We start from the raw sequence: 72,089 nt of genomic DNA, 5'->3' as shown, positions 1-72,089 counted from the left end.
GTATTATGGTTATCACAGGAATCCAGAATTAAGGTTGCATAGAGAAGTGTACTCGGGGTGGGGGGTGGGGGGAAGGGACATGGGAATTGTATACTAATGAAGGAATTTTTATTCTTTTTTTTTCTCTCTTCGGAGGGGGAAGCGAGCTGGTGGGGAGGGGTGGGAAGGGAGAAAATTGTGTCAATGAATGAATGGAAATCCAAAACCTCTGTAAAAAAAAAAAATAAAAATTATAAAAAAAAATTGTTAGTGTTTTACCTACTCAGTAACTAAAAGATCAAATGAACTAGGCTGTTAAGGAAATGCTAACTGATCAATAAAAACTAAACTTGTCTTCATATGAAATATAAATGGGGGGGTGAAGAAAATATGTAATTTTAGGATCTTTGCAAAACATTTTTTTCAGTTCTTAGTCTAAGGCTAAAATAAAAAAAAAGTATCTAGTGAAAACTCTGGTCAGAAAATCTGTTTCTCACAAGGTATAAGTTGACAATTCTGCTTTTGCAAGGTATAAATTAACAATTATATTTTCACAAATTAAGAACTAGTATACCTGAAGTGGATTTAAATGTACCCTAAGATTATCATCTGGAAAAGAACAATTTCCTAATTTTTTTGTTTTTAAGTAAAAGATGAGCTAAAAAAAATTGGGCATGCATATAAAGTGCTGTGTTGACACAATGGTAGAGTTAAACATTTTAATGATCATAAATCTGGTCCAGCACTGGGAATCGTTTAATTGTGTTACACTTAAAGTCTCTATGAATCAAAGCAAACTTGACCAAAATTAGCAACACAGTAACAACAGAAGAACTGTGGTTAATGAGAACAATTTCCTCTCTGTTCTCTGTCTCTGTCTTTATCGGATTGTTATTCTGACTCTCCAATGAGTTTCCAATGTGATAAATTGCTTGAGAGGAGAATGCATATCTTTTTTTCACTGTGAGAGTTACACCTAAATAGGGAGTGCTAGAGTGAATATTTTGGTGTTGGATTAGAATCTGAGAGGTCAGTAAGAACTTATGGGTTTTGAATATGTTATCCCTATTGCTGCTCAGTTGGTTCCTACTCCTTGAGATTTCTGTAGAACAAACTAAAATTTCCCCGAAGAGTTTCGTAATCCGTAATTCTTACATAAGGACTGTCGCATATATCTTCTGTGAAGCTACCTATGGATTTAAGCTGCCAATCTTTCTATTAGCAGCCAAACACTTACTTAATCACTGTGCCACCAAGATTCCTGAGTATATCCTAAGAAAGAAAAATATATAGACGTGTGTGTGTGTGTGTGTGTGTACATTTATATTTTCTCTATCCCTAGGGTCGCTATGAGTTGCAAGCGACTCGACGGCACGTAACAACAACAACAGCTACCCCTACCTATTATATGGTTGGAATAGGGGAAATATATAATGAAAGTCTGGGACATGTGATTCCAGAAAATAAAGAAGGGCTTAAAAATCATGGAACAAGTTTAAATGAATAGGAGTGAAGTAAAAGGATCTCCCAATGGTCAAATCTGGGATTATCTGAGCGATGATGTAAAAATATTTTTTACATGATACACTCAATATAGTCTATGGTCCAGGGTGATGTAAAAATTATTAAATAAATAAATGTAATTGTGTGTGTGTGTGCACACACACACGCTAATTGCCATCGAGTCAAAGGCGACTCAGTAGAACAATAATTTATAAATCTGCAAAGAATGATAGAAAATAAATCATGATTTGGCAAAGAATAATGAATCTGTTGAGAAAGAACCGTAAATGCATCTAAATTAGTTGGGGAACACACAGCAGTATATTTACATTATGTCAAAGTATGCAAATATCCACTCAATACTTAGTGATTATGGATAGATATTTACAGTGGAAAAATATGGTACAAACAGGTGGTCAAAGTTTGTTATCACTAGAAATTGCACTTACTAATACTGTGTCCCACTGGTCGGATTCGCTGAGGAGGCTAAAGGTCCCTCCTGCCCTGTTCTTGTCAAAAACATGTAACATGAAGGAATATCTGAGCCTGAATTGGAAGCCTTACTGTAAAATCATTGGGCAGATTTTGTGAAAGGGTATACATGTTCTAACAGCCAAAAAATAAGATAAATCAAATACTAAACATCTGTCCTAGAAGAGAGATTAGTAAATATGACACAAAAAAGCAATAAGGGATCCTAGATTCTCTCAGGGTCCAACAAAAGGCTATTAGTGGGACAGTTGACAACATTTGAATACAATACACTGGTGTGTTTCTCAGTTTTCATAATTGTACTGTTTGATTCTTTATGGTGTTAATGTGTTGAAGCTGATTGAAGTCTTTGCATAAGTCCAAAGTTCAAAGTCCAAAGTCATTTAAAATGAAATGTTAAAATATAAAGATGTATTCTTAAATGATATATATATATATTCATGTATTACTGATCCTCCTTTATTATCATGAAGAAAGAGAATGTTAACAGAATTGTCTCTAGACTGTAGGAAGAAAGGAAGGCATATAATGGAATGATGAGTCGGTAGCATTGTGAAGTGATTCCTATTCTTTTAACTGACTCAATCACACACAGTGTAAGCCTTGAGGGTACTTGGTATACCTTTATTTTTGCTAGCCTATTTTCCAGTAAAATAGGAATAATGATCTTAGCAATATGGTTTCTAATTATCCACACCAGTGGAGGAGAGCAGGCATGTAGAGTATAGAGCCCCAAAACAATAATTTTAAGAAGCAGTCAAACGGGGGTAAAGATTCATTGCCAATGGATAATCAAGTGTATACCAGTAGCTGTAAAACACCAGATTTTTTTTTGTTAAAAAATAAAAGTGGTTCCATAGAGGAAAGGCAGAACAGGTACTTTATATTCTCTGGATGCATGCAAAGAGATCAGTAATCAAACAAAAACCAGAAAAGAAGCAAAGGGCTCAATACACAGTGCTGCCAGGTTCTGAGTGTTAACCTAGACACATGTTCTGGTAACTCAGACCTCCCAAGCATGTTGGAGCCTGTAGGTTTGTGGTTGTATTCATTATTACGCTCTAACAATATTAAATGTAAGAGAAAGGATTACTAGCACTTCACAGTTACCAGGACTGGGTTTTTGTTTGTTTGTTTGTTTGTTTGTTTGTTTAAAATATCACCGCTTGTTTATATATACATTCATGCTCAGCATTGGGAACTTTAAAAGAGTTAAAGGGCCAGCAGAGAGTTTGATTTAATTTCCTGTATTGTATTGATGGTGAAATTCAGATCCAGAGATTTTAAAACTACTCAACTACAAGTTTTATAGAGCAGATTGATCCATGAGAATAAATCTTAGGATTTGTGCCTGAGTTCATATCATATATCTCCTTCTGAACACTACTTTCAACCCAAAATTGCACAAAATTTTTGCATATAGCATTCATATTCATTTTTGTTATGGGAAGACGGTACATATATTAAAAAACATTTTTTATTTTCTAATATTTTCCAAAGGGTATTTCACATAATATGGAGTAAAAATACTTCTTTCTTTAAACTTGGGAAAATTGAATTCTCACAGCACACGTAAAGCTCAGAAGCAATTGCATTCAACAGAGCTGATGCAGTAATCCCCAAGTCGCACGAATTAGTGAAGAAATAAGACCTGACTTCACTTGGACTGCAGTCAGTGGAGTTATCATCCTGTTGACCACAGAATGAGTTGTCTTTGCTGTAGGTACTTTTCTGATAGTTGAGCATCAAGCAGGAAGACTGACAGGTCTTGGTCCCAGATCATGTCCTGGTAGAAGAGGTGATAACCATATAATAGGTCCTTGAAAAGAAGAAACACAGTTCAGATCTTCTGCTGAGGTGGTGATTAATATGTTAAGATTAAGGATGATTTGAATGAAATTATTTTAATTGCTTGATAATCCTCTGGGGGAAAGAGTAGAATTGGTTTATCTATGTATGCTGGTGACCTAGTGGTTAGAACTTCCCTGCAATCTCAAAAGCCAGAAGTTGCTCCTCGGAAGAAGGATTCTCAGTCTCCTCCTGTGCAAGTTAATGCTGCTGAAAACCCGCTGGAGGGTCAGCTGTAGGTCGGTTCTGACTCTACGATACACAACAACCACAATGTTGAATAAAAAAAGAGTTTACATATGTAGGACAATAATCTGGAACAAAGGGTGCATGTGAAAAGGGATAGAGAAGGAGGAGAAGAAAATGTGCAACAATGACAAAAAATGACAATAAACTTTTTTTAAAGGCGTTTACATTGCCAGAAGCCATAGCTTACACATTCACAGTTGAATTATCTCATCCAATACTCGAAATTACTCTTCCCATAGTTTTCACTTCCTTAAGTACCCTGGAGCATTGGAGAAGATCTTTTTGTCCTGTAACAGTACACTGTTTCTTTTGAAAAATACTTTGATGGATGTCTAAGCCTCTATTTGGCTTTGATATTACTAAAAAGTTACAGCGTCCACTGTGTTGTTGTTGTGTACCTTTGAGCTGGAACCAACCCTTAGCTGACCCTCCAATGAGTTTTCAAAGACAGTTCATCACACAGGAGGAGATTGTCCATCCTTCTCCAGGGGAGCACCTGGTGGATTTGAACCGCATGCCTTTGTGATTGCAGTGCAATTTCTTACCACTAGGCCACCAGTGCTCCCTCATTATCCATGAAGACACTCAAATGCTGACCTTATCTGTGAATGTATATATTGCCAAGATAAAATAAAACAAATAAAAACCTTCTTTCATTCCTCCTTATGATTAAAATCAAGGCCACTTTTCTTTTAAAAAAATCTGACTCTCTAAACCAGGATTTGTGAAAGATAAAAGTCTAAGTCACTGATTTTACAGACAAGGAGCTGAGTGAGACTCAGAGAGATTGGTTAAATTTTGCATCATTTTACACAGTTAATAGTGACAGAGCCAGAAAAAGGTCCCAGATTTCCTGATTCTTGGCCCAGTTTTCTTTCCACTATGGCATGATGCCTCGTGACACATATGAGATTAGAGCAAAATTATATTTGTTGAAATGCATAAGAAGTGTTGTGATTCTTGGTGATGCTTGATATTTTTTTATCCTCCAGTAAGTGAATAGTATCCTCTTGAGTTAATAAAGTTATGTATTTTTTTTTGTGCTTTCAAAAATCTGGCTATAGTTTTGGTAATTACTTTGCACAGAAATAAATGCATGTAAGCCTTTGAGTTGCAAGCACACTTGAGTTTCTAACCAAGTGACTGAGAAATCACCTCCCTTAGGTGCTCTGCTTTGCAAATGTCTGTTGGTAGTTGTGCGGTGGTAGAATAGGGATTTGCAACTGGCAGGCAGGAATTGAATTGCCATCATTTGGCTTTAGCAGGAATTAGAGTCTTGTCTCCAACACAAGCATGAGCCAAGGTACTGTCTCCTTTTTTCTAATTTTAGTTGGAACCATTGGCACTGATCTTACCTAGACAGACTAGTGTTATTTCTACCCAGCACAATCTGCTGGGATGGGCTCAATTCCAAGCCATTCAGTTGAACTTCTCCCCCTGATTTACAAAATAGAGATATGATTGGATATAGAGGACAGGAACTTTCACCCTTTTCATTAGAAGGCATTCATTCAGTTTTACCAATTCTAAGTGTATTGAGTTCAATGTATGATACAGAGAGACTATTGTTGCTGCATGATATGTTATTGAGAATTAAAAAAACAAACAAACCCAGTCATGCATTTTGGTAATATATGGGTATAGATAGGCTTATTACTTAAGGGTAAGAAAAAGGGTGAAAAGTGCTGTCTGCTTTTTAGCCCTGACATCTCCTGTGTGAGTTCTACATCAATCTCACAGCAACCATTATCGTTCTTCCTTCACTCATCCATGTTTTGCTTTTCAGTTCTCGATTTTTCTATCTCCTTTGTGGATAGTGTTACTGTAGGATGTCTTCCTACTGGATAATATTGACAAGTTTTCCATACTTTTTTGAAGCATGAATGTGGTGCTCACATATAGTGTGGATAGCTCAATAAAAGTAATAATAGTCAAATAATTATTCATTAACTTGGACACTGGTACTTATGTTTTAAAGGGATATGTAATTTAATTCTTTGAAATATGTATCACTTATTCTAATTTTACACATGAGCAAATAGAAACAATGAGAGAACAAGCAATTAAGCAGTACATGATAATAAGTGGATGAATCTAGTTTCATCTGATGCTGGCTGTGGTATAAATTTATGTCCATTAAGAATGGTATTTTGGTGCAAGTTACAGAGCACTGAGTGACAGTGACTGGACAAGACATGAGTGTAGTTGTCTTCAACGGAACAAGAGATTCAGCTGTAGTCCCAAGCAACTGTTCCATATTATCAAGAACCCAGACACTTGTAGCTTTCTCTTCCCCATATTTAAGGCTCTTTCTGATGCTCACAAGAGGATTGGTAGAGTCTAGGTAGTGAATAGTTTCAGCTCTTATCTATGAAGAAGTAGAGCAATCACAACACAGACTGGAGAGGCCACGGCAACTGGGACTCTTCTAAATAATTTTCATAGACTCTCTTTTATTGTATAACAAGATGGAAGTAGAGATAAGATGGGGAGAGCTAAGGAGCATTCTTTACCACAGCTCAGATGCCAATGACAATATTGCCTTTTCCGGTTTTGAAATAGAAGCTGAAGCATAGAAATTTATCTAGAATTGCTATTTTATTGAAAATAAACCATATAAGTTTTCATTTGTCTCCTCCATAGTTTTTTGTTATTTAAATATATGTACACATATTTCTACTGAGTTGAAATGCATTTGTCTCCTGATAAAACATTATATGAAGACTCCTCAGCAAATATTTAGCATCAACCCACTTATAAAGATATTAAATGAATCTGGAAATGAGCTACTGAGACAACATTACACAATGTTAGAGAAAATGTCAAGCAACTGAACCTTGTTTCTACTTTCCAAAATGCTAATTGGCAAATATTTAGTTATTAGGATAGAAATGTTTTACTGTAGGCTATTCTCAAGTATATATTTTTTTCTTCTCTAGCTTGGCAAGAAAAAATCAGATTGGAATATTGCATAAAGAAAGCAATATGTTTAAACTTGAGGAGACTGAAATTATTTATCCCTTTGTTTCCTAATACTTTTTAAAAAGAGTTGTTTTTTCCAATATTGAGAAGCTATAGGTCAAAAACTGCAGTCAACATAGAATGTGTGGTTCTTTACCTGAATCACTTTTCTAAAACAAGAATTTCTCTTTAGTTTCTTCCTTTGGAGAGTACTTTTAATGCATGTAACCTTTCCTAGAATATTGTCTGGATAAAGAGAGAAAAGCATGTAATAAATGATGTTGAGGAAATAGGATTTCCACATACATAAAAGTGAAATAGGATGCATACCTTACATCATACACAAAATAAAATTAAAAATGCATTAAATACCTAAATGTGAAAACTAAAGGCATAAACTTATTAGAAGACAATGCAGGGTCAACACTCTCAGCCCTAACTTTTAATAATGGATTACCTAATATAATAAAAGCACAAGCACAAAGGACAAAATAAATAAATGATAATTTTTTTAAAAAAACAAAATTACTTTTTCCATCAAAAGGTTTTGCCTTGACAGTGAAAGGACAGACTGCTGTCTGGAGGAACATCTCCAAAAGAAAAGACATCTGATAAAAATCAATTAACCAAAATATATTTAAAACTTTTATATATAACTCAATTATAATATATAAAAGGGGCTTGAATATATTCTTCACCAAAAGGAACATTCAAATTATGGCCAAATCCATAAATATTTCCTCAGTGCTATTACCTCACGGATATGCAATCAAAACCACATTGAGACACTATTGTTCTCCTGTTAGGATGACCAAGATGTAAAAATAAACAGAACACACATATACACACACAGTGAGTAAATATAACAAATGTTGGTGAAAATATTGTAAAGTGATCACCCTTTTTACCATTAGTAGTAATTTAAAGTAATATAATCACTGTGGAAAACAGTGTGATGTGTGAGTCTTCAATAATTCTAAACAGAAGACTAATGAGTTGTTATTGTGTACCATCTAGTTGGAACTGCCTCATAACTGACACTCTGGCGGGTTTTCAGAGGCAACTAATCTCGCGAGAGGAGATAGCTAGTGGATTGAAGGCAATCAATAACATGACCCATAAATTCTTCACTGAGGTATATGTTTCAAAGATTAAAAGCTAGTATTCTTTTTTTAAATATTTTATTTTATTTTTATTTTTTTTTATAGAGGTTTTGGGTTTCCATTCATTCATTGCCGCAATTTTCTTCCTGCCCACCCCTCCCCACCAGCTCGCTTCCCCCTCCGAAGAGAGGAAAAAAAAAAAAAGAAAAAAAATTCCTTCATTAGTATCCTATTCTGTTACTTTCACCCTAGTGCTCATTGTAACACTATTCATAGTAACCAAAAGATTAAAACCACCTAAACAACTATCAGTGAATGAGTGGATATAATGTGGTAAATGCTTACAATAGAATACTACTTAGCCAGTAAAAGAAAGTAAGTACTGATATGTACTATATTATGGTTCTGTCTGGAAGATTTTATGATTAGTGGAATTAGCTACCCACAAAGGAACAGAAGATGCATGTCTTCACTTACATAAAAAATGTAAAAAAAAAAAGTATAGAAACCAGTTTTCTAAGATTATCATGGGTGGCAGAGAAGAAGAAAAGGTTTTCTTGTCCTTGGAGTACTGACTTATGGTTTCTAATAATTGTGAAATTCTACTGATGCACCAACTAATGTTATTTTTTGTCAGTTATTTTAGAATTGAAAAAATTCTGTAGTAGATACATTCATAGCAATGATAAAAATCCTAAAAATAAAACAAATTACCAAAAGGAGTAGCTGTGGAAGTATTCTTTTTTAAAAAATTTTTAATTGAAATTTTTTGATCAAAGATAATAAAGACATTGGATTTCCATTCACTCGTTGTTGCACATTTTCCTCCCTGTCCATGGAAGTATTCTTATGGTGAGTATTTAATTCCTTGATTCAAGTTAAGGACATCTCAGTTAATTGACCTTAAAACATATTAAGTTATTGCTTCTGTTGGATTTTCTGTTTCATTGATAATAGTGCCTTAAAAGCTGGCAAGGTGCAATCTAAGGAATAACAGCTGGTTTTCTAAAGCAAAGAGGAAAAAAAGAGTCACGAATAGGAGGAGAAATATGTTAGCTTCCATGAACAATTACCTTCTTTGCCATAAAACTACAGGAATTGATGGTGCCAGACTACCATTATGGACTGCCCCCCTCACCCATGAATATGCTTTTATTAGGGAAGTACCAGGTTACATAAAAACAATTCATGTCAAGAATGCTCAGGATATAATTTTTCAGTCAGGACAGTATCTTCTAAGGAGTAGTCCTAGGCTGCCTCCTTTTGATTTTCAACTTTCTGGCTCTGAACCAGTCTTACAAACTCATAGGTCTACCAGCGTTGTGTTGCTCCTTCCTACCCCTGACACTGAGCCTGGATGAACACCTTTGCCTCTGAATCTGTGGGGCAGGAGATCCGTTTCAGTTTTGTCTATGTTTGTCCTGCTGTTGCCTATCTCAGTCCTGATCTCATTCCTTCTTGCACAGAAATCTCAGGCCCAAAGGAGGTGTGTGTCCTCTACTTCTTCATTGATGATAGTGAGAGTCTCCCATTATTAAACATTTGGAACAAAGATTTAATAGAATGCCTAGGAGAGGGAAGATGGTAGGTTCGTCTTTCTGAGGCCATGGAGGCTAGATAAAGCCTTGACACTGTTGCCCTGAGATTATCTTTCAAGTTCAAACAAAAAGTATCTGCTCGAATCTTTAAAATAAACAATAGGTTAGCTGAAATTGTGAGAATATCTGCCTTGCACATTGTGCAATATGAGAGTGAAACAAAAAATAACTGAAAAATTATTGCACAACCAGAAGTAGGTAACTAGTGTCATAAGATTGCATATGTAATAATTATTGAATTGGGTTCTTCTGTGTATATTCTTAACAATTATAAATTAGTATTTAAAAAGGAAACATTTATGAAATTCACCCTAACTCTATGCTGTTCCCTGGTGGTCTAGTGTACTACATGTTGAACTGATAACAGAATGGTCCATGGTTTCAGTCCAGCAGGTAATCCATGGGAAAAAGATGAGAAAGTCTTCTCCCATGCAAACCCTAAAACCTGACGGAAGCTTACCATGACTCAGAAATTGACATGATGACAGGGGCTTGGTGGAACCCAGTGGTCCAGTGGCTGAGCAATTAGTTCCTCAGAAAACTCCGGAGTTTGAATTTGCATGCTGTTGTGTGGGAAGAAAATATGGCAGTTTTATTCTATAAATACTACAACCTTAGAAATAATCCCTTTGGGGCAGTTGTACTCTGTCATATTAGGTGACTATGGATCAGATTCAACTTGGCAGCAATGGGTTTGGCACAACACCCAAACCACAACCAGCTCCCTGCTCCTGGGTTGATTCTGACTCAGGGAACCGTCTGTTAGATTTCTGAGTCTATACATTTTTACAGAAGCTCATCTTTCTTTTGCAGCAGTCAAACATTTAATCCGTTACATTACTAGGAAAACGAGTATGGATGACAGAAGGATTGATACCTTAGAAATGTGGTGTTGGCGAAGAGTACTGGGTGTACATGGTCTGCCAAAAGAACAAATAGATAATGTTTTAGAGAAAGTACAGTAAGAGGGTTTTTGAAGGCAAAGATGACAAATCTTTGTCTATCATATTTTAGCATCTTGCTAAGAGAGGCTATTCCTTAGAAAATGACTTCATGCTTGGAATGGTCGATGGTCAACGAAAGAGAGGAAGATCTACAATGAAATGGATTGACATAGTGACTGTAGCAATGGGCTCAAATGTGTCAGAGATGAAGAGGTTGGCACAGAGTAAGGCAGGGTTCAGGTTGATTTTTCATAGGGTTTCTGTAAGTCATACTGAACTAGATGGCTCATAACAATAACAGCTAAGACCCCATTTATCTTGCACAGTTTATCATACCATTGTGAGTGAACCTGATTTATGACTTTCAATTCCTTAAAGTCTAAGAACGATTGACTACGAAATACCACAAAAGTAGGCATACATCAAATAAATGATCTTCAAATGTCTTTATTTGTGAAGAATATGTAAGCAATTAGGAAAACTGTATTCTCTCTAGAATATTTCTTGATATTTTTCAATTCATTCCTAATAAATCTGTAACATCAGCGGCCCTTCTAATATATTAAAGAGATTAGTTAGTTTAGTTCATTTTAAGCAAAAATTTATTAGGCTTTTAAAATGGAAATAAATCCTATACATGTGTGTCAAATTTGGTTTTACTCCATAAGAGGAGATTGAATGGGTATAGACTTATTGACAAGAACTTTAGATTACGTAGGTGCAAAACTTTCTCTCATTTATAACTCATTTTTAATTTTTAAAAACTAGCAAAACCGTTTGTTTCAATTACTTGATGATTTCACATGAAAACATTACTTGCACCTAAATTAACTGACTGATTACCTAAACCCACTCTCAGTGGCCATTTGAAATCATGGTCATAAACTATTCCAAAGAATTATTCAATAATAGAAATTAAATGAATTTTTTTAAAGTATTAGTGATTATGAACAAGTTGTTGATGCTTAAAGTGTAAATTATTTTAAATAGATGCCTAATCTATTGCAGAAATTAATAAGAATTATTTTTTAATCTGTATTCATGATCCTGTATAGTGTTTCTCAATGCTGTTTTTTATGAAGCATTTAGATTGCAAATAGTACATGATTGACTGGCTTTCTTACTGAAGATCACTTCATTTTTTAAATCCTCCAGAATCACAATTATTTTAGTTAAGGCCATGCTCATTTCTTGCATGAGTCCTCAATAGACCTGAATCTTGCGGTCAGTTTACTATCTTAGGAATCTCCACTTTGTATTCTTGAAACTACTGCAGTTGACAAAAAGGGGTTTCTACCAAGATAATTGTATTGATTAATTCAATTTCTGTGTTGAGTATTAGGTTGTAAATTGGAGATCACTCATAGAAATTGAATACAAAGGGAAAATCTTTTAAAGTCTCTATTTTTTCCCCATGTATTGAGTGATTTATGCTGAACTCCTAAAAGCTTTCCAACCTCACAAAGCTTCAATAAACTTCTAATGGAATCCTGAATGCCAGCTCTATTTTTGTTGCTCGTACAGTAGGTGGGAAACCTTTAACTGGTAGGATGAGTCTTTGTTTCATTGCTTTTGAAAAATGCATGGACTAACACATTAGGACTTCATGTATTTTACTATAAAGTTTTCTGGGGTGATATTCTATGCATCTATTTAGTCAAGCTTAAACATGTTTTTGTTCTTTTATGCAATTGTTAGTACAATGTGTTTATATCGATATATTTAACCAAACCTAATTTTTATGCATATAGGTATACATGCAGCTTTCTCCACATGAGTATGTGTAGTGTCCATTTTTCTTATTTTTTTTTGTTGGTTGAGTATTTCATCAGATTATAGGTTCTCTCAGTGCAGAAACTGTTTTATCCACATTCTTTTACCCCCAACAGTGTATAATACAGTGCCTTTTACACAATGGATATAAATTAATGGTTGTAGTGAATGGTGGCCAAAAAGAACACAATTTAATCAGAGGAAAAAATGCCCCATTTGATTTTGATACAGGTATATGAGAAAGATGTCACTTAAAGAAAGTCCCCTTTATTGTCTATTACATTGGCTTTATTCTTCTCTAGTTAGATAGAGCCTAAGCTCTGCCACTTTTATATAGTTTTATTTATAATTGTGAACATGTAGAACCACATGAAGCCATCAATCAGTGGGGAGACGAGGTCCCAACAGAATTATTTCTGTAGGTGGCCAATTTTTTTTCAATCAAGGACAGCTGAAAGGTCATGATTAAAACAGTGATTTTCCTGAAATTGTAAGTAACTGTTAGTGACTGTTTTGCACAAAGATGTCAAAACTACTTTTTCCTTTGAAAAAGAAAATTATAAGTTCTTGAAAACATTGGCAGTTTTCCAAATTTCACTTGCACTACTATAATGTATTTTAATTACTGCACTTGAGTCTGTTTCTAAAAATATATAATGGGCAAAAAAATCATTTTGTGTTATAGTAACATACATAGATTAAATAATAGCCATTTAATGCCCAAGTATGTGCGTGTTTGTTACTTAATATTAACCAAAGACAAAGATTTAATAATCTTTACCCAAGGAGGGTGCATAGCATTAATTTATAATTCTATTAAATGAGGAATAATATCATTTTATAGTTCTCTTCAAGTGTGGCAGTGATAACTTGGGATATCTAAGTAATTTTCTTATGGGTAGGCCTGTTAGCAATAGCAGTCAGTGAAAGCAAATGTTCCTAGCAATTTATTTATTTTCTGAGTGAGGTGGACTCCAGTCCTTGGGTAGTAGAATAGAGGACTTCCTGCTGGGTGTCATCATCTTCCAGATGAGAGGTGGACATGAGGTCCTGAACACTGGTAGTCATTAATGATTCTTCACAACCTTTGTAGCAAGAGGGTTTTAACCACAGTGTCCTGGTTATTTTCCAAATCTGGTAATTACATTCTGCCTCCTAATGTCTTCCTGCAGGTTTTGTTTTCGTTTACTTGTTTGTTTGGGGTTTTATTGTTGTCATTGGTTGGATATGTAGAGCTATATTTTTGTTTTTGTGAGTGTCTTTCGTTGGTTCTAAGTGTTTAGTCTTCTTTAGGCCATGCTAGTGAAGAGTTGAAGACAGGTTTGCATTTTATACTTTTATGCTCTGCTTTAATTTATTTTTGGTTTCTTTTAAGGGTGAGAGATAAAAGAATTAATGGAAATACAGGTAAGATAAACAGCAGATAACAGTGGCAGATATGCAGTGTGTGTTGTATGAAATATTGTCCAAATGCAACTACTATTCTTAACTTCAGAGCACACAGTTTCTGACATGGGGAGAGATCCAAAGAATCTTAATTAAAATATGAGTTTATTTAGCATTAAAAACTGAATAAGGAGAACTGAAGAAATGGAATCTTTTGAATTTTGGTTTGGGGAAGAATGAACAGATTTTTCTTGAAAGAAGTATAATCAGAATCCTCCTTAGAAGTGGGTTCTAAGTGTGCTGAGTCTTGGGACATGTTTGCAGGAGAGACCAGTCCCTGGAGAATATAATTTTTTATAGAGGGTCAACCGAAAGCATGAAGGTTTTCAGTGAAGTAATTGATACAGCAGTTACAACCATGGGCTCGGACATGATAGGGATTGTTTGGATGGTGCAACACCAGGCAATATGTTGTTCTGTTGTGCATGGGGTGTTGAATTAGAGCTGACTAGTTTACACTTAACAATAACAAAGCTCCCTGTGAGCTCAAGAATTCCATGGTTCATTTTCTGTGTTAAATGCCAATCTTTTTTCCCTCCATTGATAAGCATGCTAATTTGGATTTGAAAGGCAGAAGGATATGTCTCTGATTTAAGAGCAATATTTTGATTTGTCAGGATTTTGATGGTCATGTTTTGAATTAGATATTTCAATCATGATCATTTTTGCAATCTAAAGAAAGATAAAATTCTTTCAAATCAAATGTTTATTGAATGCCAACCATATTAAAAAGAACATATTAGAACTATTACTCTTGATCATCTTGCCTACCCTTTAAAAAAATGTGTCAAAAGAAAGATGACCATTTTACCCAGTGTGTATTGATTGCTATTATGGTTTTACTCTGGGGATTGGATTTTTGTTGTTATTTTATTTATTCATCAAGAATGATACAACACAATTCAAAGCAATTTAATCCTAACCCAAGCATAAATTTCATCCACTAATCTTAAAACCTTCCCTGCCAACTGCATTATATAGTAGGAAAAGCATAAGCCTGTGAGTCAGAAGAGCTGTTGTTTAATCCTGGCTCTTACAAATGCCATCAGTTCCAAATGGATGCATTTCTTTGCTTTCTTGTCGCATTTGTCTCACTTGTGAATAAGAATGATTCTTAAAATATCTGACCTACCCACCAAAACAGTTTTAACTAAATGGTAAAAAATACTTAACCAGTTAAAGTAAACTCTAAGCTTTGAGATAGTACTATTCTAATAATTTATCTTTAGACATGTTGATATTAAATATAATTTCCTTTTTGACACTACTGAATTTTTTTTTTGCTTTTATAAAGTCTTTACTGAATTTTTTAATATTACATTAACATGATCCAGGTTTCATATGAAAGACCTTTGGTTGTTGCTAAGGTTAGATGCTGTTGAATCAGACCCTGACTCATGACAACTCATGCACAAATTCAACACTACCAAATGGATTCTCTGTGTTACCACTGTGATTGGTTTTTAGATTCTTATGTGCCGTAAGGGATTTTATTGGTGGGTGTTTGAGTTTTTGTTGTTTGTTTGGTTTGGTTTTTTTAAAAATAAGATTCTCATGCTTTTCTTCCTAGCCTGTTTTAGTCTAGAAGTTCTTTGAAACCTGTTCTAGAACATAGCAAACACGCAAGCCTCTACTGACAGAAAAAGTGGGTGATATAGATTTCATTGGCCAGAAAGGGAACTTCTTCATAGAAAACAAGGATTCTGTCACAGAACCACCATATCACTCAATAGAAAGAGAATATTGACATATTCAGTTCAGTATTTGATGTTGTTGTTGTTGTTCAGTGTCAGCAATCAACCCGAGGAATAACAGATCTGAACCTTGTCCTATCCTGTGCTATCTTCTTGATCTCTAATATGCTTGAGCCCAGTGTTGCATTCACTATGTTAATCCATGCTATTAAAGGTCTTCCTTTCATTTTCTGATGCTACACTTTTCCCAGTGTGTTGACTTTTCCCACAGACTACCTAAAGTATGTAAGATGAAGTTTCACCAATCATTCCTGTAAAGGAGCATCTTGCTTTCATTTCCTCTAGGAGAAACTTGTTTGTTCTTTTTGCAGTCCATGGGCTATTAAGTTCTCTTTGACAACACCATAGTTCAAAGGCATAGATTCTTCTTCTGCTATCTTTAGTCATTGTCTCACTTTCAGATGCATATGAAGAAATTAAGATGACCATAGTTTGGGTGCGATGTGCCTTACTCTTTAAACTGACATCACTGCTCTTTTGCACTGTGGAGAGTTTCTTGACATTAGATTTTCCCAACATATCTTTGGATTTCTTCACTTGCTACTGTTACCAGAGGTGTTATTTGTGGATGTGAGTCACATACTTCTTGACAATTTCAGTCTTTTCTCCATCTGTCCTTATGTTACCTCTTGGTCCGGGGATGAATATTTTGTTTTCTTAGCTTTGATATGCAATCCATATTGAAGGCCTTTATCTGCTGCAAGAGCTTCAAGTCCTCTTCACTTTCCATAGGCAAGATTTTGTCATTTGCTGTTGAGCCTCTGATCCTGATGACATCTTCTTTTTCATATAGTCTAGTTTCTCAAATAATTTACTCAGCGTACATATTGAATAGAGAAAAGATATAACCTATGAACACCGTTCCTGATTTTATACTATGTAGTGTCCTCTTGTTCTATTTGAACAACTGTTGCCTCCTATAAGTATAGGTTTTGTGTATGCACAATTAAGTGTTCTGCGATTCCAGTTATTTCCAGTGTTAGTCATAAAGTGTTGTGAACCACATAGTCAAAAGCATTTGGTTAGATTTCACAGTGAGTTCATAAACTTGAGCTCATTACTGTGTAGTCAGTTTCAACCCATATTGACCCTGCGTTCACTGCTTCATATTGGAAGGAAGTGGGGTCTCCTCCTCTGTAATTTACTGCTTCTGAAAACTCACTGGAGGGTCAAAGACAGGTCAGTTTTGACTTGACAGAACACAACAGCAACAACATCACAATTAAGTTTCTGAAGGGAGCTCTGGTGGCCTAGTTGTAAGAAGCCGCACTGCAATATCAAATCTAAAGCACAAAGTTCAATTCCACCGGATGCTCTGCTGGAGAAGAATGGACAATCACCTCCCTTACAGTTTACTGCCTCTGAAAAACCTGCTAGAGGGTCAACTATGTGTTCGTCATAACTTGACGGCAAACAACAAGAAGTCTTTAAAGGAGGAAACTGCGCGCCTGTCTCCTAGTGAGTTTCTTGTGTATTCAAACCTTAGGAGACTTGCAGACTTTGGGTTACCAGTGCAACCCACTTCAGAACACAACCCACTTCAGACTACACCCACCAGTGCTCTCTGCTGCTGTGTGCTAGTTTGCTTACAGAGAAGCAAACCTATCTTGTTACAGTATCATCTGTCATCTTTTTACAGCAACTAGGACACACCTGGTAAACAAATGAAAGACTTTAATCTCATTACTCAGCATTCTTATATCTCACAGAACTGGGACAGTAGCCGTTGGAACTATGCTGTTGTTATGAAGTGTAGGTCAGAACTGACTCATAGCTACCCTGCCGGGGATTTTCAGAGGCAGTTAATCATATGCGAGGAGACTTCCCATCTGTCTCCTACAGAGCAGCCAGTGGATTTGAACTGTGTACATTTGGTTTGACAGAACAGCTACTTACACTAAGCCACTCAAACCTTTGTCGAATACTGACAGCAAGGCTGAATGAAGCACAGCCAGGATCAGGAGGCTGGAGCAGATCTTAGCAATATGAAGAAGTTCGTATGTCCTGCAAAGCCTCGGATGATGTTGTGGCAGGAAAATGGCTTGTTAGATGGGTGCCAACAATCAAGAGGTAGTTGAGTTTGCACTATACCTGGGGACAGGACTGGAGTGGAGTGGAATGAACACTGACTGATGCACATACTCGGCAGAAGTGAAGCTGATAAACTGACCTTGTGTGTTACAGGGATTTGATTCACAAGTAGCAGGCTACCCAGGAAACGTCCTTTTAGATCAAGATTAATAAACCCAGTGAATAAAAACAAGTGAAGTAAAAATCATGAGTCTTCCTTCAGTGCAGACTTAATAAGAGAGCAATGCAGAAATTAAGTTACTGAAAATTATGATTGTAGCTTCTCAAGCTACTAGGTCTGTCACATTAAGACAAGGTAATGAAACAACTCACAACACAGGCATCTTTTTGGCTTTCTAGTTCTAAGATTTTTTAGGGGGCTACCTCCTACCTCTGTGTACACGTACACATAAAACAGAAGAGAATTTATGTGAGTTTTAAAGCTTGATTCCTTTTCTGTTGTCTCATTCCTTCACTTTTTTCTCAATAACAGGAAGGTTATTTCCTACTTTTTTCCATACTTCTCCACCATCAGATTTTTGCACTTGGAGTTTTTCTGTTCTGTTTTTAAATAAGTACACAAATGTTGAACCAAAAAAAAATATATATCCACTGATCATAAGACAGGTTTTAGTACATTTTAATATGTAAAATTGAGATGCTTCTGAAATTGATGATTTGTGAAAATTTAATTGACAGCGTAGTTTTCTTAGTAATACTTAAAATACTGAGTTGTCTTCATGTCAGGAGGTACTGAGAGGAAATGAAAAATTTATTTATCTAAGAGATTATTATTACTAACAATGTCTTCAAAACCTTAGTCCCAGAAAGATGCAGAGTGCATGTAGAGGTTCACTATGTCAGAAAATAGATCATTAATACTAACCCATTGTTCATTTTGTAAATGGGAAAACTGATGTTCAGAGACGTTAAAGAATCTATTTTCTTTTTTATTTTTCTGTCAGCCCATTGAACAGATAGTATATAAGCAGACAGTAGAGCAAAGTTAGAGCAAATTAATAGCAATTTAACCAAAGTTTGACAGCCCAGCCCAAGCCAAATCCACTGCTGGTGAGTCCGTTCCAGTACTTAGCACCCTTATAGGGCAGAGTAGAATTGCCCGTAGGTTTTCTAACTTTTAACAGAAGCAGGCTGACTGACACATTTTTCTCCCAACGGCTTAGGGAATGCTACGATTTAACTTTCAATTAGCAGTGGAACATTTTACTACTGTACCATCAGGATGACTAAGTTACAATGTTGTTGTTGTTATGCGCCATTGAGTCACTTGCGACTCATAGCGACCCTATGTACAAGAGCTCTAAATGCTGTTCTATCCTGTGCCAACCTAGCCATCCCAGACACATTTATTCCCACCACTCCAGTCACAGAATCGATCCATCTCATCGAAGTTACAATAGCCTGCAAATAAATGTTTAATATTTTATCTTCATTATGTTCTTATTATTACATAATAGGAAACTCTGGTGATATAATTCATAGGGTTGCGCTGCTAACCCAAAGGCTTAACCTCTCAGATGATTTTAATTTCTTGCTTCCTTACCTTTGGTTCTTGATTATACTGTGTTTCCTGAAATGGTTCAATACTGAACAATTACTTTGGTACAGTCTGTGTATTCCTTCTATCTTCTTTTAATGCAACCTGCATCATCCCGTATTTTACCTATAGAATCGAACCTAGTAATATCTACAGTATAGCACCTTTGGCCTTAAATTTGTTTCTCAGTTCTGTCAGCTTAAGAACTGTCGACTGTTCTTCACTTTTGGTTTCCTAACTACAGCTCTTTGCATATTTCATTATAATATTTCACTTTATCTTCTCAAGCTGTTCTTTTCAATCTTTTGTTCATATCTCTTACTTCAGTGGTTTTTTAAATTTTTTTTTTTTACATTTGTTTTAGCCTCTCTATATTCTATTCCAAGTTTTAGAATCTCTTCTGGTATACAGTCTGGCTTCTTCTTTCTTTCCTATCTTTTCAATGAAAAGTACAATATGGTTCGAATCATAAAATTAAGGAACATTAGAATCTAGAATTAAATACTTACACACACACTATTTTAAAAAGCATCTGTTTATAATAAGTGGCTTTTGATGTACTACATTCTCCACGTATAGGATTTCATCTGAATTCATGAATGAGACCTTTTAAAGATTAAATCCTTGTGCACATCAAAAACTTCTCTTGATAGAGTGAAAAGAAAAACTGCCTGCAAAAAAACCATCTCAGACAAGAGTCTCATAACAAAAGTTTACAGAATCTTACAGAGCTTCAAGAAGAGAAAGACTGATAACCAATTATAGAATGGGCTAACAGAGGAAGATATTCATGTGGCCAACAGACACATGAAGAAATGCTTAAAATCACCGGCAATAAGAGAGATGCAAATCAAAACCACAAATTGGTACCATCTCACTTCAGTAGCAGTGGCAAAGTTTAGTAGGACAGCAAGTAATAATGTTGGAAAGGATGTGGAGAAGTGGGAACTCTCATACACTGTTGATTGTATCGTAAAATGGTACTTTAGAAGGCAGTTTAGTGTTTCCTCAAAAAACCGAAGCATAGAAACTCTGTATGACCAGCTGTTCCACCATTGCCTGGGCTATACCCCAAGAAGTTAAAACTGAGACACAAACAGAGATTTGTACACCAGTGTTCATAGCAGTGTTATGTACCATTGCAAGAACATGAAAACAGCCCAAATGTCCAACCACAAATGAATGGATTGAGACTTTGTATACATTCATACAATGCATCATTCAAGGGCAACAATTTCAAAAAATACGCCACAACTTGGAAGAGACTGGAGAACATTTTGCTAAGTGAACTAACTCTGTCTCATGAGGACAAATACTGCATAAGACTACTATTATAAAAAATAGAAGTATAACTAATAAAACATAAATGGGAATCTAAGAGAGAAATGGATGGTAGGTGATTTAGGGAATTCAGTTAATTTTTTTTTCTACATTCGCGTGTGTGTCCTGGTAAAGTATATTTAAAATGTGATAATTAAACCTAATCGGATATAATTTTGTAACAAATAATTTTTGGAAATTCCTGTAACTGCATGCCTTTTTTTTTATTACAAGAGAAGTTTTAGATCATTGCCATCTCTTACCTACAATATTTTTTTCGTGTCTTATCTAGGTTTCCTTGTCTGTAGGCTCTTCTTACTGGAATTCATTGTGTATATAATATATCCCTATTCCTATCTCACGTCTCTGGTCCTGTTACTCCCTGTATTGCTAGAGCATTAACTCCCTAAGTGTCAGCTGAATAACATTTATTCTGGACCTGTCTTTGACACTACAGCTAAATGTGTTCTAAGTATCCAGTGCACATGTTTTGAATTTTTCTACCTTTTCATTTTATCCGTGGTTTCCTTGTAAATTTTCTGTACTTGCTGTTTCCATACTGACAAATGCTATGTATTCTTTTCTTTTTCCTCAGCTGCTGTCAAATCAGCTTTCATTCGTGTTGACCCCATGCTCCCTAGTGTGGTCAGTGACTTATTTTTCAAAAGCAGATTATCAGAACTTTCTTCTGAATTGTCTTCAGGTGGACTGAAATCCTTAAAATTTTGGTTAACAATCTATTGCTACCCAACGACAATGTTGCTATTAATTTTGCTTTGTGGTCTGCTTCAGATGTCTTTTCCTTATAAAAATCTTTATTCTTTGTCTTAGAAATGATCAGTTTATTTTTTTTATGTTTGGATAAATATTTGTTAATTGACTAATCTTAAATCTTCATGCATAATGGGCATATTGTTTACTATTATGAACAGTGAAAATATATTGGAAAATTTGTATACAGTGGGATACTTATTTTAAAAATGTTGCTTATTTAAAGAGCTCATTGTAATTTGTGTATTTCCTCAAATCTGCTCCTTTTCATGCTTTCTAACTCTGAGTGTCTACCTATTTGCTTAAGTTTTAGCTTAGGAAGTATCCACGGAGAAATAAAGAATTCAAATCACTTGAAAAATAGAAGAAATGCTTTTGTTCATTTCTGGCTTTTGATCATAACTATAATTCTCTGTAAGCAATCCAATAAAATTTCCCATTGAGTTGCACTTGTGTTTCCTTTGAGCTTGAATTTAGAGCCTACCATCGGTAGATTAAAAATCCATTAAAATCTATACGAACAGCAGAAGGTGCATATTCCTTTTGCTGTAGTAAAGATTTTTCTAAAAGATTTTACATTAAAACTCTGTTACTAAGTAGTGATATTAATTGACCATTTTAGAGGCAAACTTGGCTGTCTTTAAGCAGTGGGAGACTCTACAAGGAATAGCTTCTCGTATTACGTGAGACTGCATTTTGAACAGATGACTGAGAAACAGTTGATGTTTTTCTCCTGTCACAAAGACAATGCTAGACCCCATTAGCAAACAGCAGACAACCTCAAGGATAAGTGGTAATGAGGAGGATCTTTGGCAAAGAATGTGTTTGGAAGGGGTGATAATAGATTCAGAGAAAGAGTGCCCAAGTAATTGTCCTGTAGATAGTGAGAAAAATGAAATTGGAGCAAGGGTGAGAGGTTAGGAATGGAGATGCAAATTTCAATATATATATATATATATATTTCAACACACACATATATATATATACACACCAGAAAAGGTCATGGTGCTCAAATTTGTAAAGTCACTCAGACAAAGTGAAGAGAGGAGGAAAGAACACTTTTACCTGTATTTCTTTCAGATTGAGATTTTTTTCTTGTAGATTGATGTTTTTCTTTGCATATGATAGTGTACAGCCTACAAATTAATCTTAATGTTTGTGTAAATAATGAAAAATTAAATTTCAGGTTGGGGGGAGCTTTCTTTTTTACCTTAGGAGGATGAGTGGTTGAGATCTCCACTTTTCCTACTGTTAATCCCAGGTGATTTTCTATCATCACATCCGAAAGCAGTCAGTCGTATTAATAAAATATAATGCTTAAACATTTCCTCGGGACCTGTATTTCTACTAAAAGGAAAAGCCCTGTATGTAATATCCATGAGATAGGATTAATCATCTTTCCTTAGTTTTCCTATTTTGATCAATGGCTGAGTTCCGTTTAGAATCTCCCCCCATGTCCTCTTCCTCATTCATAGTCCTGTCCAGTGATTTTTAAGTTTTGGTGGTTTTCTACCCAAAATTTTCATTAACATTTCTCCTACTATGAGCTTTTTAAAAAAAATTTTTAATATATTTTCTATTGGAGATATTCCAAAATGTTCACTAGAAAAGTATTAGAACATGGGGGTGGGGTGAGGATGGAGTAACCAACCACACAACTGGTTGAAGATAAAACAAAGATTCTTGCCACTGGGCTGATTGGCAACATCATGATAGATAGTGAAGAGATTGAGATTGTTAACAGCTTCAGTTTGTTTGGCTCTGCAGTCAACACTCTTGGTACCAGAAGCCAGGAAATTAAAAGATGAAGTGCATTGGGAAAGTCTGCTGTCAGAGACCTCTACAAAGTACTAAGAGCAACAGCGTCAGTCTGGGGGACTAAGGTGTGCCTGATCCAGGCCATAGTCTTTGCAGTGACTTGCTATGTATCAGAAAGCTGGACAATGACTAGGGATGATAGAAGGAGAATTAATGTCTTTGAGCTGTGGTGCTGAAGAACAGTATTGAATATTCCATGGCCTGCTAGGAGGACAAACAAGTTTTTCATGAAGAGGATGAAGCCAGGTTGTTTCTTGGAGAAAAGGATTCTGAAGCTTTGTCTGACATACTTTGAACAGGTTGCAAGATGGGACCAGTTCTTGGAGAGGGACGTCATCCTTGGGCAGGTAGAGGGACAGTAGAGGAGAGGAAGACCCTCGATGAGATGGATTGATTCAGTGACTAGCAAAATGGGGTAGGTGTTTCAGAGACAATGAGAGTGGCACAGGATAGAGCAGGGTTTTGGGCTGTTGTACATAGGGTCACTGAGAGTCACAAATGACTCGATGGCACATAACAACAACAACCCCTAAGGTAATCACTCAATGAAATTGACTAGGAGTATTTTGACATGCATTGTTTCATGTTTAAAAAGAAATTTACATAATAGGTAAGATATAATATCTATTAATTGTGTATATATTCTCTTAGAGGGATGTATTCTTACTGCAATGTAGTTTAAGAGTCTACTTTCTAATTTAATGCTATATTATGATTATCTTTTCATATAGTTAAATATCTTTACTTCCCAGTTTAATGACTTAGTAATAAAATAAAGTCTTCTTAATAAAACGTCTATAATGTGAATATACAGAGTTAATGCAACCAACCCCCTTCTGTTGGGCAATTAGTGGTGCTTTCTCTTTCCTGTTTTTATTCCTATACCCACTCCCACAGATAAAGCTCTCTTGGTTCTTGGACTGATTTAATATTGGTGCAACTAATTGGTTAAGGCTGGAGAATCCTTCAAGAGTAGGTAGCAACAACATTTGTCTAAATTTGTGGCTTAAATTAAGGTTTTGATGACTTCTGACTCTTTAGAATTAATTTCACATTTCTTTAGCATGGAATGTAAGATCTTTCTTTAATAACAATCAACTTTTACAATTTATTCTTTATTTTCTCACTTCATGCTATGCTTGCTAGATACTTTGTTACATCTTAGAGCTCTGTTGACTGAGTAAAGACTCAGTTGCTAACTAAAACTTTGACAATTCTAACTTACTAGTCACCCAGAGGGAGAAAAATAAGGTAGTCTGTGCATAAAGATATCCTGCTTTGAAAACTCTATGGGGCAGTTCAAAACTGTGTCCTACGGTTTGCTCGTAGTTGGATTTGATGCTTTGGCAGCACATGTGATTTTGCTGCCTTAGTGCTTTTGCCATTGTTCATTTGCTGTGAATGCCTTTTATTTTTTGTTTATTTTTGGTCATTTTGTTGTTGTTAAGTACTATTGAGTCATAGGTGACTTATAGCAATCTTATGAACAAGAGACCTGGACACTTGCATAACTTTCATCCTTGCTCCAGGCTCATAGGGTTTCCAGAGGCATTCTATTTCGGAAGTGGATGCCACTCCTGCTTCCTTGTTTTAATCAGAGAGCTCCGCCAAACACTGTCTACCATGGGTAGCCATTATCTCATTTGGCACATCAGTGTCACAGTATTCAGCTTCACAGCAAGCACGAGTTACCTCTGTACAGCAAGGACAGACCAGGGCTTTACTACATAGAAGAATGTTTGACCAAAACCAAATAAAAACAGACCTGAGAGCTGCAGATTAGAGTCACCCACCTGTGGCTTGGTAGCATCACTTTGTTAAATGCCGTCAAGTTGTAGGCATCTCATAGCAACCCTATAACTTAGTAAAATTGATTGTTTCTCTCTGTTCTCAGAGGAGGTTCATGTGGCCTGATGAGTAAAGAGTTGGCAGCACCTCAAGGCGGAGACAGTATTGCCAATGTCAGATGTATCTTGGCAGAGAGTACCAGAAGAATATTTCATTGACTATGCAAAGGCTTTTGACTGTATGGATCACAATACATTGTGCCTAATCTTGAGGAAAATGGGAATCCCACTACACTTGATTGTGCTTATGTGAAACCTATACTTGGATCAGGAAGCAGTACTCAAAACAGAGCAAGAAAACATTGCAGGTTCAAAATTAGGAAAGGAGTGTGTCAGGGATGCATCCTGTCCCGTTCCTCTTCAATCCATATGCAGAACAGATCATTCAGAAATCCAGGCTTTATGAGAAGGAATGTGGCATCAAGATTGGAGGAAAACTCATCAAACAACCTATGATATGCTGGTGACAGAACCTAGCTTTCTGAAACTGAAGAAAACCTGAAGAGCTTGTTACAGAAGGTCAAAGGCTGTAGTGTTCAATATGGTCTGAAGCTCAGCATCAAGAAGACAAAGATTCTCACCACTGGGCCAACTGGCAGCACCATGATAAATGGAGAAGAGATTGAAGTCGTTAGCAATCACAGCTTGCTCAGCTCCACAGTTACCACTCTTAACAGCAGCAGTCAAGAAATCAAAAGACAAATTTCACTGGGAAAATCTGCTGTCAGGAACCTCTCCAGAGTGCTGAAAAGCAACGGTGTCAGTCTAGAGACTAACATGTACCTAATCCAGACCATGGTCTTTGCAATTATTTTTTATCCTCCAGAGAGCTGAGCAGTTGGTAAGGATGACAGAAGAAGAGTCAATGCCTTCTAGTTGTGGTGCTGGAGAAGAGTCTTGAACATACCATGGACTGCTGAAAACAAAACAACCACCAAATAGGTCTGTCTTGGAGAGAGTGAAACGAAGTCTCTTCTTGGAGGCTAGGAATTTGAAGCTGTGTCTCACACATGTTAGGCATGTGGCCAGGAGAGACCAGTCCTTGGAGAAGGACATCATACTTAGAAGGGTGGGGGAACAATGCAAAAGAGGAAGATCCCAGATGAGATGGATTGATACAGTAACTGGGACGATGCGGGTGGATGTGTCGGAATTAGTGAGACTGGCTCAGGACAGGGAAGGGTTCAGAGCTGCTGTACATAGGGTCACTGGCAAGTAGATGACACATAACAACAACAACAACGACAACAAAGGCAGGTAGTTTGAAACCCCCAGCTGCGCCATGGGAGAAAGATGGACAGTGTCATCTCACGTGATTTATAGCCTTTGAAAACCTGCTCGACAGTTGGCTATAAATCAGCTCCAACTTGGTGGCACATAACAACAGTAAAGTGTCTACAAAATATATTTTCTTATATAATCTACTAGGAACATAGTTAGAAGCACAGAGTCTTTGGTCTCTGACTCCTAGGTATGAGCTATGCAATGCTCTCTAGTTCTATCTTGACACACCTATCGCACACCTTTCCTGATTTTGAACCATGCAGTGTTGTTCTCTTCCTATAATGAACACTCTGTAAACTAGTATCTTTTTTTTTTTTGCATTATTTTATTCACCTTCTGAAATGCACTGCTCTATCAAGTACAAGAAAATTACAAATGGATATTGACTGGCTAAATTGAATTAATAAATCATTACAGAGATTTTTGTTGAAGATTTTTAGAAACATTCAACTAAACAAAGTTCGGTGTGATTATTTGAGGCAAAAATCTAACTTTCTATGATTCTACTTAATTTCACCTTCTTGAAATACATACAACAAAATAAAGCAACTTACTGCTGTGGAGTTGTAGCTGACTCATAGCTGACCCCTCATTGTGTTTCTAAGGCTGCAAATCATGCAAGAGGAGATTGTCTTATCTTTCTTAGAGATTACTAGTAGATTTGAACTGCAAGAAATGTACAGCCTCTCTCTAAGCAGAGCAACTATTTTCTAGGCAACCATAAAATAACTCCTCAAATAAGGAAAGACAGTGAAATATTTCTGTTCTAGACTAAGCACATTACCCTTCAAATGTATAACACATCTCTGCTCTTACTGCACTCTGGTCACCATCATGAGGACGCCTTTCTGTAGCTCAGCCCTCAGACTCAAACACTTCCTCTTCTCTCCTCAACACAGAAAGGCAGAGGTTTTTAATGTCCTTATTTGGCATGTCGGCTGTAATTAACTCAGCTCCAAATTACATTAACTATTTTGAAGTGTTATATTAACTCATGTTGACTTTGTAGTCTAAAAGAACCCTTCCGTTTATTTCCTCTGAACTTCCTGAAATCACTGTGTCTCATGCTGCTTCTTGTGTGCATTGTTGAAATTTATTTATACCACTTTGTATGTATCAATATTAACTTACAATTGATAAATTTTGGCTAAAATCTTTGTGAAAAACAGTCTAGTTATCTAATGCATTAAGTTTTTTTCTCTCCAATATTGTTAAATTTTATCTGAATATGTGATAAAAATCTGTTTATGACGTTAGCTTTCTTGCAGATTATATTGTGAAACACAATGCAAAGAATTAGAACTCCATTTTAGTAAAGATTTCTTGACACTGACACTGACTCATCATTCACTACTTTACTAGATGTCCTTTGGTCAACTACAACTATGTCTAATTGTGCATTTATCTATCCTATAATTTTTCATTTTATCTTTAATGATTTTATGAAAGCCCGTGTCACAGACACTGCTGAAAATCAGATCTATCAAGCATCTTCAGATTATCTGACATAATGAAACTGTAATGAGGAAAGACAGCAGAGAGAAGATGGAATTATACATTATTAGTAAATGACAAGAGAACACCTTAAATGAAGTAATTCTACTCTTATATGACTGCCTTAGTTAACCCTTTTAATTTACACACACACGCACACAAGCGCCAATGAGGTATGTACTTTCAATGTTAAAGGTAGAGACACTGTCACATGTTAAGTGACCATTAGAAAGTGATAATGCTCTAACCTGTACAATTTGGGTCCAGATTTGGTGCTCACATCTACTGGACTATGAGCATCATTTTATTTGTTTTAAAGAAGAACAATATAAAATACTGAAATAATGTAGTAGCCTCCTTTCTACGAAGATGGGCACCGAAAAAGAAGGAAGCCCCTGCCCCTCCCAAAACTGAAGCCAAAGCAAAGGTGTTAAAGTCAAGAAGGCAGTCCTGAAGAAGATCTGCACGTCACCCACCTTCCAGCAGCCTAAGACGCTAAGACTCTGAAGGCAGCCCAAATACCCCCGGAAGAGCGCCCCCAGGAAAACCAGCTGGACTACTATGCCATCATCAAATTTCTCCTGACCACTGAGTAGGCCATGAAGATGATAGAAGATAACAACACACTTGTGTTCATTGTGGATATCAAGGCCAACAAGCACCAAATTAAGCAAGCTGTAAAGAAGCTCTATGACATTGATGTGGCTAAGCTCAACACTTTGATTAGACCTATGGAGAGAAGGCCTATGTTCAAGTTGCTCCTGACTATGATGCTTTAGATATTGCCAACAAAATTGGGATCATTTAAACTTAGTCTAGCTGGCTAGTTCTAAATACATATTTTTCTCACAAGAAAAAAAAAAAAGTAGTAGCCTCAGTAAGAATTGAGTTTTTGACAATTCTTGAAAATGTACATTTCCTCTAATATTCCAGTATGTTATCTATAAGCTCAAAATAATTCATAGAGCTTATATTTACTGGGATTCTACTGTCTAGTGCTAGCAGCATCAGCATAGATGATGAAACTCTGAATCAGACGAATTGCATGTTTTGCCAGGGACAGTTTAGTTCTGTTCCTTATGGTGTGCTGGCATCACAATAGCAAATGAACAATAAACTTAGCTATGGGGAAAGACAGAGAAACACTTCCAGTCCTTCATGGAATCCACAAAAACACATGCAACAGGGATTGTGGTATCCTTCTGCATGCATACTGTTTCCTTTCTCGCTCTCTGTGTGTGTATATGTGTGTGTATTTTTATTTGTGACAATCTCAGCAAGCAACTAGAAATTCAAAGGGTTTTTCTATAGTGAAACAGTTTATTGTTTCTCTCTGTGTGTATGTGTATCAAAGAATCTCCAAGAATATAAATATGAAAAAAGAAATGTTTATGTGATTCTCTTGAATTATAGTCCTAGAGTGAGATTTTTATCATAGGAAAAATCATCTATTGAGGTAATTTATAATGCCGATCTTAGTAAGAGTTCTCTGTTAGAAATTTCTGAAATTAGAAATTTTTAAGATATTCCATATAGTTAGGATGTGTGTAGTGAATCTGAATTTCATCGGTAATCTGTTATTAAGGTGTGTTTAAGAAAGCTTTAGCTTTTTTTTGAAACTATGCTATAGGCATGGAAGGGGGGAAAAATCTTGGTAACTTTTTTCCCCCCTCTATTAACAACAGATCCTCATTTGGACAACTAATATGCTTAAGTATTCTATGAAAAGAGCTATAATATATTAGAGTTGTTCGGTTGTCCTCACAAATCAATTTGCTTTACAGCTTTCATCTTGAAATATGTGGGCTGGTGTCTGATTTATACTGTTAGTCCTTCTTGTCAGTAGTTGAGAGATGCAGCTTAATGTTATTAAATACACCCAAAGCTGGGAATGAGCTGCCTCACTCAGGGCCCTTGAGAAAGACCTTTCCCTTTAAATTATGTAACTTTATCTTTTTAGTTGGTTTCTGTGGTCTGCTAATACCTTTTGTCCTTTAGCAAAGTACTTGTTCAGTGTCATCAGCATTTGTAGTTTCCTGAAGTCTTGTTAATTGATTTGTAATTATTCTTTCTGAAATGTTTTAGTACACTAGGCAAAGATGACAACTTGACTGCAGACTCTATTTTGTTTTATAAGCTTTGATTTGATTCCTAGTTTAATTCAGAATAGAAGATACTTCACAGAGAACTCAGGTACCAGAGGAAATCGAAAGTTGTGTTTATTTTATATGTTATGTACATAGAGTTGAAGAGCAGGTTCTAAGAACATCACATTGAAAAGGTTAAGCTATGTTCTAAGAGGGCAAAGCTAAAAGTCATTTGGCATACAGTCTCCATTCCTATCCTGTGGACATGATAGAAGCTGAGTACTGACTGTCCCTTAAGAGGCATTTGAGAAAGATTTCACTGCAAACTCACTAATCTATTTCAGTGATGCAGATTACCTATTTAGATCTTTGCGTTTGAGACCTGTTCGTTAGTATCATTTTCCTAATAACCCTTCATTATATTATAATGGACAAAAGGAGAACAAAAAGATTGAAGAGATAGACACATTTACAGTAATTTTTTAAGCCTTTGTTTTGGTCCTACGTCTACGAGAACCATATTTTCTAAATTGACAATTAGCCTGATTCTGAATCTGAAGATGAAACTGAATAATGAAACTGAGTCTTCCATGAAGAACCTTTGTTACCTTGGTTCTGAACCACATGGGCACTCAGTCAGTGCTGTTGAGTTATTATTGCTGATTTTCAAGGTGGTGTTCACTGTTTTATTGCCCTTGTTCTGGACTGCACTGCTGTCTGGTGGAAACAGCACACCATTTGTAAAATTAAAGTACTATGTTCATCCTTGAAACAAATGGTGACGCTATTTAGGATTGGTTTTAATCTGATGTTCTGGCAAGGCTCCCATTGGGACGCACAAATTAAAACATAGTCCTGGGTCAATTATAGCAGTGTATCTTTTGAATGGGAAAGACTCAATGGCTGGTTTGACAAGAGCCTAGTGACCCTGCTGAGTGTTATTAATTTTACTGTCTCAGGAGAATAATGAAAATAGAACCTATTGTTTAGCCCTCAGGCTAAAATTGTATGCCATTATCTATATGAACAATATCTGAATAGTCCCCCACAGAATATGCTTCATAATGAGTGAACCGAGTACAATTATACCTTTAATGTCGAAAACAAGCCTGAAATACAGAAATAATAGCATTGCTATGAACCCAAAGTGTAGAATATATGAGAAAAAATTCTGTAGATAGAAACTTTGAGATATTTTTCTGGATTGTTCTTAACACTCATTGCACCCATGATTATCTTATTATTTAATAACCCAAAAATATCACAGTGAGTCTGACAAACTATCACGTTCACATTTTTCTGATTATACTGCCTAGATGGACTACAAAAATACAATGTTTAAAAGGAGTCTTTGGACTCAGATGACTATCTCTGAAGTCAGGGACTAAAACTTATTAGCTAATGTTGGATATTAAGCAAATTACATAATCTTTAGACTATCTTATATTCTTTAACTGATGGTGAGATAATGTAGACATTCTAATACGGTGCTAGGGGAAAAGATACCTCTCAGAGTACTGACAATAAAATGGAGAAATTGAAAATATGGGAGGCCTATGATGCCTACATCCAAGAATGCTTTGAATTTCTTCACCGTCTATATACCTGTCCCCCCATATTATATAAATGTGTATATGTGTAATATAGCTAGGGAGCAGACACAGCCCTGTCAATGCAGTATGTCAGTGTGGAACTTATTTATTTAAATCTCAGCTTCTTCACATCATAGGGTTCAGTCCCTGCCCTCCTTCAGTTGATGGAAACTCAAACCAAAACTTTTCGTTACTTAATTAATTCTATTCATAGAGACCCAATAGGGCATGATAGAATGTTTCCACAGGGGTTTTGAGGCTCTGAATTTTTAGGGAGCCAAACCATTTTTTCCCTCCCTCTGAACTTTTGTTGGGTTTGAACTTTTTACCTTTTGCTTAACAGTCCATTTAGGGACCCTTTGGATGGGAAACTTGCTAATTTTGTGGACTTCTTAAATCCTGCAAGGATGTGAATGGCACTTATATTTGATACAGGGACTTCATATGACAAAAGGCACTAATGTAAAGGTGACACCTCTCTGGTGCTTTCAGTCCACTAGCAGCTCTGCAGGAGGGTGGCAGGAAAGATGGGCAGTTTCCTCCTGGGAGACTTACTGCCTTCAGAAACCTGCTAGAGGTCAGCTAGGAGTGGTTTCTGATTTGACCCTAAGGAATTTTAAGTGAGTGAGATTAGCATATTCACTTCTAACAAGCAATGTTTTGCCATCTGTATATCACAAGTTTTTGGTGAGTTTTCCTTTAAACCTGATGCCACATTCTTGGTCATCTACGATCTCTTAACTATTTGCTCAGCTTACAGATTGAATAGGTAATGAAAGGGTACAGTTTTGACACATTTGCCTCATTTTTTTTCATAATTTTTTATTTACAGAGGTTTTGGATTTCCATTCATTCATTGCCGCAATTTTCTCCCTTCCCACCCCTCCCCACCAGCTCGCTTCCCCCTCCGAAGAGAGAAAAAAAAAAGAGAAAAAATTCCTTCATTAGTATACAATTCCCACATCCCTTCCCCCCACCCCCCACTCCGAGTACACTTCTCTATGCAACCTTAATTCTGGATTCCTGTGCTAACCATAATACTCAATCATATATCACTTCTAATCTTAAAGGGTGCTGTAGGCCATTGTTCTGTTCAAATGACTGCTTACTGAAAGTAAAGAGAACTTGAAGTACTTACTGAAGATTAAAGACTATATACCTTTGAGTATGGATTACAAGTCAACATTAAAACAGTCCGTGGAACTGTACTAATAAGCAACATTATGATAAATGGAGGAAATAATGATTGTTGTCAGGATTTTGTATTATTTGCATCCACAGCCAATATCCATGGAAACAGTAGTCATGAAATCAAATGGCATATCTTCTCTTAAGCAAAACTTCTGTCAAAGTTCTTTTTAAAGTGTTAAGGGCAGGGACATCATTTTAAAGACTAAGATGTGCCTGACCAGCCTAGTTGCTTCCTATGCATGTACAAGTTGGAGTGAAGAAGGAAGATTGCAGATGATGTGATGCTTTTGTATTCTGTTGTTGGTGAAGAGTATTGTATATAGCCTGAATTGTCAAAGAACAAGCAAATCTATCTTGGAAGAAGTGCAGTTAGAATTTCCCTAGAGTATCCTTTGTTTGAACAATGAGCCATGTCACGTACTTTGAAATGTTATCAAGAAGAAGCAGCTCTTTGAAAAGCACATCCGTGAAAGAGAGTAAGACTTTCAGTGAAATGGATTGACCTTGTTACTGCAACAGTGGACTTCAGCAAAGCAGTGATTTTTGAGATGGTGCAGGGTGGACCAATTTCTTTGTGTTTTTCTTGGGGTGGTTAAGAGGTAGAGCGGACTGGATGATACCTGTTGTTGTTATGTTCTGTCAAATCACCTACGTCTCTTAGCAACCCTGTGTACAACAGCCCTAAACCATGCCCTATCCTGTGCCAGTCTTTTGTCTCTGACACAACTACCCCCATTACCCCAGTGACTGAATCAATCCATCTCACTGAGGGTCATCCTCTTTTGTGCTATCCCTCACCCTATCCAGCATGCCATCCCTCTCCAAGGATTGGTCCCACCTTGCAACATGTCCAAAGTATGTCAGATGAAGCTTCAGAATCCTTGCCTCTAAGGAGCATCCTGGTCTCACCCTCTCTAGGACAAACCTGTTTGTTCTACTAGCAGTCCATGATGTATTTAGTACTCTTCTCCAGCATCACAGCTCAAAGACATCAGTTTTACTTCTATCATCCCTAGTCATTATCCAGCTTTCTGATGCACAGCAAGTAATTACAAAGACTATGGCCTGGATCAGGCACAAGTTATTCCCCAGACAGACATCTTGGCTTTTCAGTACTTTGGAGAGGTCTCTGACAGAAGAGTTTCCAAATGCAGTTCGTCTTTTAATTTCCAGGATGCTGGTACCAAGAGTGATGATTAACTAACAACATTTTAAAAAAACAAACAAACACAATAAAACCTAGTATTTTTTTTTCACTCATTGTTAGAAATTTTTAGATGGGGACTTTTATATTAAGTTTATATTTTTAAGTGTTATTTTAGTCTTAATTTTTGCTCTTCTGCGGAGTTGTTTTGTAAGGGATGGTTTTTGTGGGTATTGGTAGACCCTGTAAAAGAAATCATTTGGATTCTGTTAGAATGTTCATAGCCAAAGTCAGATTTAACATTGAGAAATTAGAAGTCGCTAGATAAAAATGTGTATGAATTTTAAGAAGCTGCTTTGGTGGAGAGCTTTGTTTTTAAATATACCAATTGCCAACTCCAGTTGAAACTGACTTATAACTGAGAGTTCTTTGGGTTTCCAAGGCTAAGCTCTAGTATTTTCATGGCTAGGAGTTGTGTTGTCAACTCAAAAGTATGCCATTCAAGTCCCACCAGCTGGTCTTCAAGAGACAGATAGACAATATACTGCCCGGTAATTGACAGTCTCTGAAAACCCACTGGAGAATCAATCATGAGTTGGTTCTGATGCAATACTATATAACAACAACAAGTCACATGGCAGGAGATTGTCCAGCTTTATCCAGTGTGTGTGTTTGAACCATACAACCTTTGGGTTTCCAGCACAATTCATTGTTCTGTGCATATTTCATCCTTATTTCTTACAGCTTGTCCTTTGATATAAATTGAACCATCATTAATTAATTACTCACTAGAGATCGGCATGATGTGAATATAAGGACATACTGCAGACTGCGGCTTGTCTCCATTTGGTATGTGCACTACTTATCAAACAGGAAATCAATGGTGTCTCCCCTACTGCTGAAGCAGAGTCTCTGAGAGCAAAACACCACTTACAAAGAAACATTTGTTATTGTTGAGTACCTCCCACTCACAGTAACCCCATGTGACAGAACGGAGCTGCCCCTAGAGTTTACAGTTTCCTACGCTGTAATTTTTATGGAAGCAGATCTCTAGTTTTCTCTGTTGTGGAGCAACTGGCTAAGTTCAAACCACCATTTTTTTTCCTTCTTAAATTTAGAGTGAAACATTTAACCATTACTCACCACTACTCCCCCAGTGCCCAAACAGTCAATACAGTGATTGGTTTTCTGACTTTTCTTTTCGTTCTGGGGTTTTCTCCCCTCTTTTGTGAGGGTCCATATTTAGATATCAATCAGACGTTGAAGCTTTACTGAAAATATATGGAAACTGCTGTAAAACTTATACCTGGTACATGAAAGGTGCTAAAGAACAGAACGTAAAGGAAGTTGAGAAGACAAGCTCTGAAATAAACAGGAAGAACATTTAACTTCATTCCGTTATATTCAATATTTAAGTTAAATTGAAACAGTTGAATAGTTAATTGCTTCACAAAGCATGCCGATTATAGCTCACACTAAAGTTAGCAAAAATTGAGGATTTTTTTTAAAATTTTCTATTTACTTTTTGGACAATGATGGAATAATAAACTTTTGGATTTTATATGTAGAGCCTGTATCATATAGAGACTGCATCATATCCCAGTAGGTAGCTCATGGTCTTTGAGTTAAGTCCTTCCATGAGTATGAATTGCCAAAAAATGATGAACTACAGTTTTTGTACTATTTTGTTTCTTGATCTTTAGTTACTTACACATTTCTTCATAATTCTTTTCCTCCACTGAGTAGTGTCTCTTCTCTTAAGGCAGGAAATTTACTTATTTTCTTCCTTTATTTTTACCTTCTCTTCCCTCTCTTCCTCTATCAGTATTTTATTTCTTCTTCAATAATGCCAGAAGAATGTTTATTTTTTATTGACTGTGTAAAGGCTTTTGACTGTGGGGATCATAACAAACTATGACTTTGAGAAGACTAGGGATCTCAGAATGCTTAATTATGCTCATACAAAACCCATACCCAGACAAAGAAGCTGTTTACTGAAGAAAGCAAGGGAACACTGCATGATTTAATTTCAAGATAGATATAAGCTAGGGTTGTATCCTCTCTCCATATTTATTCCATCTCCGTGCTGAGAAAATCACTGGAGAAGCTGGACTCTACAGAATATTTCATCAGGATTGAAGGAAGACTTATCAACAACTGTGCAGATAGCACAGCCTTGTTTGTTGAAAGTGACAAGACTAACAAAAGAACTATGAGATATCATCTCACCCCAGTAAGAATTAGAATTGCAAAATTTAACAGAACAGCAAACATCAAATACTGGTGAGGTTGCAGAGAAACTGAAACCCTTATTCACTGTTGGTGGGAGTATAAAATGGTTAAACCACATGGAAGGCTATATGACACTTTCTCAAAAATTTGCAAATAGAAATACCATTTGACCCAGCAATTTGACCACTGGGAATTTATCTTAAAGAAACCATGGCTGCCACCAAAGCTGATATATGCACACCCATGTTTATTGCAGCTTTGATCACAATAGCAAAGAGCTTGAAACAACCCAAGTGCCTATCAAAAATGAATGGTTAGAAAAGCTCTGGTATGTTCACACAAAGGAATACTATGCAGCATTGAAAAACAAGGAACTCATGAAATATTATACAAAATGGATGACCATGGAGGACATTATGCTGAGTGAAATATCTCAGTCAAAAAAGGACAAATACTGCATAGTGCCACTGTTGTAAAATGGAACTGACATCAGGGTTGAGGGCAGGCAGAGGAGGGGAAGAATGATGCATATTGCATTGAAACAGATGAGAGAGAGAACTGTTTAAAATGGATACATGATTGGATATTATTGTAATGACAGGCATCCAGAAAGAAGACTGCACAGTTGAGTGGACTTGGGGGACAGGGGAATTGCATAACAATGAAAATGTTTTTCTTTTACTTTTGAAGGAGATGAGTGAATTGGGGGAAGGGTGTGGGCAATGAGAAAAGTGAAACAATGAATGACTGGAAACCCTATGTCTCTGTAAACTTTCATTAAAATTAATAAAATACATTAAAAACGAAAGTAAAAAGACTCAAAAGAATTGCTGCAGAAGATCAAGGACCAACAGCATTCAATGTAGATTATATCTCAACCCTGAGAAGACAAAGATCCTCACCACTGGGCAGATGTGCAGTATCTGATAGTTGGAGAAAAGATTGAAATTCTCCATGATTTAATCTCATTTCAATTCACAATTAATAGTTTGTATTAGTAATGGAAAAAAAAAAGACATATTGTGTGGGTGAAGTCAGCTGATGGGGACCTCTCCAAATTACTGAGGAGCAATGATGCCAGGTTAAAGACTAAGGAACATCTCATTCTGGCTGTGGTCGTTTCACTCACTTGCTATGCATCTGACAGCTGGACAGGGATTAAGGATAACAAAAGAAGAACCAATGCCTTTAAATTGTGATATTGGAGACGAGTATTGCGTATCCCATGTAGTACCAAAAGAACAAACAGATATGTTTTAGAGAAAGTGCAGCCAAAGTGCTATTAGAGGCAAAGATGGTGAAGCTTCATCTCACATACTCTGAGCATGGTTTAGGAAGAGCTATTCCTTGGAAACAGACATCATATTTGGAAAGATGGAGAATCAGCACAAGATAGGAAAGACTTTCAATGAGACAGACTGATACAGTGACTACAGCAGTGGGCTCGAGTATGTCAGAAATGGTGAGGATGACATAGGATAGGAAGGAGTTCAGCTCTGTTGTTCATAGAGGTCCTATGTGTTCTTGATTAGACAGCAACTAACAACAACAACAACAATAACAATACCAAGGTCTCAGTAGAACTCCACCAGCCTCCTTGACAGCTCATAGCCTAGCCAGCCTTCTCCCTAGATGTTGTTGATAGATACTTGAGTTGAAATCATAGGAAAACAGAATATCTGATTTTAGCTTTATAGCAGTGATCCTCAGTAGGTGATGAATATAAGAATCATCTAAGGAGATGGTCAAATCTTAAATTTTAGTTTTCCCTGGTAGAAATTCTGATTTACTAGGACTTGTTGGCTTCTAATAAGCTATCTTTTTGCCAGTTTTCATAATGAAATATTGTACATTTATTGTGATAAAAAGTGGTAGCAATTGTGTTTGTGTGTGTATTAAGTTTAGGGTATAAGGGTTTGTATTAAAATATAAATTCCCTACCACTAAAAATTTCAAAGGACACACACACAAGCACACATACACACACATGCACATTTAACCAAGATTGATAACCACTGTGTTAGCCCTTAACCTCACAATGTTGTTATCTAAATATTCCTCAATGATTACCAGGTAGAAAGCTGGAAAAGGTTGAGTTCTTGTGAATAACTAATATGAGGCAAGAAAGGACAGAGTATCAGCTGCCCCTCATTTTATACATTGATCATGTCTCTGAATATGACAAGCTCGACTTAATTGTTGAGGAAAGAGTAAATGAGCACAGTAGATAGCTGGAAAATAGAGGCCTCTTAGTTTATTTCTTTAGTGTCACATCAATCTGCCCTGTTAAGTGATTAAAGGGGAGACTCTAAACTGCAGAGGGAGCCAGGCCCTGATTTGTTCAGGGTCATGAGCAATGGCTCGAAACCATCTTGTTTGCAGATACTCCTTTTATGTTATTAGGCTGTCAGTTGACAGACATTGCAAGATTTATGACTCAAAACTCAAATGTACACATGTGTGAGAGGGTGGGATGTTGGTGATGGGTTAGATGAGGGAAATGAGAGACTGTGCTTTAGTATTTAGGCCAGTGCTGTGAATCAAGCCCTTTGGGATTCAACTTCACAATTTCTTTCTTTTTGTTTAAAAAAAAAAGAAAGAAAAAGAAAAAATCCCTCTTGTTCCAATAAGCTTTTTGGTCGCTGGAATTTTTTGTTATAATTAAAATAGAAAGTGAAACTTCAAATGCAAGCACCTAATTTTTATGAAAAGACTCCTGGAGTGCTTTTAATGAAACCCTATTGAGAGTGTAATAATCAAGATTTAGGATCACTGTCCCCAGGAATTGATGATATTTCTCATTCTCTTGAGGAAAAGCTATATTTTCCAGCATAATTGACTGAATTTTACTATACTTGTTTACTTCTCTCTAAATTATTTGTAGTGGAGTTTCTGATACTTAAAATCTCACATTCTCTTCACAGTAGGAGCAGTAACCTCCATATCTGGGTAATTTTTTCTCAGTTTTACTCTTTACTGACAAGAGAAAATGATCTACTGTTTGTTTGTGTGCTCTGTCTACCTTCCTAATTTTCTTCAGTCCACAGTGAACACCACCATGTTACTGCCCTGCTTCATATCTTTTGCTGACTCTCTAAACTTAGTAGAGTGGCAAATTAGGCACTTCATGATTTGAAACTGGGATTCTTTTTCATTCGGTTTCCATCTCTCAAGTGTCTTTATGCACATCTCAAGTAGTTTATGCACAGAGTTAACTGGTCATCAGTGGATTTTCTGCCACTCGTGTGCTCAATTTCCTTTATCTCTAATGTCTCGTGACTTCTTGTGTTGGATTTCTCAAGCTCACTTAGGTTACACTTTTTAGTTACTTTTGAGTCAGCTCCATGTCATGATACTCGCATTGACAAGAACATGTAACATTACCTAATTCTGCATCTTCCTCACAGTTGTTTGCATGTTCAATTCATTTTTTGTGGAAAATGTAATTTGAATTCCTTTCAACACATCAGATTCATCTTTTAGCACTGTATTCCTTTGACTTATAGTGCTGGAGAAGTCTAGAACATATCCTGCACCACCAAGAGAACAAATAGATCTGTCTTGGAGAGGCTGAAACCAGGTTCTCCTTGGAGGCCAGGACTTTAAAGCTCTGTCTCACATACTTTGGGCATGTGAGCCAGGAGGGACCAATCCTTGGAGAAGGACATCAGGTTGGGAAGAGTGGAGGAACAATGCAGGAAAGGAAGACCCTAGATGAGATGGACTGATACAGCAATTAGGGCTATGAGGGTTAGTGTGTCTGAATTAAGTGAGACTGGCTCAGGATAGGGAAGGGTTCAGAGCTGCTGTACATAGGGTCACAATGGGTCATAGGAAATTCAACAACACATAACAAAAACAACAACAACAACAAAACAATTTCTGCTGTGATCCTAGGAAAGGGTGATGGTACTATTGTCAGAGTTTATGTAATTGCAGGAAGGATGATGCCTATGAAGAACAATCCAGGACCAATCTCTGTGTTGTCGTTGTTGTTGCTGTTAGATGCCATCAAGTTGGGTAAAACTCATAGTGACCCTATGAGCAACAGATCTGAACCCTCCCCTATCCTGTGCGATTCTTACACATTTAGACACATTCTCACATTCAGACACATTATAGCCAATGCGGCATTCACCCTGTCAATCCACCTGGTCGAGGGTCTTCCTCTCCTTCATTCCCAAGGTATGTGAGGTGTAGCCTCATCATCCTTGCCACCACAAAACATTCAGACTGCCCCCTCTCCAAGATCAAGATATATTTTGTTTGTTCTTTTGGCAGCCCATGGGAATTTCAGTGTTCTTCTCCAACACCACAGCTCAAAGGCATCAAGTCTTATTCTGGCATCCTTATTCATTGCCCAGTTCTCAAACGCAAAGCAAGTGATCAGAAAGACCATGGCCTGAATCAGAAGCACATTAGTCCTCAAACTGATATCATTACTTCTCAGTAGTTCGGAGAGGTCCCTAACTTCTGACTTTCCCATTACAATACGTCTCCTGATTTCCTGACCGCTGGTACCATGGGTGTTCATTGTGGGTCCAAATAAGATGAAATTGTTGAAAATTTCAATCTCTTTTCCATCTGTCATGATGTTGCATAATGGTCCAGTGGTAAGAATCTTTGTTTTCTTAACATTGAGATGTGATCCATATTGAAGGCTGGCTGCATTCCTTGATCTTCAGCAGGAAGTGCTTCAAGTCCTCCTCACTTTCAGCAAGCAAGGATGTGTCTTTTACATAACACAGGTATAAATGGTACTCCCTCTCATCCTGATACCACATTCCTCTTCATAGAGTCCAGCTTTTATAATAATTAGCTCAGCACACAAATTTCATAGGTATGGAGAAAGAACACAACCTTGACACACTAATATCGTAAATTTAAACCATGTAGTGTTCCCTGTGAACTTGGAGAAATGATGAAAATTATGCAAGTGTTCAGGTCTTTTGTTTAAGGGTCACTATGAGTCATCTGTGACTCAATGGCACTTTACAACAACAACATAGATAGAACTCCATTGGCCTAGTAGACAGAAAGTGATGCTACTTAGCTAAAGGTGGATGATTTTAATCTGTGGACCTCTGGCCTGGTTTTAATTGTTTTTTGTCAAACATTCTTCTAAGTGTTATAGCAATGGTATTTCCATTTGCTGTACAGAGGTAACTTGTGGTTGCTGTGATGCTGAATGCTGTGACACTGATGTATCAAATTCAATAATGGTTACCCATGGTGGACAGTGTTTGATGGAGCTCCCCGATTAAAACAAGCTTGGAAGCAGGAGTGGCATCCACTTCCAAAATAGCTTGCCTCTGGAAACTGTATGAACTTGGAGAAACGATGGAAGTTATACACGTGTTCAGCTCTTTTGTTCATAGGACTCAATGGCACTTAACAGCAACAACAACTGTGTTCCCTTGCTCTATTCAAACAAGAAGAGCCTCCTAATCTAGGTATTGGTTCCACATTAGCACAATTAAGTGCTCTAGGATTCCCATTCTTCTCAACCTTAGCCATGATCCACACAGTCAAATACCTTTGCATAATCAATAAACTATAAATAGACTTTCTTTTGGTAATTTTTACTTTCAGCCTGGTTCAGTCTAACATCAGCAGTGATATCCCTGGGGCCAAGGCCTCTTCTAAATCTTGTTTGAACTTCTGACAGTTCCATATCTATGTACTGTCCTAGCCATTTTTAATGAGCTTCAGAAAAATTTTGCTTTCAAGAAATACTGTTTTGTTCTTTAGTTTTCATATTCTATTGGATCACCTTTTTTGGGAATGGATAATCGTATGCTGGAAATGAAAAACAAAAGAAGAGTGGTGTTTCATTTATAGTCAAAATGCCAATATCAATTTCTATCCTGAAATACAATGTTGTGAGTGATATTATATTATCCATGCACATACAAGGAAAACCCCTTAATAGGACTATTATTTAAATATATGCCTCTACATTGTGAGCCAAAGAGGAATAAATTAAGAATTTTTAAGAAATTTTGCAGTCCAAACATGCAATCAAGATGTGTTAATGATAATTGGTGACTTGAATGCAAAAACTGGAAACAGTGAAGAAGGAATAATAGTTGGAAAATATGGGCTTGGTGATAGAAATGAGGCTGTAAACAGAATGATTGAATTTTGTACTTTCAATGATTTATTCATTGCAAACATCTTTTTAAGAGACAAAAATGATGACTTTACACATTGGCGTCATCCTATGGGCTGCAGACGAATCAGATTGACTATATCTGAGGAAAAAAATCATTAGACAAGCTCAGTATTGGCAGTGAGAACTAGGCCAGGGAGGACTGTGGGTCAGACCATCAATTACTATGTGTCATTTCAAATTGAGGCTAAAGAAAATTGAAATAATTCCACAGAAACCAAGATATTATCTGGAATCTATTCCATCTGAATTTCAAGATCATCTTAAGAATGGGTGTGTGGCATTGAACAGTCTCTATGAGGTGGTCAGAAATACCTCTATTCTAAAATTATTAGTACTGGCACCCTCTGCCCCTTCCATGGTACTTTAATTCTTTTCTAAGTTTCATAATCTTTTGCTGTGGCACACAACACTCACACACCTTACTTCTAATTAAGTGGTACAACTTTGGTTCAAGATCAGAAGCCTACAGCTCAACATCAGGATCAGTGAGCACACAGGAGAAGTCTTTATTTTTCAGTGCAGGAAAACTCGTTCAGCCTTTCTTGGCCGTCTTAGGACAGCTACCTCTTAGCACCTTCAGTATACATTTCTCTTGGCTTTTTCTTCTGTCACCACTAACTTACACAGGACCTCTTGCAGAACTGTCTCAACTGCTGGCTGTGCAATTGAACTCCTTCTAATCTGTTGCTGTCTTCACTGTTGTAACACTTGACTTAAATTACAACCCTCATACTCCTTACTTTCAAGCTGGAAATGACTCATAGTTGAATTTCCAGTAAGTTTTCAGAGGCTGTAAATCACACAAAGGTAGATTGCCCACATTTTCCCTGTGGAGATGCAGGTAGATTTGAACCACCGGAGAGATGCCTTTTGGGGGTTAGTAGCTCAGCTCTTTATTGACGAGATCACTAGAATCCCCATTATATAAGGTTTCTTTCTATTTATTTAGCATCTCTCATGAGTAGTTTATTTTTAAATTAATATTTTAGCAAAAGAAACATAGGGTTTTAATTCATTCATTCCTTATTGCACATTTTCCTCCCTCCTCTTCCCTTCTCTCCTTTCTTTCATTGCTTCTTCTTTCCTTCTGCTTTTTGTTACTTCTCTTCCGTGTCTTTCTGTCTGAAAAAAAAAATTGAGTTTTACTTTGTGTGTGTCAAAGCGTGTGCATAAATACCCTTGTACATTTCAAAGACAAGGGAAAGATGTACAATCTCTTCCTGTAAATGTAATTTACAGCCTCTACAAACCTACTTATGCAAAACCTATACTTAGACTAAGGTGTGTCTGATACAGGCCATGGTCTTTGCTATCACTTGTTATGCATCAGAGAGTTGGACAATGACTAAGGAGGATAGAAGGAGAATTGATGCCTTTGAGCTGTGGTGCTGGAGAAGAGTATTGAGGGTACCATGGACTGCTAGGAAAACAAACAGATTCATCCTGGAACGGGTCGAACTGGACTGCTCCTTGGAGGCAAGGATTCCAAGGCTCCGTCTAACATACTTTGGACATGTTGTAAGGAGGGACCGGGCCTTGTGGAGGGACAGCACAGAAGGTGAAGGCCTCCTTTGAGGTGGATTGATTCGGTGACTGGGGTAATCGGGATGGGTGTATCGGAGACGGTGCGATTGGCACAGGACAGAGCAGAGTTTAGGGGTGTTGTTCATAAGGTCGCTATGAGTTGCAAGCGACTCGACGGCACATAACAACAACAACAACATACTTGGATTTGGAGGCAGTCATCAGTACAGGACAAGGAAATACTATATGGGAAGGGTGTACTCCAGAGATGTGCCCTATCTCCATACCTTTTCAATCTATATGCTGAACAGATCATCCAGGAGGCTCAGCTCTATGTGGAGGAATGTGGCATCAAGATTAGAGGAAGACTCATCAACAACCTGCCTTATGACATAACCGTGCTTGCTGAAACTGAGGAGAACCTGAAGCACTTGCTGCAGAGGGTCAAGGACTGTAGCCTTCAATATGAATTGAAGCTCAAGAAAACAGAGATTTTTACCACTGGGCCAAGTGGAAGCATCATGATAGATTGTGAAGAGACTGAGATTGTTAATAGCTTTATCTAATCAACATTTGATACTAGCAGCCAGGAAATCAAAACGCAGATTGCATTGGGAAAGTCTGCTGTATCTCCAGAGAACTAAACAATGATATCAGTCTGGAGACTAAGGTGCACCTGATCTAGACCATAGTCTCCAGTTACTTACTGTGTGTCAGAGATCTGTACAGTGACTAAAGATGACAGAAGTAGAATTGATGCCTTTGCATTGTGGTGATGGTGAAGTGTACTGAATACAATATGGACTTCTAGGAGAACAAACAGGTTAATCCTAGAGGGTGAAACCATGGTGCTCCTTGGAGACAAGGGTTCTGAAGCTCTATCAGGTATATTTTGGGCATGTTGCAAGTAGGGATCAATCCTTAGAGAGGTCCATCATGCTTGGGGGGTGGAGGAATAGCACAAGAGAGGAAGACCCTCGATGATATGGATTGATTCAGTGATGGTGGTAATGAGATTAGGTGTTTCAGGGACAGTAAGGTTGGCACAGAATAGAGCAGGTTTCAGAGTTGCTGTACAGTAGGGTCACTATGAGTCACAAACAACTCAATGGCACGTAACAATAATAAACCTGTTTGAGAGGCAGCTGTAAGTTGGTTCTGACTTGAGAGTACATGACAACAAGTTTCAAGGTATGGCAAGAGGTCCTCTTTTATCATGACAAGGAAAATAACCAAATCTCTCATAGATACCTTGATGTGCACAATAGAATGTAGTCAGTTCATTTGCATATTCTACTGACTTATTTCACAATGCAGGCTATATCTCAGACCAGACAAATATATCATACTAGGGTTTTTTTTGTTTTGTTTTTTGTTTTTCGTTTTTTGTTTTTTGGGTTCTTTTTTTTACAATTTAACCAGCAAACTCTCTACAGTAGAAAAGTAGGGAGAAACTTAGCCCTCTTCTATGAGAGAAGGAGAGTGAACAGAAGCACTAATCTAGATTACAATCCTGGCTCTCAATTTTGGCCACTTCTTGGAATCTCCTTGGAAACTTGACAGATGCACATGCCTGAATGGGTCATTGGAGGGAATGAGAATCACACACATATGCAATGTGGCACTAGATCTCCCTACCTTGGGGAGACTAGAGTAGTTCACTAGACTGCCCTGCCACACAGAAAACAGAACACATTGCTATGTGGAGATCAGAGTGCTTCACTTCATGGAGACCAGCTAGCCCTGCTACCACCCCACTGTCCTGTGCCAGGAACACCAGTATCACAGGTGAAGCCATCTCCTTTCCAAATATCATCTCAGTACCCCTCCCCACCCCGTACTTGAGCTGCAGACCTTTTGGACCTTGCCTAGCTCTGGCAGTTGCCTGGGTGAGAAGGCTGCTTATTCAAAGGCCATCTATCTCCAAAACAGAAACAAGACTTCCCTTGAGTCAAAGGATCAGAGAGCAATTAATTCAGTCTGATCTGCCCTCTCCTCCTGTGGAGCAGTAAACTCTTGAGTCAAAGTTATCAGACCAAGGACCTATTAAGGCACAGACATGGAAAAACTCTACCATAGCAGTGAAACAGAAGAAGCAGACTACCTCATACCCTACATAAAATAAAAACAAGATGTCACCCCAAAAGTGATCATAACACAGAATCAATGGATTTTCTGAAGCCAGAAAGTCTGATAGAACTTTCTGACAAAGATTTCAAAAGAAAAAGTATTGAATGTTTTCTGTGGGTGAAATACAAACTCAAAGAATTGAGGGACTTGGCACACACAAAAAAAGCATTAAAGGAAAAACAAGTAACTAAAATCCGGAATATGAGGACCAATATTTCAGATGCTGTCAACATGTTGGAAGGACATATGAGCAGAGTATAAGAGATGGAACACTGAGTCAACAAAATAGAAGATAAAATTTGCAGCACTGACCTGCTAAAACAAAAAGCAAAATCAAAAAGGAAGAAAAAGCAGAAAACCTAAGGATAATGTAGAATACCATTCTATAATAATGTAGGACACCAGAGGAATAATATGTACATAACTGGAATCCCAGAACAGGAAGAAGCAAGTAAAAACACCTAGAAAGTTGTGGAAGAAGTGCTAGATGAAAACTTTCCAGGCATAATGAAGAATGAGAGAATATATCGACAAGAAACTAAGTGAACTCCATATAGGTCATGTCCCAAAAGATTAACATCAAAGCAAACCACAGTCAAATTTGCCAGAACCAAAGCTATGGAGAGAATTCTGAAAGCAGCTAGGGAGAAATGAAGAGTAACCTATAAGAGAGAGCAAAGATGATTAAGTGCTGATTTCTCAGCAGAAAATATGAATTGCTGATTTCTCAGCAAAAACCATGTGAGTAAGAAAACAGTGGAATGACCTCTATCAAACACTCAAAGAGTATGACTGTCAACCAAGAATATGGTTCCCAGGAAAATTGTCCATCAAATATAATGAAGATCTCAAGATAGTCTCAGATAAGCAGATCCTAAGTTAGTTTGTAAAACCAGAACCAGCATTGCAGGAATTATGGAGGGAAGTCCTTCTTACAGATATATCACAGAAAATAAGATGGGCCAAAGTAAATGACAACAACACTAAAAGAGAACTCAATAAAATAATAGCAATGAAACCTACCTATATAAAACCTTCTTTATAAATACATTGAATGTGAATGACTTAAATGCACCAGTGAAGAGAAAAATTGCAGCAGATTGGATAAAAGCTCAAAACCCATTAGTATGCTTTCTACAAGAGACACACCTGATAAGTGAAGAGAAAGACTGAAAAGAAATGCTAAGTTAATGGAAACCAGGAAAAAGCAAGAGTAGCAATACTTATCTCTGATAAAATAGATTTAATCATAAAAACCATCAAAAAGGACAAGAAAGGTCACTATATGGTGCTTAAAAGGTCAGTAGAAAAAACAGAACATAACCATAATAAATATCTATGCACCACATAATAGAGCTGAAAAATATACAAAGCAAACATTAACAGAACGGAAAAGAGACAACACCACAATAATAGGAGAAGACTTCAATATACCACTCTCAAGAGAAGATAGAACTACCATGAAGAGACTCAGCAGAGTTGCTGAAGAATTAGACCAACAGTAAAGCAACTCAATCTCATAGCTATGTATAGGCCAATACATCCCCAAACCACTCAGTACACCTTCTTCTCCAATGTGAATGGAACATTCTTCAGAATAGATTGCATTTTATGTCACAAAGCAAGTGTCATTGAATATATATATGGCATCTTCTCAGACTACATTGCTATAAAATTAGAAATAAACAACAACAGGCTAGAAGAGGAAAAAACTATATATTTGGAAGCTGAACAACACCCTGCTTGAACATGAGTGGGTTATAGAAGAAATAAAAAATGAAATAGAAGTTTCTTGAAACAAATGACAAGGTAAACACAACTTACCAAGGCCTCTGAGAAAGAGTTACAGCAGTAATTAGAGATCAATTTATAACAATAAGCAAATACTTCAAAAGATAAGGAAAAAAATGTTAATTGATTCTTTAACCCAGCACCTTCAACAAGTTGCGAAAGAACAGCAAGAAACCTTGACACCTTCTAAAGAAAATGCTAAAAATTAAGAAATATAGAGAATAGAAAAACAATACTGTCAATAAGACCAGGAGTTGGTTCTTCAAAAAAGGTCAATAAAATTGACAAAACACTAGCAGGAGTAATAAAGGTAAAGATAGAAAAGATACAAATAATCCAAATAAGCGATGAAAGGGGCAATGTCACAACAGAATCAGCTAAAACAAAAGGGTTAACAATGAAATATTATGAAAAACTATACTCAAATATGAAAAACTAGAGGAAATGGACAACAACTTAGAGACTAACAATCTACCTAAATTAATGCAGACTGAAGTAAACACGATAAACCTATTACAGAAGAAATTGAACTGCTACTTAAACAGCTTCTAACCAAAAAAGCCCTGCATCAGATGGTTTTACTAGTGAGTTTTATCAAACATTCAGAGAATAACTGTCACCAATTCTATATAAAGTATTTCAGAAAATAGAAAATACGGAATTCTCCCAGACTCATTCTATGAAGCAAACATTTCCTTCTTACCAACATCAGATAAATCACCACCAAAATAGAAACAATAGGCAAATATCTCTCATGAACATAGATGTAAAAATCCTCAATAAAATTCTGGCCAATAAAATCCAACAGTACATAAAAAAATAATTTGCCAAGGCCAAGTAAAATTCATAACAGGTATGGTTCAATGTAAGAAAAATGATGAGTGTAATTTATCACATTAACAAAACAAAGATCCAGAACCATATGACCCTACCAATTGATATAGAAAAGACCTTTGATAAAATCCAACACCCTTTCTGGATTAAAACACTCTCAATAAACTAGGAATAGAGGGGAATTTCCTAACATAATATAAAGTATATAAGCAAAACCAAAAGCCAACATTGTTCTCAATGGAGAGAGATTAAAGACATTCCCTTTGACAATGGGAACTGGGCAAGGATGCCCATGATTACTTCTATTCAATATTGTATTAGAAGTTTTAGACATAGCAGTAAGACAAGAAAAGGAAATTAGAGTGATCCAAATTGGTAAAAAGGAGGTAAAATTTTCTCAATAGGCAGATGATACGAAACCCCTAAAGACACCATGAAAAAACTACTGAATATAGTAGACCAATTTAGCAAAATGGCAGGATACAAAATAGAATTTTTTTTAAAAAAGTCAATTGGATTTAGCTACAGTGACAAAGAGAATACAGACCTAGAGCTAAGAAAAATAATACCTATTACAAAAACTAACAAGATTAAATACTTGGGTGTAAATGTAACTAGAAATACAAACACAAAAAATCTGTTCAAAGAAAATTACAAAACATTACTACTAGACACAAAAAGAGACTTGGGAAAATGAAATAATATACCATGCTCTAGGATACGAAAACTCAATACTGTGAAATTGACAGTTCTACCAAAGGCAATCTATAATTTTAATGCAATCCCAAACAATTCAGTTATTCAGTGAGATGCAAAAAAGCAATGTCCAATTTCATCTGAAATAGAAAAAGACCAAAAATAAGTAAAGCAATCCTAAAAAAGAGAAACAAGGTAGGAGGCTCCCTGATCTCAAATCTTACTAAACAACAGTGGTGGTCAAGACAGCATGATTTTGGTACAGTGACAGACACAAAATCAATGGAATAGAATTGGGTACTCAAAAATCAGCCCATTTACCAGCGAGGAATCTTGAACATACCATGGACCTCCAAGAAAACAAATATATCTGTCTTAGAGATGGTGAAACCAAGTTTCTCCCTGAGGCTAGAATTTTGAAGTTCCATCTCACATACCTTGGGCATGTGGTCAGGAGAGACCAATCCTTAGAGAAGGACATCATGCTTGGAAAGGTGGAGGGGCAGCACAAGAGTGGGAGACACCAGTTATGATGGATTTATAGAGTAATTAGGGCAATGGGAGTAGGTGTATCAGAGTCATTGAGACTGACTCAGAACAGGACAGACTACAGAGCTATTGTACATAGAGTTCTATGAGTCACAGGCGACTTGATAGCACATAACAGAAACCCATGATAAGATTTTTGACAAGGAGAAGAAATCAGTAAAATGGTCAAATGAAAGCCTCTTTAACAAACAATGTTGACAAAATTGGAAAACTGTCTGTAGACAAGTCAAGCAAGACTTACACCTCACACCCTAAAAACAAAACAAAAAAAAACCACAAACCCCCATACAACAACAACAACAAAAAAAACAACTCAAAGTGGAGCAAGGACTTGGAAGTAAAATCAAAGACTATAAACTTTATCAAGGGAAAGCCTGGAAGAACTCTAGAAGTCCAAATCCACAATATGAACAGTTTTCCAAGCATCTTGAAAAACCCACAACTAGTAGAGTCTAAAATAGATGCATGGACATTCTAAGAATCAAATCCCTATGGACATCAAGAAACTTCTCCAACAGGGTAAAAAATATACCCACATATTGGGAAAAAGTATTTGGTGATGACATATATGATAAGTGATCCGTATCTACAATTTATAGAGTACTCCAGCACCTCAACAAGAAAAGGGTAAACCACTCAATCACAAAATTGGTCTCAGATATGAATAGATACTTTACTAAAGAAAACATTCAACTAGTAAACAAAAACACGAAGAAATGTTCAAAATCCCTAGCTCTTAATAGAGATGGAAATCAAAACAACTATAGATAGAATCTCACACTAGTAACAATAGCAAAATTCAACAAAGCAGAAAACGACAAATGCTGGTGAGTTTATGGAGAGATTGGAATCCTAATTCACTGCTGATTGGAGTGTAAAATGATGCAGCCACTATGAAAGACAGTATGACAACATCCCAAAAAGTTAGAAATAGAAATACCATTTGACCCAACCCACTATGAGGAATATACCCTAAAGAAACCAGAACTGCCATCCAAACAAATTTATGTGCCCGCATGTTTATTGCTGCATGATTCACAACGGGAAAGAGATGGAAGCAACCCAGGTGCCCATCAACAAACAAATGGATAGAGAAGCTGTGGTATATTCACATAATGGAATACTGTGTAGCACTGAAAAATAAGGAAATAAAATCTTGCATAACAAAGGTGACCCTGCAGGACTTTCTATGAGTGAAATGTCTCAGTCACAAAGGGGCAAAAACTGCATAACATTACTATTATAAAACAGGACCAATGTGAGGGTTAGGTGAACAAGAAAAGATAGAATAAATAATAAGCACTGTATTGGAGTGGATGAAGGAAAGAACTATTTAAAAGGAATATATAATTGGGCATTATTTGTATAGCAAAGGAGACTGGGAGTAGGGATGGAGTAGAAATTATGCAACAATAAAAGATTTATTTTTTTAAAAAGTGAACTGCGGTATAGGGGGAAAAAAGTGCAACAATGAATGAATGAAAATCCAACTTTTCTATAAATGTTCATTAACACCACAATTATAAGAAGAATAAAAGTACAGGAACAATGACTTATTAATAGGGGAGGGGAGATCAAGCAAGACAATTAACCATAAGAAGAAACTTGTTTCACTACAGATTCATAGAGTTTACATTGGGTACTTTTTTCAGAAGGAGATTAGAATGCCCTTCTTCATAGTCTAGAAACGCTGATGAAACCTGTCCACCAGTGGTTTACTGGATTTTAAACTACTAGTGGCAAAGCTTCCAGCATCCCAGCAACATGTTAGTTCTTGTAAATCCCACTATTATTTTCTACCACTGCCTACAATTAGTTCTGGCTCAGAACTGCCTTCCTTGCATTTTCTGAGGCTGTAAATCTGTATGGGAAGAGAGGTCCTGTCTTTCTCCTGCAGAGTAGATGTACGATTCCAACTGCCAACCTTTTGGTTAGCAAACTGATAATTTATGTACTCTTTCACAAGGGCACCTTTCTATATATTACCTTTTACATAAAAACAGAAATACTCTTTCTCAATCAAAGTGAGTCCTGTATGCTTATTGATGTGTTTTGTGTATTACTGTAACCATAGTTTGCTGTTACACATCCAGTTTATAATTGTATTATATCATTAATTTGAAGAAAAATTCTGTTAATCATTTGACTTCACTATCTCATAAAATTTTGAGAAGTTTTAAAAATATCTTGTTGGGTGCCTACATAAAGAAAAATAAATCTTAAGCAAAAACAAAAAAAAATGAGGCAAAATAAATATACATACACGCATATGTACAAATAAGTGTTACAAAGAATTTGCAAAAAAAAAAAAAGAAAAAGTTTTTAGGGAAGAAGGAGATTCCAGGTAAAATACGTAAAAATTAAATTGTGTCTTATATTTAAGTACCCTAGTTTAGCAATTAAACTTTCTGATGACCACCGTGTTTGGAGATTTTGTAGGACCAGGCAGAGCTGTAAATGGCACGTCACAACGGGAACTGTTTCCTAAGTCACATTTCTTGTTTGTGGAGATTTGGGGGCAGGGGCAATTAGTCCTAAATCCGACATGAATTTGTAAGATGTTACAGATGAAGCGGTGTAGGTGCGGTAACTTGGTGAAGATTTCTCATTAGTGGCATCACAATATGCCGTGTCCTCTGAATCCAACACATTACTTTGGCTAATAGAGTAAGTACTCACTTAAAAGCCAAATGCCATTATTTTTGGTAACTGAAGAGAATATTCTATGCCATATGTATTCATAATACACTTGATAATGTGCATATTTAAAAACCCCAGAAGCTATTTTGTCCAATTGGAAATACAGTACTGTAAATCTTCACTGGTTTTCAAGTTTCATGGCTCAGATTCAAGTGTGTATGTGTGTTGGGAAGACTAAGTTTACATTGGACTGAGAATAACACAGACAAAGCTACTCATGATGGAAATCCTCACTGAGGGCAGGACTTTAAGTCTGTACCAATGTTGTTGAATTTTTGGAGGGACCAATTAGGTTTCCCTATCCGAAAATATAACACCACAAACCCTTTCACCCATGAGGGAGATTCACATATGCGTACAGTGTGTGGAAGATTGTTTGCTGTTCCCTGCAACTTGGAAAGACACAGTTGTTTTATCTGACACCCCTGAAGTCTTCTTATGAATTGAGATGGGACTATGTAGCTGTTTTCTCACTATTGCCACCTTCCGTTGTGTGGACTGTCGTGCAGAACGCTCTGTGTGTGTGTGTGTGTGTGTGTGTGTGTGTGTGTGTGTTTATGAGTCCTACCATTTCCATTTAGTAATCTGACTTTGTATAAATAATAAATCTTTTGTTAATGCATGTTTTCAGAGATGTAGAATTATGGAGACTGTATAAGTAATAAATCATTTGCCTTTTAAGTCGTTTCCATATATACAATTCATTGTGTCTTATTCTGTTTCCTATGAACTGTGTGAAACAGCTCTTTTATTTCCTATTCGTCTTCTCCTTTTCTCTTTCTTTTGAAAGAAATTGTGGAGTCAAGAAACAATCTTGGTCAAGGTATCTTCCGTACTTAAAAGGGGCAGTTTCTTCCAAAACTAACTCGCTGTCCCTAGATGTGCATATGTGAATCCGCTATCTATTTTTGCTCTGCGATCCCCCCTCAGGTGCACACAAATATATGCACATGGTATGGACTTACTGCACCTACTTCCAAGGAGCTGAACATATATAGAATTAGTTGATGTGGATGTGGAGAAAGGAGAGGGTAGGTAGAGTAACATAAGTCAATCAGATATATTATGTACCTCTAGTAAGGGAGCTCTGGGGCCTGGTGGGTTAAGTGTTGTGTTGTCAACCCAAAGGCAGGCAGTTTGAATCCACCAGCTGTTCCACGGAAGGAGGATTATAACTCTCCTTGCATGTGATTTATTAACTATTGAAAATCTACTGTAGAGTCGATTCTAACCTGATGACAAAGAGTTTGAGACTTTTTCTAGGCTTTGTTTTTTGTAAGAAACCAAAGTCTCTAAAGTTCTTTAAAATTATATCTTGGTCATGCCTAGACTTATATATACAATTCACTCATTCAATGCTTGCTATTGAGTCAGACCCAACTCATAGATACTCCTAAAGAGGGTTGTATGTAAGCTGCTATGCAAGCAGATAGGAGGAGATTGTTCATCTTTCTCTCAAGGAGAAGCTGAATTTTGAACCACTTGCGCCTGGTTTGACAGTACATCTCCCTATGGACTATTCCAGCAGAGTTCCCTAAATAGACAATTGGGCTGTTAACCTGTCCTTTGTCTTCCAACTTTCAGTCCAGAATTAGAAATACAGCATCCATAAATAAAAGGAATGAACAAATATGTAAGGGCAGTAACCCCAAAATATGGTGGTATCAGCATCAAATACATTATGTTTACTCTGAACAATAAAAATTCTGTATAGTAGTTTGAAAAATATTAATTACTATTAACAAAAATTGTCACCACTGGTCAAAAAGACAACATCATGATAGATGAAGTGAACCTTGAAGTAATAATTTCAACTTACTAGGATCCACAACTATAGCCTTGACAATAGCAGTCAAGAATTTTTTTTTTTTAAAAGTGTTGCATTGGAGAAGTTGGTGGTAGGGACCTCTCCAAGGTTCTAAAGAGCAACTGTGTCAGTCTGAGGACCAAGATGTGCCTGATTTAAACCATGGTCTTTTAAGTTGCTTCTTATGTGTCTAAAACCTGGACACTGACTAAGGATGACAGCAGAAGAATTGCTGTCTGGTAGTTATGGTCTTAGAGAAGAGTAGGAAATATCTGGTGGAATTCCAAAAGAACAAAAGTATACTTCTTGGAGAAGATGCAGCCATCATGCTCCTTAGAGGGGAGGATAATGAAATTCTATTACCAAGTGGATCGAATATAGCAGGAATGACGAGGATGGCACAGAACAAAGCGAGGTTCAGGCCTGTTGTTCATAGGTGTTTCTCTGAGTCATAGTCCACTCGATGACATTTAACAACAACAACAACAACCTCAAAAGTTATTGAGCAAATATGTGAAGTAGAATTTTATGTCAGAATTGAAGGAAGACTCATTAACAGTCCTGTGTTAAGCAGATGACACAGTCTTTCTTGCTGAAAGTGAATCGAACTTGAAACACTTTCTGCCAAAGATCAAGTACTGTTGCCTTAAACTCCGATTTCTCCACCACAAAAGAAAACAAAAATCCTCTACTGGCCAGTAGGTAACAGCATGATAGATGGTGAAAAGATTGAAGTTGCCAGCTATTTCATTTTATTTGGAACTACAATCAAAACCCACAGTAACAGTAGTCAAGGAATAAAAAAAATTTTTTTCCTTTGCATCTTATGTCAAAGACCTCTCTAAATTGCTAAAGAACAATGGTGCCAATTTAAAGAGTTAAGGCATGCCTGTCTGGTCCAAGCCATGGTCTTTTAAATTCCTTACTCACATAGCCTGGGCCTGTTGTCAAGAGGATCTAGTCCTTGGCAAAAGACATCATGCTGAGAAGGTAGAAGGTTAACTAAAGAGGAAGACTCTCCACAGAATGGAGTGACACAGTGACTTAACAATGGACTCCAGCAAGTCAGGGACAGTGAGAATGAGACAGGAAAGGCAAAGTTCATAAATGTTAGTCACTGAGTCGTAGTCAACTCAATGGCATGTAACAAAAGCAGCAATGGAGTTGTTGCTGTGTTGTGCATAAATCAATAGTGATGATATTGAGAATAATAAAAATCCCAGAACACTGAATTATACTCATGCAAACCCTATGCATAGACTGAGAAGCAGTTGTTTTAACAAAACAAGGGTATACTGTGCAGTTTAAAATGAGAGGCATTCATCATGGCAGTATTATTTCTCCACACCAATTCAATCTATATGCTAAGCTAATAATTATATAAACTGGACTATATTAAGAAGAGTAATATCAGGTACTAGGATTGGAGGAAGAATCACTAACAACCTGCATTGTACAGATGGCACAATTCTGCTTGCAGAAAGTGAAATCAACTTATTGGGGAGGGGGCAGGAAGCAAAGGTGATAACCTCTACAATGAAAGCTCTACATTGGGGGTGGAGGGTGAAACCATTGGACTGATAGGCAATATAGAGAAAAAAATGCAAGACCATGGAAAAAAAACCCGTAAGTTTTCCATTATTTCATTTTACTTGTATATACAATTAACACCTATGGAAGCAACAATCAAGAATTTAAAAACTGTTGTTTTTGCAGACATCTTTAAAATGCTGAAGAGCAAGAATGTCAGATTGAAGGCTAAGGTGTATCTGATAAAAACCATCATTTTAAAAAAAATAGTTTTTTAATCATCTGAAAGTTAGGCAATAAATTAAAAAAAGACCTCCAAAAATTGATGTGTTTAATTGTGATGTTGGCTAAGAGATTTGAATATTTGTCTGAACAAACAGTTTTGTCTTGAAAAAAAAAGGCAACCAGGAAGCTCCTTAAAAGCAAGACCTTTAGCTTTTGGTAGAACTTCACCTTATGTTGGGCATGTTGTCAGGAGGGAACAATCCTTGGAAAAAGACATCCATACAGAAAAGAGCAGGAAGAAGAAGACCATCACTGAGATGGACTGACACAGTGACTGCAGAAATGGAATTGGCCATGGCAAAGATCTTGGTGATGGCGAAAGATAGGCAAAGGTTCAGATCCATTGTGAATAAAGTTTGCTTTGTCAAACTTGATTCGAAGACACAAAAGAATAATAACCCCGAAAGGTAGTTTTTGATAGTCAATAGAGTATTGTACTGTTATTCCCAACAACTCCTCCTTGGTTATTTGAATTCATCACCTGTTTCATGGGAGAAAATAATCTCTTGTGGGTTTTCAGCCTGGGATGACCACTGGAGGATTAGATATAAGTTGATTCCAAATGCAATGAGTTGAGACCTCTAAGGAACTGAATTGAAGAAAAGTTTTACTATAATACTTTGAGTTTTCAACAGTATAACCCAAAATCTTCAAAGCTTACTTTATAGTTAATAATGAACTCTGATAATTATTGGATATAAATTTGTTAGTTAAAAACAAAACATTGACTTTTTTCCTAAAATGTATCTTTTAAAGTATATAGAATATTAAATATAATCATTTTAACTCAGCACTTACTCAATTGTGAATATTGCAGAATTGCTGATTTTTATGTATATTATTGTAAATATGACTCATAGTTACTCAAGAAGGATTTTTGTAATCTTGCAGGAGGCTTACTTTTACATGGCTACTATAATGCCTTTTAAGAATCAATTTACTTTCCTCTAAAATGTAGTCTCACTTTTTTGAAAGATGTTGATTTGTCTACTTGAAAAATGTTACATTACATTAAAGGTCTGCACACTCTTTCCCTCTCTTATTATGGAGATTCAGAGTGTAGTAGTAATAATGGTTAGTTGCTGTAATTCACTATTGTGATAGGATACCAGTCTCTGCATAGAATAATATATATGCACATATTTGCATTTATATACATAAATACATACACAAGGATGAATCGCCAGTACTTATAGGTACTTGTTTGCCAGCTTGCCTATTTATACATATATAAGATTTTCCTCCCTCCCTGGGAGTATGATTTACACAATGATGGGACTTCTTTTATACTTGCTAATTCTGTTCTCTATTATATTCCAAAAGGCATCATATTATCTGCCTTGTCTGATTTGCTTCTGTGTCTCATTAAAGTAGCCTGCTGTGAAGCTAATTTTTCTTGCTCATTTTATTGATATTTTAGGAAAGGAAATTTTTTTCTAAGCAGTTTCTGCCTTAGTATAGGGTTGTAGTAGCTGTCAAAAGAAAGCTTTAAAACTATCTTCTAAAATAAATCAAAAGTAAAAGCAGCTTATTTTAGTATCTCTATTGAAATATAAATTACAGGTCATTGATCTCTTTGCCACTTCCCAGCAATTATTTTTATTGAAGTTTTTTTCCCCCCTCAAGCAAAACAATGCAATGTATTTTAAAAAGCAAATAAACAAACCCCAGTGGTAAGAATAGTACTAAATGGGTTTGTAAATGGTGATAACAAACACTTATAGAACACTTGTAGAAGAAAAGCATAATACAACCTAGCTTTTTTGTTGTTATTTACTACCGTAGAAAATAATGTATAGAAGGGATTATGTCAGTTCAATTCTGAATCAATTTAAAATCACACCATGGAGGGACAGTTTAATTCTACATCTTTAGAGTAATTTAGTCTTGAAAGGTCAGCAGATTTTCCAAAATATATATGATGTTTAACAAAATGCAGAAAAATTATTATTCCTATGCAGACGAGCTCCCCTACCCCCAAAAGATTACAGACTTGTGACTGGCCAGGGGAGTCAGTTGTTAATTGGGAATGTGAGTTGTGGATTTGAACCCTTTCTGTTGCTTTCTTGAGTCTCTCTGAAGTTTAGGGTGTCCTTCTGTAAACTGAAAGTACTTGAATAATCCTTTCCACATCTAGTTATTTGGGTGATTGAATAAGTTTATAAAGCACTAAGAAAAGAGCACCTGATACATGGTAAGCTTATTATCATGCTTGTTAAATAAAGATCTGCGTAGCTGCAGCCTATCAGAAACACAAAAAATAATGCTTAGAATAACAAGTTGTCATTTTTAATAATGTAGATTCACCTAGGATTTATTATTTAAAAGACAGGGGGAAGATGCTTTACATGGTGATATTTTCTCATCCAAAATCTTAGACTGTGGCAAGACGAATTTCAGCATTTACCTTGGCCAGGGTAAGAAAAGCTAGCATCAATCACAGTAGTGCTTCGTTTAATGGCTTAATCTGCTCTACAGTCATTGCATGGTTAAGGTAATCTCTTCTAATCTGTTCTACTGGCCACTAGTTTTGTGTGTTCTCAGAAGTTGTGTTTGGAAAAGGCTTTAAGTAAAAGAAGGTTGGCAAATACTGAAGTAACATTGTGAAGTTAAGACTTTAGATCCATTTTAAAATGTCAGTTGCTGCTTCAGAACATCACTGTTTTGATATACTATTTTGTTTTGAAGTGGTAAGACTTGTTTGTGAAAGGTAGTAAATTACTTTGTGCATTCTTTTCTCCAAAATCTGGTTCACATTCTTAACTCACCACCCTTCACATGACTCCCAGTATCATCACATCCTCTTACAAATATCTACTCATTCTGTCATCTTTTCTCACTGTCCTCGTTCATTAAAACCATAGTAATTGTGTTGCGGATATACTTAAGCTCTTTAGTGACCTCCATACCTGTAGTCCTTCATAATGTTCATATCTTTCTATGTCCTTCAAATGAGTCTATCTCTACTTTCTGGAAAATCCTTTGCTAACTTTCATTATTATTTTATTTTTTTATTTACCCTCAAATCCTAACATCATGTCAAGCACCTTTTGTTATTAAGCACTACTTACCTGTTGTAATGCTCTCTGCCTACATCCTTTCCTTCATATTCTTTTCTGAATCCTCTTCTTCTATACCTTTGGCTCTTCAAGATTCCATTCAACCAGCCTACACTATATTTATTAGATATTTCCATATTCCTACATTCTTCCTTCTTACACCCTGAAGTGTTTGTCACAATCCTGACTCCACTAGTCAGATGAACCTCTACTTTGAAAATCAGACTTGTTTATATCTTCTTTTTAATCTACCTCAATGTTATTTGTACTTTTTCTTTTTTTAAAAAAAATAAGAATTCAGGTACTGTTTATTTTATGCTAAGATATCAATAATATGTAGTCTTATGCAGAATGTAGTCAAGTAATACCTAATTCTTTAATTAATATATTTCTTTACCCTAGTCAAACTCTAGGATCTAGATATCCCATGATATAGAACTAATATTACAGCAGAACTTTCTCATTTCTCGTTTCTAATGAAATAGTAATATTTTAAATTTTACTTCATATTTAATGAGCTATATAATTTTCATACAAACTTTGCATACGTTTTATTTCATATTATCATTCCCATTCATTATGTTTTACAAAATTAATCACCATTGAACTATACCCACAATTACCCCATCTTTCCAAATCCCCACCAGATCTTGCCTTTCTGGCAATATCACCTCAAACAAGGGTCTCATAAAAAAAGTTTACAGAATCCTAAAAGGCCTCCACAAGAAACAAACTGATAAACCAATTACAAAATGGGCAAAAGACATAGACTTTTCAAAAAGAAATTTGGATGGCCAAGAAACAAATGAAGAAGTACTCAAAATCACTGGCAATAAGAGAGATGGCAAATCAAAGCCTTTTCTTTCTTTTCTTTTCCCTTTTGCTGTACTTCTCTTAAAAATATGGGTAAGAACTATCATTCCTCTCTGTTTCTCTAGTAACAATCACTGTTCATGACACTCATGCTCCATGGAATGATAAACCATTTCATTCTGCCCTTATTTTATATTTATAAATCATACATTTCCACTTAGGGCTATTTTGATCTATTAGAACAGAACAGTAAATATGAGTCACTGAGTCTCCAAAAGTAATATTAAAATTCCTATGGAGCTTCAGTGACCTATAACATAAAGAGTAAACATTAATAATTGAGAAAACCTGTGATACAGAATTTTATTTTAGAAAAATCAGCATATTTTTGTGGTTTATTAGATATTTGTAGCATAGGTAAATACAAATATATTCTCTTTTTGTTATAAGCACCTTGAAGGCAGGAATTACTGTGTTTCTTTTGATAAGCTCTTAACAGCTACCTAAAAAAAATTCTTTCATTGTTATACAGTCTCCCCCCTTCAGTCTACTTTACTGTGCAGCTCTTATTCTGGACTCTGTCATGCCAATAATATGTAATCATATATTCCTTCTATATAGTTCTCTCCCTCGTCTGTTTCAATATGGTGTACATTATTTATGCCCTCTTTTCTTACTGTCCCTCCTGTTTTATAACAGTAGCATTATTCAGTATTTATCCTTTTTTCTGAGATATTTCACTCAGCATAATGTCCTCCATGGTCACCCATTTTGTGTAATATTTCATGAGTTTGTTGTTTTTTAAGGCTGCATAATATTCCATTATATGAATATACCACAGCTTCTCTATCCATTCATTTGTTGATGGACACTTGGGTTGTTTCCAACTCTTTGCTATTGTGAACAAAAAAGCAATAAATATGGGTGTGCATATATCTGCTTAGGTGACAGTTCTGATTTCTTTAGGGTATATTTCCAGCAATGGAATTGCTGGGTCAAATGGTACTTCTGTTCCCAACTTTTTAAAACAGTGTCATACTGCTTTCCATTGTAGTTGCACTATTTCACACTCCCACCAGCTATGAATAAGAGTTCGAGTTTCTCCACAACTTCACCAGCATTTGTTGTTTGCTGATCTGTTGAATTTTGCTATTGTTACTGGGTGAGATGATATCTCATAGTTGTTTTGATCCTCAGTGTATTTGAATGTTAACAATATTAGAGAAAGGAATTTCTTTTTGTGTTAAGGTATTTGGACAAGATAATTTAATAACTACCTTTGACAACAGTTCCTAATAATTTGAAACAGTAAAGTGGGAAAAAACTAAGCACTGATTCTCCATGTAGGAAGCACTCAGGAACCAGGCAAGATGTGATTTTTAAAGAGCTTCTTTTCAATTTATCAAAATTTGGGGGGAGTTCGGTGAAAAATAACAATACGCATATACAGAAGTAGTGGCCTGTTGGTTAGTGTGTTGATAGTGATTGAATATGAATTGACTCTTTTTATTCATTGGTGTCTAGGATAATTGTCAATTGAAACAGATGTTACAATTTTACCCTTTAGTAGAGTTTCATTGAGCATATTATAAGAGAACAAAGACTAATATTTTTATCCTAGATAAATAGGTTAAACTATTATTTTCATTTTAAAAGTGGATATTAAACACCAGGGAGTGAGATGTTAATTAATACAGACATACACACATACACGAAGCCTTTTAATTAAAAAAAGTAAAACATTTGTTATTATTAATATGTCTAGACCAGAAGACCGCTTAAGAAATAAGCATTAAGTTTATATACTTTGGAATGTGCATATTCGAACAATAAAGCAACAGCTTAAATTGCTGCTGCTGAATATTACCTCTGTCTTGTAACAACCAGTATGTTCTGTGTCATAGAACACAGTATTATTGTGTGTCAAGGGACTCACTGAAGGGAAAATAGAGAGGAAGGTACAAAGCTATAGAATATTTTCTCACTGGAGACTATTTTCCGTTATTGTAAGGAGAGAAGAATTAGTTACCCTTGGGCAAATAGATGTGCCTATTTTTGTAACTACTCACTCACATAACCCATAATATATAAAATAAAATTTAGACTATCTTATTTCTTTCTATTAAAATAATTTTATCTCAAGAAATTATTCTGATTGGTGCCTGTCTTTTTTGTCACTTCACAAATTGAAGAACCAGGTCTGTTCTGCTTTCTCTACATGAAGAGAGAGAAGAGAGAGGGGGAGTGAGCGAACAAGAACGCTTCATGTGTGCATTCTTACAAGTTTGAGCCCTGAAAGAGACAGAATATTATTGAATAAGAAGTTAACGAAAAGAAAATTACTTTCATCTTTTCATTGACTGTCACTAACTTTTAAGAAGAGATTCATCATCATTATCAGAAAAAAGAAAAACAAACCATTTTGAAGAGCAGGCCTGTGTTCAGCACTCTTGAAAACCATTTATCCTGACAAAATCCTTGAATTCTAGGTGCACATAACCCAAACCAGATATGGCTGGCAGGAATCTACCAGGCAGAGATTGCACAATGTAAGATAAATTATTGAATACTTATAGAAAAGGAAACTAAAATTTACAAAGCCCAGATGCAGGAGAGAGCAGAGTTGATAAAAAGAACATTTCTGAAGTTTGCTCTTCTCTTTTTTAATGCAGTATCTGCAAATAGCTCTGGCAACAAGATCATTGTCATATGGCTACTTTCCAGAACCTAGTTCAGAAAGCCCACTTGTTATTAAGATAAATGCAGATGTGTCTGAAAAGGGGCACTTCAAAATAACAGATCTTCTTAATGCCCTAAAACTAGTTTGGATTTTTTTGGTGTTTTTATAATCATTTGCTTTAAGTCTTTTATGAAAGACCTGTTGTGTCATTAACTGGATTATGTTTTATGATTTGAGTTCATGTCTTAATATTTAAAAAAGCTTTCCAGGGCTACCCTTCTCTGGTTTGCACTTAAGTGAAATTAAAAGTCTGACTGTTAGGTATTGCCTTTAGACCAGCTGAAATAGCTCCTCCAGCTTACATCCTTAGGGCGTCATTAGGAAGAAGCTCACAGCATGCCTGACACTGGTTAATATTTGCAGAGCTCATTTACCTACATTGGAAACAAACCAAAAAAAGGCCAGGCAAATCCTACTGAAGTGAAGAAGGCTGAGGGCATCAGTGCCCATCATCTGGGTCACCTTTCTCTGTTGGAAGTGGATGACCCACCAGGCAGTAACTCCATATCTCTTTTAAACTTAAAGAGACCTGTTGAAAATGTGTCTCTGTGCACCTTTGTTGTTAAAAAGTCCACAGGACAAAATAGGTAACCCATAACCTTGAGAAAAAAAGAGATGCAGGAAAAGTAATCGATTCCAAAACAAGATACATTTAACATGTAAACCTAATTAGCTCATTTGTTTTCTGAAAGGATAGAAGAGGATTTTTACATTGTTGTGCATCAGTCCTAATTGAACTCACATGGTCATAGTATTTCTCAATCAGAAATATAGAGAATGAGGGCTTTCACGTTCTTCCTTCCTTCATCACCACAGGCTCTTGCTCATACGTTGTTTAACAAAATTCTTTTGTGTCAGCCAAGTCCTTTTTGTATAGTAACTCTGTATACTCTTTCCATCATCTTTCAGTGCTTCATAAAATGTGTTCAGCATTGCTCATTTTCTCATGATGAAGTATTTAAAAATGGAGCTCTGATAGTATAGTCCTTAGAGAGTTATGCTGCTATCTCAAAGACAGTACCTCTTTGAGGGTTCAAATCCACCAGTTGCTCCATGGGAGAAAGACAAGCATTCTCCATCTGTGCCATTTTTAGATTCTGAAAACCTGCTGGAGAAGTTGTGATTTCTTTTAAATTTGAATACAAGCCATTATTTTTTTTTGTCTTTACACCATATTTTTTGTCCTTAGTTTGTATAATTATAATTTTATTGTTATTTTTTTTTTAAAAAGCTTAATGAGTTTGGGAATGTTGGAAAATGCTGCTTTTTTTGTTAAGATTTCTATTAGTTAATATAGGGGTTCTGGTGCCTTAGTAGTAGGAGTTGTGTTTCTAACCCAAGAGCACGACATCTGAATCCACCAACTGTTCTGCAGGGAAAAGATGGGCAGTCAACTCCTGTGTCATTTACTGGCTCTTAGAAGCCACTGGATGGTCATTTCCAATGTGACGGCACATAACAACAATGATTAATTAATAAAAGAGAGCGCTCCTGGCCTGGTGATGTGGAGCTATGCTGCCAGTCAAAGGCAGTTAGTTCAAATCCATCAGCTGCTCTGCAGAATAAAGCTGGGGAAACTACCATGTGATTTACTGCCTTTGAAATCTCTAAGGAGGGTCAGTTATGAATTTTTTCCAACTCAATAATACATAACATTATTTAATGCCATGCATCTCCAGTTATGTTTCTTAAAAGCAAAGTGGACATTTCTCTTTCTCCTTGACTCTAACAAATTCTGTATTGTATTTTTTAATTGCTTGCCAATTTTGCTATGTGTTATTGTTGTTGTGTAGTGTAGTGGAACTAACCCATAGCTGACCCTCGAGTGGGTTTTCAAAGACAGTAATTGAACAGGAGGAGATTGCCCATCCTTCTCCCTCAGAAAGGTGGTAGTTTTGAACCATTTGCTTTTATATTGGCAGCAAAGTTTCTTATCACTAAGCCACCAGAAATCCCTAAGATTTTCATTATTTTCATTTTAATTATTGTGAGCAATGATCTTTAGTTGTCTAATAGGGAGCTCTGGTGGCCTAGTCCATAGGGAGTTGTGCTACTACTACTAACACAGAGGCTGCACTTCTCTGATGGTTCAAATCTGATGGCTCTGTGGGAGAAAGACATGCAATCTTCTGTGTGATTTATAGCCTTGGAGTCTCGCTGTAAGGCCAGGTGTGAGTTTATTCAACTTCACTGCATTGAGTAAAAGAATAGTAGTTATTTAAAAAAAAATAATTAGTATTTGTTCTCATTTTGCTATTTCTATTTGGTTTCCATTTGGTTTATCCAACTACTTGAATGTCTTCCCTCACTAATTTTACTTCTTTTCATCTTACCATTGTTGTTTGGTCTGACCGTTAATGATCATGTTGGAACCGACCCATAGCTGGCCCTCCAGTGGGTTTTCAGAGGAATTTAATTGCATGAGAGGAGACTGTCCATCCTTTTCCTGTGCGGTAGCTGGTGGATTTGAACCACGTGCCTTTAGGATTGCAGCACAGCTTCTTGCCACTAGGCCTCCAGGGCTATTAATAGAGAATATTTAAATCATTTCTAGGATTGTCTAACAGTCCTATTCTCGCTTTTAGTAAACATATGCTATGATTAGTTTCGTGTTTACCTCAGTATAGTTCAAATATGATCTGTGAAAAATCAAGTTTACCATAAAAATATTTGGTAAAGATGGTAATTCATAAGAGTGATGGACAGTATCTTGGGCATTTTATGGACATTAGTCTATTTTATTGTCAAAAGACTTGAAGTTCAGAGAGGATAGACTGCACAATATTTTAATGTAGAATGCTAAAGACATTCTGAGAAAGGCCTGATGGAGATTCTCTGGAAATCCTTCACTTTGTCTAAGCAGATAGAAAATTTGCAGTCAAGCTAATAACCACATCACAGAAGGAAAGTCTCAGGTTATATATTGTTTTTGAATCCTCCCTAGTCTCATGGTAACCCCATGTACAACTGAATGGACCTCAGCCATATCTTTCTCCAGGTTGGTAACTGTTTGGACATTGTGACCTATTGGGTTTCCATTGACGAATTTTTTGAAGCAGATTCCTAGGCCTGCTGTTCTAATTTTAATGTGGAATCTACAATGAAATTTGTTTTGCATAATATAAAAACACAAGCCTCTACGAATGAGAAAGTGGTAGTGAAACCTAAGCGACATCAAGATTCTAACCCAGGTCACCTGTACTTCTGTACTTCACAATTGAGTGACTAAACAAATACAGTCATCTGTTTCTGTTTATTAATCTTTAAAATGGGGATAATAGTTGTTATTAGGTTTAAAGAAATAGTTTTTATTCATAGTATACAGCACAGTTAATAACTGCTTGATCCTGTACCTCCTCAAAGTCCTTGCAAGCTTTGAACACATTGTTTCAGCCACTTTGCCAATCGTCTCATTAAGAGTCTCTTTTTCAGTAGACCTCTACCTAGGTAGGAATCTCTAGAGGCATAGTTTGTAGGAAGTTTTGCTGCAAAGCCAAAATCCAAGCCTCTCTGGTGGTTTGAACTGAATCCATCAGCAGCTCTGCTGGAGAAAAGTTGAGCAGTCTCCTCCCACGTGATTTACAGCTTTGGAAGCCCAATGGAGAGTCAGCTATGTGTAGATTCCAACTTCACACAATGAGTTGTTGTTTTTAACCAAGCATAGTATCCTTCTCTAGGAGTTAGTAACTCCTGATTACATGTCTAAAATAGGTGAGATGAAACCTTTTCTCACTTCAAAGGATTAATCTGTGCTTCTGCAAAGACAAATTTGCTCATATTTCTAAAAATTCCATGATATAGTTTGTATTCTTTGCCAACACTACAATTTAAAGGTGCCAGTTCTTCATTAAATGATCATTAAATAATATATTTCAAAATGTTCTGTTAATTTTAAAGCTCTATATATGAGGAGGAAGCTCTGATGGCTTGGCAGTAGGGAATTACACTGCCAGCCCAAAGGCAAGGAGTTCAAATTGACCACGTGTCTTGGTGGTTCAAACCCACCCGCAGTTCTGCAGGATAGAGATGAGCAGTCTTCTCCTGTGTGATATACCGCCTCTGAAAACCTGCCGGAGGATCAACTATGAATCTCTTATGGCTTGTCGGTGCATAACAAAAACAACATATGTGAGAACTGTGTATGTTCATGTGTTTTGTGTGCTGCTGCTGAGTTTGTAAGGGAGTGTATATATAAAATAATCTGAAAAAAGAAACTGAATTCCTTTAAACTTCCCACATTCCCATCTAGAATTTATTACATTAAAGTATTCTTAAAACTGGTAATGAAATTTTTGTTTCTTTCAGTTTAACCATAAAAAATATAGAAGAAAACATTTCAATGAGGTTTTGGCTAGATACATTGTTTAGTTTTCTCCCTGGCCTTCAGCTAATCTCCTTTCATCCACTATTTCCTTTCTTACTTCAGTCTTCCACATATCCACTGTAGTTGTTATTTGTTGTTGTGTGCCATTGAATAAAACCAACTCGTAGCTGACCTTCCAGTGAATTGTGTAAGGCAGTAAATTGCACAGGAGAAGATTGACTATCCTCCTCCTATCCAGCAACTGGTAGATTAATACAGCATGCCTTTGGGATTGCAGTACAACTTCTTACCACTGTTGTTGTTTCACCATACAGTCTAAACCGAATCATAGCTGACCCTCTGGTGAGTTTTCAAAGGCAGTTAATAGCACAGGAGGAGATTGTCAATCCTTCTCTCACAGAGCGGCTAGTGGCCTCAAACTGTGTGCCTTCGGGATTGCAGCACAGCTTCTTGCCACCAGGCCACCAGAGCTCCCTTCTTACCACTAGATCATGAGTAAAAGTTGATCATATCTTTTCAATATAAATATTTAATTATCCAAGCACAGACTGAAGTTCAAACTCCATAGAACAATTCATATAAAGTGCTTCTCTGTCCTACTTTATATAATTGTGGTGTTGTAGAAGAGTATTGAATATACCAGGCAATGCCAAGAGGGGAAAAATAAAATCTATCTCAGAGGACATGCAACCAGAGTGCTCCTGAGAGGCAAGAATTTCATAGTAAATACTTTGAGCAGGTGGTCAGGATGGACCAGTCCTTGGAAAAAAGACATCATGCTTGGACAGAGGGAGGGTCAGACAAAAAAAAAAGACCCTCACCAAGATGTATTGATACAGCATAATACAACATAGTGGGGATTGTAATGATGCACAGGACAGGGCAACATTTAGATCTCGTTTTCATAGAGTAGCTGAAGTCAGCTCAGTAGCACTCAAGCAAAGCAGCAACACAATGTACACATTCCATCCTTTCTCTTACACTTCTGTCATGTTCAAAGTTGAATAATTAGGACTTTTTAATGTTTGGGTTGTTTTTGTGTTGTTGTTGTGTGTGTTTTTTTAACTATAGCTACTACAATGACTAGGATTTCTGAAATATTATGAAATTTAACAGGTTGTTATTGTTGTTATGTGCCGTCGAGTCACTTTTGACTCATAGTAACCCTATGTACAACAGTCCTAAACCCTGCTCTGTCCTGTGCCAATCTCACTGTCTCTGACACTCCAATCCCGATTACCCCAGTCACTGAATCAATCCACCTCATAGAGGGTCTTCCCCTCCTGCGCTGTCCCTCCATCCTCCCAAGCAAGATGTTCCTCTCCAAGGACTGGTCCCTCCTTGCAATATGTTCAAAGTATGTCAGACAAAGACTCAGAATCCTTGCCTCCAAGGAGCAGCCCGGTTTAACCCTCTCAAGGATGAACCTGTTTGTTTTCTTAGCAGTCCATGGTACATTCAACACTCTTCTCCAGCACCACAGCTCAAAGGCAATTCTCCCTCTATCCTCCCTAGTCATTGTCCCACTCTCTGATCCATAACAACTGATTGCAAAGGCCATGGCCTGTTTCAGGTGCACCTTAATCTCCAGAGTAACACCATTGCTCTTCAGTACTTTGAAGAGGTCCCTAACAGTAGACTTTCCCATTGCAATATGTCTTACATTAATTGTGTTTATATGAAATCTAGACCTATACCAAGAAGCTGTTGTCCAAATAGAGCAAGGGAACTCTCCGTGGTTTTACATCAGGAAAGTATGCATCCTTTCTCTAAACCTATTCAGTCTTTTCCGTTTGTATGCTGAGCAAATAATTTGTCAAGCCAGACTCTAGCATCAAGATTGGAGGAAGACTCAAAAACCCGCATGTTGCAGGTGACACAATTTTGCTTTCTGTAAGTGAAAAGGATATGAAATACTTGCTGCAGAAGATCAGAGAATACAGCCATCATTATGGTTTACATCTTCATATCGAGAAAGCAGAGATCCTCCGACAGTACCAGCAGTCAACATTATGATAGATGGAGAAAGCATTGAACATATCAGTGATTTAATCTTGCTTGACTCAATAGTCAACATCCTTGGTATCAGCACTCATGAAATCAAGAGAGGTATTGCATTGGGCAAATCTAGTGTCAAGGACCTTTCCAAAATGCTGAAGCACAGTGATTTAAGTTTAAAGACTATGGTTCACCTGATTCAGGCAATGATCTTCTCAATCACCTGCTATGCATCAGAGAGCAGGACAATAAATAAAAGATAACAGAAGAATTGATGCCTTTGAGTTGTGGTGCTGGAGATAAGTAGTGAATATCTCATGGACTGCCAGAAGAACAAACATATGTGTCATGGAAAAAGTGTAGCCAGTGTGCTCATTGGAGACAAAGATGGCAAAACTTCCTCTTTCATACTTTGGTCATATGATTAGGAAAGTCTATTCCTTAGAAAGGGACATGATGCTTGGAAAGATGGAGGTTCAATGAAGGGAAGGAAGACCCTCAATGAGATAGACTGACCCAATGACTTCAGCAGTGGATTCTATTGTGTCAGAGATGATGAGGAACGCACAGGATATGGCAAGTTCAGGACAGTGTACATAGGGATGCTACAAGTTGTACTTAACTTGACAGCACCTACCAACCACAACTGCGTGAAAATAATTTGTTCTAATTTTTCTATCACAACATTCACCAGCCTGTTTCTAAACAAAATTATCTTAGATATATTTAACATTATTATCATAGAGAAAATGGTTTCATTTAAAGCTGAAGGTCAACATGGTTAATGTTTTTTGGTCTTGCAGTGTGTAGAACAATAATTTCCAGAATTTTTCTGTTCTTTTCTAGGCTTATTGGTTATCTCCACTAAAACTATGATTATTGTATGCACAAAGATAGGAAGATTTGCCTAAATATTCTTTTAAAATATCTTTTTTCCTCTAATATTTGATTGAAACCATTGGGGAGCATATACTTTCATACTCCAGTACAATATCCTGAATAATGTTATACCCATGAGGATTGCAAATTTTTGCATTCTGTTAGCATCCTGTTTCTGCATAATTATTCACCTTGTCAATTACTCAGATATGAGTGTAGAATAAATAGAGAGTTAGGTCAAATGATACTGATCCCAGAGTATTCCCTGTAACCTGTTACTTAAAATAAGCCGGTGAGAGATTTGTTTTATTATCACATGCCAACTTATAAAATTAGGGTTAGAGAATAATGTTTGGTTAAGAGTTCAATTCATGAGATTCTGAGAGATTAAGTAATTTATGTTTTTAATTGATGGTTAGTGAGTAGAGTGAGGGAAAATGATTGATTTTCCAAACTGAGAAGCTGGCTACTCCAGCTGCTACTAAGAGCAGGAAAGATAAAAGCATTTCTAATTCAGTAAAGGCAAAAAAAGGAGAGCACAGAGCCCAGATCTATTTATTGTTCATAGTGTTGGTTTGAGTCATACTTGACTTGATGGCACCTTAAAACAACAATTCAATAATGTTATATAGTTATTTCCCTTTTGTTTGTAACAAAATTAAACAATTTCTTAAAATTTAAATTGCTTTAAGTAATTTTATGTTTTCAACAGATACCAATTTCATTCTTCAATGAGATGGAAAAGGCAGTTTCAAAAAAATCTGCTAGCTAGGAATTTTGAACATTTATTCATGTTTTTTGTTTGCCTTCTGAATGTCCCTTCAGTGAAGTTGTCTGTTCATTTCCAGTACCCATTCAGTGATTAGACTGTTTACTTCTTTTCTTGTTGAAGTCCTGGAGTAGTCTGTAAATTTTAGATGTAAGTTCCTTATCAGATATGTCATTAGTGAATATCTTTCCCCCCAGTTTGTGAGTTTCCTTCTTACATTGTTGGAGAAGTTTTTTGATGTGCATAGGGATTTGGTTCTTAGAAGATTCAATTCATCTCTTTTATTGTCTCCTGGTTGTAGGTTTTTCATGATATTGGAAGACTGTTTATATTATGGGTTGGGGTGTCGAGTTCTTCCAAGTTTTTCTCTGATGGAGTTTGTAGTCCTTGGTTTTACTCCTAGGTCCTTGATCCAATTAGAGTTGTTTTTTTGGGTTTTTTTTGTAGGGTGTGAGGTGTGGGTCTTGCTTGATTTTTTTTCTACAGGTAGTTTTCCAATTTTGCCAACACCCTTTGTTGAAGAGGCTTTTGTTTCCCCACTAACTGATTCCTTCTCTTTGTCAAAAATCAGTTGACCATGAGTAGATGAGCTGGTTTTTGGGTTCTCAATTCTTTTCCATTGATCTGTGTATCTGTAACTATACCAGAACGTGCTGTCCTGACAACAGCTGTGTAGTAGGATTCGAGATCAGGGAGTGAGGTGCCTCCTAACTTGTTTCTCTTTTTTTAAAGGAGAGCTTTGCTTACATGGGGTCTCTTTCCACTCCAGATTAAATTTGAAATTTTCTTTTCTATGTCATTGAAGAATGAAATTGGTGACTGTGTTGGAATTCCTTAAACTTTGGTGAAATTAGTAGATTGCCTTTGATAAAATTTTCATTTTTTATATTGCTCTTGTACCCTACTATTTTGCTGAGTTGATTAACTATGTCCAATCGTTTTCTTGCTGAATCTTTAGTTTTCTAAATATACTATCATATTATCTACATACAAAGATAATTTTTCCTCCTGTTTGCCAATTTGTATACTGTTATTTACCTGTTTTGCCTATTGAGCTTGCTAATACTTACAATAATACTATATTGAATAAAAGAGGTGATAGTGGGCAGCCTTGCTTAGTTGCTGTTCTCAAGGGGCATGCCTTTAATCTCGCTACATTGAGAACAGTGTTAACTCTTGATTTTCTATATATACTTTTCAGTATATTGAGTAAGTTCCCCTCTATAACTATTTTGTTGAGCATTTTAATGAGTAATGTTTGTTGGTTATTGTAGAGTTGGAGTCCACCCTTAGCTGACCCTCTGGAAGTTTTTCAGAGGCAATTAATTGCATTACCTATCTTTCTTCTGTGGAGCAGCTAGTGGCCTTGAACTGTGTGCTTTCAGGATGATGGATTTTGTTAGAGGCCTTTCTGCATCAATTGATATG

This window comes from Elephantulus edwardii, unplaced genomic scaffold (assembly GCF_000299155.1).
Source record: "Elephantulus edwardii isolate Elephantulus edwardi_28Jun2011 unplaced genomic scaffold, EleEdw1.0 scaffold00206, whole genome shotgun sequence".
NCBI lineage: Eukaryota > Metazoa > Chordata > Mammalia > Macroscelidea > Macroscelididae > Elephantulus > Elephantulus edwardii.
This window is presented reverse-complemented; position numbering follows the sequence as displayed.